This window comes from Felis catus, chromosome B1 (assembly GCF_018350175.1).
Source record: "Felis catus isolate Fca126 chromosome B1, F.catus_Fca126_mat1.0, whole genome shotgun sequence".
In the NCBI taxonomy this organism is placed as follows: domain Eukaryota; kingdom Metazoa; phylum Chordata; class Mammalia; order Carnivora; family Felidae; genus Felis; species Felis catus.
Genome location: NC_058371.1, coordinates 161,440,922 through 161,513,010, shown reverse-complemented (window position 1 = coordinate 161,513,010; position 72,089 = coordinate 161,440,922). Strand labels below are relative to the sequence as shown.

At 45.4% G+C, this 72,089-nt stretch overlaps 1 long non-coding RNA gene across 2 annotated transcripts; it reads left to right on the top strand.

Moving 5' to 3' along the window:
• The first annotated feature begins 31,733 nt into the window (after nucleotides 1–31,733).
• LOC109499164 lies at nucleotides 31,734–57,942 on the top strand. 2 transcript variants are annotated; one of them, XR_002156340.3, is made up of 3 exons: nucleotides 31,734–33,377; nucleotides 38,801–38,928; nucleotides 57,563–57,942. It is a non-coding gene; the product is annotated as an uncharacterized LOC109499164 (long non-coding RNA). The 2 variants fall into 2 exon arrangements; XR_006597093.1 differs by lacking the exon at nucleotides 31,734–33,377 and adding an exon at nucleotides 38,180–38,439.
• The last annotated feature ends 14,147 nt before the right edge of the window (nucleotides 57,943–72,089 follow it).

The window sequence follows — 72,089 nt, the reverse complement described above, 5'->3', positions numbered from 1 at the left end:
GCAAAGGAGTCGGGGAGGAGACAGAATGATAGAACTCTCTGTGGAAGAAAGACCAAATAAAAACCCCCATGGAGAATGAAATTTTAAGTTATATCTGCTGCGAGGGATGCTATTAAAATCTTTATAATGTACTTCCCTCCCCCTGAAAAAAATCATTACAGTCCACTCATAAGCCTGGACTGCCTGGGGTAAGGAGAGGAGACCAAGGAAGAATCTAGATCCTTTTTAAGTTGTCATGAGTCCAAACCATAGATGCTAGAGGCAAAGCAGACCATGAGACTATTAAGCTCTGAGCATTCACACAGTTTCTGGGAAAGTCTTAGATTTCTCAGGCTGGGGCATCGGCGATTCAAGGCAATTTCTGACAGCTCTTGAGCAGGGAGGCCCCAGCTGATATCCGGGTTGGAGCAATAGTGTCTCTAAAGTTTGTCATGTGTTCAACTCAGGGTCATGTTCAAATGCATACAGCAGCCCGGCGGGGAAAGGAGTGAAGCAGACTGGATGTGAGACAGCAGGGGGTGGTGGGGACTGTGGCAAGCCACAGAGCACACGTCCCACCAAAGGGGACCACTGCCACCCAGCTCCAGCTGAGCGTTGTCTTGCAAGAATACAAGCCCAGTGTTGTCAGAGAGTCCACATTTTAAGAGGAAGATGTTCGAGAAAACCCTCCAGTAAAAAAAAAAAAAAAAAAAGTTAACTAATTGAGAAAATGTTCTTAAACTTCAGGGGTCAGACCACAGATGCCTCATGTTGTATATGGTTTCTAATCTGGAAGACAGAGAAACACAGAGCCAAGATCCATTTTTAGAGCAGTAATGAAAACAATGGCATTAGTAAAGTGAGAAGTAAAGTGAGAAAGGTTCTGACCCGCAAGTCCTAAATTCAGGGCTCTAGGCTCTGATTTGCTACTAATTGCCCTTGTGGCCCCAGAGAAGTAATTGACAATCTCTTTATCTGTAGTCTCTTTATCTGTAGAATAAAGGCATTAAATCCGACATTCTTTTGGAGTTGGAGTTCCCATTATGGAGAGGCAGAAAGGAAGTTTAAGCAGTGGAAAACACAAGGCCTGGATATGTTTCAAAAAGTATTGAATTCATTGACATTTATTGTGTGCCTGCAAGGTGCATTGCATTGATCATGGAATTCTTGCTTACTCTGAAAAAGCAAACATGCACTCAGGACGCACCTTAATTATTTTGCCTGCCTGAGAACAATGCTTTCAAAAAAGAGGGAGAAGAGACCCACAACAGGGAGCCGTGTTACTGACACTATCAGCAGGTGAGTTACAGAGTCTGTCAGCGATGATAAGAGTGCTGGCACATTTCCTATTCAGACTGACACTGCGCTGAGACAGAAACCTAACTGATGTTCGTTCAATAATACCAAGATATGTACGGAATCTGGGGTGTGTATGTGTGGGGGGGTGTCCGGTATCTTTTGTCAGCTTAGAGTAAAACCCTGGGGAAAATACATAGCAGACTGTTGCAGATGTTCTGAGATTAAATGATGTTTCCCTGAAAATGGAGGAAGCATGGTCCGCTAGTCTGCCTGTTGGCAAACGGCCTTTTGCTTCATCAAGACCCCTCCACCCCATCCCCCTCCCTAGGCCACTTGGAATAAGCAGAGTCGTATTCAGGCCGTTGAACTTCACCTGGGACCCCAGGTGTCCAGAGGCATTTGAAGGTGGGAGTGGTCTGGTCTGAGGACCCCAAGACGATGGGATAGGGGAGAGGTGGGGGGGGGGGTGGGTGGGAGGATGAGAAGCAGCAGCAAAGATTAAGGGGCAAGAGAAGATTCAGAGCACTGAGACTGAGTAATTTTAGGAGGCAGTACTGTTTATGGAACATTTCATTCTTGATAGCTACTGCCACATTCTAGTCATTAGACTGCATTTACTCGTGGCTTGTAGAAATTACTTCCCATGGGAAACGAAAGCAATTCCTTTTTCAAAGGACGCTTTGTTTTCCAGAAGAAAGTAAAACTTACGGTGGTGCAGCCGACTATCGCCGACGTTCCCTGCTAAGTCAGTCCTGGTTCAAGTTCTCTACTTAGCGGGATCGTGTGAGTAGAGTAGTCACGATGGCGATAATAATACAATACAATAATAATAATACAATAATAATAATAATAATACAATAATACAATAATAATAAAGCTACCACGTGTTGAGTACCGTCTACCTGTCAGCCCTTAGCAGAATATTTGCCTATGTGTTTCAATCAATCCCTGAAGATACCTGGGGTGCTCTCATCGGCCCCATTTTACCCATGAGGAAACCGAGGCTCAGAGAAGCTAACTCTATTTACTTAAGGTAACGCAGCTAGGGACTCAAACCGGACGTGTGGGGCTCTGAAGCCCATCCTTTTCATTGCCGACCCCTGGATATACTACATTGGGCTGAGGAGTCCTTTGTCATTCTGAAATTAGAACTCTGCAGCGCATATTGTAAGGATAAGGATGAAGGAAACAAACAGGAGGGCCCAAAACAGACAGCGGGGTTTCTAAAACGGGAGCAATCATGTCGATTTCGGCTTTAATCTATTACACCCATTAGAAGGCACCTGCGTCCCTTCTGCTCTCCAGGTGCTGGCATCCGGAGCTTTCCGCGTCTGCAAATTAAAGTGCTGTCCGAGGAAATGAGCTGCGGCTCCTGGCCTCCTGCCTCGGCCACCAAAATCCCGCTCTTGCCTTGTTAGCATTTATATAAGGCCCCTAGCTGCAGCCCCAGTGTACTCTACCTCACTGCCCTGCGTATTCTCGTTTTGATTAGTTACAGGGAGGCCGGAATAACTGCCTTCGCTTCTCCTCTTCACACCTGATAGAACACCCCCAGCTCCCTGGGCCCTTCCTGCGGGCTGGCATTAAGCCACGATCAATCCCACCTGAGTGATGATGATTAATTAAAGCCTTCCGTTCTTCGTAACCGTTTTCCAGTTTGTGAAGAGCTTTCAAAGCCATGATCCTGTTCGCAGTGACACCGTTAGTCAGTCGATGGGAGAGCCGTAGAAAGTCTGCTGTGCCCCTGCCCATGGTTTACCGAACGGTCCTCTGGTTTCTCTGGAGAGCAGGCCACGTGGGCTGGACTCCAAAAGGCTTTGGATTTGGGTTGTGATGCCAGAAGGTGGGAGGAACCTCCTCCCCCACTCATTTGGTGTTGGGAGAGGTTATCAAAGAACAGAAGGCAAGAGTCACCGTGCCTTCTTGAGCTGGGGTGCCTCTACTCAGGTGGTTAAGGATTTAAGTAGTTGAGGATTAAGTTTATTCTTGGAGGGAGCCAGAATCCTGGCGGCAGGGGGGGGGGGGGGGGCGGGGGGTCACAGAGCAGGGACCTCCTGGCCCGCTAGGTCCTGCCTCTCCCCTCCCTGCACCGGACTCCTCTCTGCTGTCCCAACAGCTCCAAGAGACACGTTTGCCATTGGCCAGCAGTCCCTCCCTGGACTCAGCACATGGGGCTCTCCCCGCCCACAGATCCCGACCCAATCCCTAAACTGCATGTTGCTTCCTCCTTCGGTAAAAGAAGAGAAATTTTTTTTAAATTCAACACCCCCCCCCCCCCAAAGAGTGTGATGCACGGTTTATGCAAGCGTATGAATGGGGCTTTGGAGAAATCAGGAGAAGCCAAAGCAGGGTTTGGAGATGGGGACTGCAGGGACTGAATTGCTCTACAGAATGATTCCTGAAAGATTGTCCAGTGCTGCTGAGAGCTGAGAAGAGGGAGGGGGCATGAGGCATGAATGACAGCAGGAGGCGGTTGCCCAAGTTGGCAGAACGGCCGGGTGGTTCCCAGACACGAAAGAAAGTCCGATATTTAACTTTGAGTCCTTTGCCGTGAAAAGGAGCTCTGGTTTTCATTTCCCCCAAGTCGGTGAAGTCTGACTTAGTAACATATGCACGAAGTGAGTGGTTTTGTGCAAAAATTATTTGCAACCATAAGCAGAGGAGGACAACCCCAGGAGGGAGATGTAAGGGGGGGCAGAGTTTTTAAATTTTATTTTTTAATGTTTATTTCTGAGACAGAGCACAAGTGGGTTAGGGGCAGAGAGAGAGGGAGACACAGAATCCGAAGCCGGCTCCAGGCTCCGAGCTGTCAGCACAGAGCCCAACGTGGGGCTCGAACCCACGAGCTGTGAGATCATGACCTGAGCCGAGGTCGGACGCTCAACCAACTGAGCCACCCAGGCACCCCGGGGGGCAGAGTTTTAATGAAGCCAAAGTTTTCATGAAAACATAGTCCCAAAGGAGTTGCAGGACTCTCCCCAGTGTGGGGTGGGGGCAGGATGTGAGTTAGCAGAGTGATGGTGACACTTGGGGGCTATTCGTCAGCCCCGCGAGGAAAGCACAGCACATAGCAATATGCCCCCCATTTGACAGATGAGAAAAGCAAGATCCAGATAGAATGTTCTTGCCCAATACCACCCACCCAGCAAGGAGGGAAGTGCACTCAGAATGCAAAACCACGTTCTGTTCCTAACCATGATCTGACAGTTACCAACAAGTAGTTGCCAGCTAAGAGGTGACCAGGAAAAAAAAAAAAAGATAAATGAGCACCTTCTGTTTACTTCCTTAACTCATTACATCACCAGCCTTCTCACTGTGTCACTCTGGTGTAAACTTTACCATCTGTGAGGCTTGGAGCAGAAGGAAGGGAAGGGGAATTTTTTTATTTTTTTTACGTTTATTTGTTTTTTGAGAGACGTAGAGAGACAGAGCACAACAAGTTGGGGAGAGGCAGAGAGAGAAGGAGACACAGAATCCGAAGCAGGCTCCAGGCTCCGAGCTGTCAGCACAGAGCCTGACACGGGGCTCGAACTCACAAACTGTGAGATCATGTCTTGAGCCAAAGTCGGATGCTTAACCGACTGAGCCACCCAGGCGGGGGAGGGGCATTCTGATGCAAGGAACAGAAAAACTAGGTAGGGCATCACAGCAGCAAACACTGGGTGGGTAGGCGAAGGATGGGAAACTTCATGAAGTCATTGGGTAATCGGCCTCAACCAGGCTTGAGCTAAGCCCGGTGGGATCAGGAGTCCTTACGGAGGATTGTGTGCTGTGCATGTGCTTGGAGGGGGTGGGCAGAGAGATCTCCACCCTCTGCACTTGCTTCCTCCGTAGAAATCCTACTAGGACTCTCCAAGTTCAGCACAATACTCCATCTGACAACCTGCCTGGGGAATGGAACATTCTTTCTGCCTTGTGACCTCTTCCTCCGTTGACCATTTCCTCCACTGAAGACCCGTGATTGGGGCTTGTTTACATAATTTTTCACCACCAGTATTGTCTCCTAGGCTGAGTTCTTTGTGGGCACTTGCTCACTGGGTAATTGCTGGTTGATTCATTGATGTTTTCACCATGAAGCTTGTGATTCTCATATGATTCTGAGCAGGACCCAGGCAGAACCCCTGCCGTCTGTCATTTGCAGGTGGCCTTGTGCAGTTTTTCTATCTGCGTGCTCCAGTAATTAAGTATGGTGCTGTCTCCTGATGGCTTCTGTCCCTGGAACTTGTTTCTGATGGCTGCTGTCCCCAAGGCTGTCGCCTAATGACTTCATTCTCTGAGGCTGCCCCTGATGGCTTCTGTCCCTTGGGTCATTCCCAGAACTCAGCCTGATGCCGAGAAAGAGAACAGTCAAGCCTAGAATTATAGGATAGAGAAGCAAAGGCCCTCTGAGCTGGAATAGGACTCAGTGGTTGGGTGATCATACATCTCCATTGGTCTGGGATGTCCCCCACTTAAATCTGTGGCCCCAGTATAATTATTACGAACGTCTCCTTTCCAGTCTCGAACTGTCCCGGTGTGGATGATGATAAATTAGGTATGATCATCCAGCTTTAGTGATCAGTTAAGGTAGTTGAGAACTACTTTAGCTTGGAAGACCTTTTCTTCAGATACTTATTCCCTGTTCCTGATGTGTCAAATAGAAAAAAAAAAAGGGGGGGGGGAAGCTGTTCTGGCTAAAGGAAGCAGAGGACGCTGAACCCCCACCCCCCCAACATCACCGCCTTCACCATTCCTCCTGCTGTGGCAGCCCTCCCCCAAAAGAGCTCCGTGCATCACCTGTGATACCCACACTTACCGATGAGGGAATGGGGGCCTGTGGAGAAGTAAAGGATTATGTAAGGTCATACCACTGGTTAATGGAAGAGCCATTAGTTCTAGAAATCCATAGTGATATCTCTACCACGCCAGATGCCCTGCCAGTTTGCCCAAGTGCTAGAAATCCACAGTCCTTCCAGTTTGCCCAACAGTCTTAAAACTAAGTAGCTATATAGCCAGTTTTGCACTAGCCTTGCAGTCTATCTAACTATCTATCGAGGTAGCGCCTATAAAACTTATGTGAAATTTCCATCATGGGGAAAATGGTCATGAGTCAACAATCATCCAGTTCACACTTGGAAAGTCCACAGAACACAACAGGGGAATTGCTCTGGGCTGAGGTAACTTGGTGTGAATTGTGTATGCATTGTTAAAGTCAACAGTGCTTGGGGACAGATGCCCTTTCTGGAGACTGTATCCTTGAAAATATTTGGATGGAGTTCATTAATCCCAACAAGCGGCCCTCAAAAAGTCAAACAGGAAGTGAACCTCATGCTGTTGTGTAAAATAAACACTTGTCCTTCACAGGGACTCCTGAGCACAGAACTCTCCCTTTGTCTTAGCTCTTCGTTGGGAATAACAGTTGGCAAGTCTGAACTGAAACAAAGCCCTAACTTGGAAGCAGACAGCTTCTCTAAGCCCCTTGCCATTTATTTTATTTTTTTTTAATTTATTTTTAATGGTTAGTTATTTTTGAGAGAGAGAGAGAAAGAAAGCGAGCACGAGCAGGGGAGGGGCAGAGAGGGAGACACAGAATCCGAAGCAGGCTCCAGGCTCTGAACTGTCAACACAGAGCGGGGCTTGAACTCACAAACCTCGAGTCTGTGACCTGAGCCACCCAGGTGCCCCGCCCCTCGCTATTTAAATAGTTGTCCACCTTCCCCTCTACCTCCTGCTTGCACCTGCCCTCACCTGGCACCCAGGCAGTTTGAACTTGAATGCTGTGTGGGAAAAGCAGACACTACATGCAAATCAGAAAGCGATGCAACCATTTTATGTCCTGAGAAAGGCCAACAGGAGGCAAAGTCATGTGGAAGGCAGCCTACTTCTAGCAGCTTCCAGGGCATGGGGCAGGGTTTGGGGTTTTTTTGTATGTGTTTTTTCTTTTAGCCTTGTTTTCATTTGATGCAAGCACTGTGTTTCTCAGGGGAATCAGAGCCCACAACTCTGGCCCACACAAACCAATTTGTCCACAATCAGAAAGCAATTATTCCCCTCTCCTTGTGTAGAAGAGAAACAGCCCGACAAGGTGGGGCTAAGTACAGACTTGCCCTTGCCCTTCTCACCTGTTGACTCAGAGTATTTGCATAGCTGGGATTCTGAGGAAACACCCAAGTCCATCAGTGCAAAAGTTCTGGGTAATCTATGCAAAGTAGCTTCCCCTGTTTTGAGGCAGAGAGAACCAAGGGCCTACATGAGAAACAATACAGTAGAAATAACTCCAGCATTGATGGCGCCCTTACTCCAGGCTTCTCTAATTCCAGCCTGACTAGAAGAACACTTTCAGGTGGAAAGTATGACTATCCCACTTCAGAAATGAGGAAACAGGGCTTGGTAAAGATGACACGACTTCCCCAGGCACTTGGCAAGGAAGTGGTGGAATGAGAATTCGAACCCTTTGTCGTCCAGCTCTAGAACCCGCCCATTAACAAACAAACCCAGGAGACCGCTAGGCCTGGGCTGGGGCTCTCCAAACTTCTGTGTTTGCCAGTCGCCGGGGGCTCATGTCAAAATGCATGCTCTGATTCAGGAGCTCTGGGGTGCACCAGAGAGCCTGCATTCCTGAGAAGCTTCCCAGCAATGCCAGTTCTGTGAAGGATCCAGGGCAGGCGTCCCCCAACTTTTTTTGTCAAGGGCCGGAGAGCCAATATTTTAGGCTTTGTGCAGCGGACAGTTTTGGTGACAGATCAGAGGGAGGCTGACCTACCCCGGAAGGAATCCACCGGGATGGTGAAGGGCCCCAGGCATGCGACAGAGGGGGTGGAGGAATAGAGGTCTGCAGGAGTGGGGAATGGAGGGAGGTGGGATTGCCACAGCGCTGCGGAGCTCTGTGCCTCAAGGGGCTCCAGCGATGGGCGGGAGGGCAACCCCAAGACCCCATTCGACTCTAAGTTCGAGGTCCTGTGATGCTAACGTATAGAGCTGGTACTAATTTTGTCGTGAGATAATCTGCACACACATGATCTGGTCCTCTTGGGGTTTATGAGCAGCCACATCTCAGAGTGGCTGCTGAGATGGCCCCTTTATCTCTCGGCCCAGCCGGGGTACAGGCGGCTGACGTTCACTCCAGGAAGGTGAGCCCCCACTGTGCTGGGGGACCAGGGAAACAGCGCCAAGCTCCAGGCCAGGAGTGATAGGTGAGGGTGCTCTGCTCACGGGCCTTCTCCGGCCCCTGGGGAACCGTGTTGCTCCTCCGTCTTTCCCATAAGTGAAGAATGAATTGAAATCAGCTTACTTCCAGGAGCTCATTCTATACAAATAATCATGAATATGAACAAAGCTTTTCCCCTCTGGTGCAAAGGCCCGAGCAATTCCTACATCTTTGTGCCTGAGTAGTCCTTCAAGGCTTCTCCCTGGGTTTATTTTTCTTCTGTTCCCTCTCCTTTCTGCCGTTCCCCTTCCTTTGACATAGGCTAACACACTAGTGTATCTGAAGTGCACGCTTTTGTGTTTTTTTGCACGGGCTTTTGCCAAATGCCTATTGCCTTGTATGCACGTATATTTCAATCTACTTAACCATATTCCGTAAGCACGGAATGTATCCCCTTTCATGCTTTTTGACCCGCCGCCATGTTTTTCACATCCAGCCAGTGGCTATGTGTACCAATGTGGGTCTTCGAAGTGCTGCATGGACTCCACAATGCAACACATTTTGCCTTTCCATTCTCCAGTGATGGAAGCTCACCCAGGTTAACCTCCAATTTCTTGTCCTCAAATAGAACGCTGTAATGAAAACCTCACACACGTTCCTTTACGGACATGGGTAAGCAAGTCCTTGTGATATGTCTCCAGGGGCGAAACTGCCGGGCTTTAGAGTACGTGCACATTTAATTTGGCCTGATCTTGGCGGAAGACTCTCGAGGAAAACCGTGTCAGTCCGCGCTCTCAACCGCAGTAAAGCAGGGTCTCACCCCTGCATCTTTCCCAACCCTTGATACTAAGCACCTTCTAATGTCTCTAGTCTTTATTTATTTAAAAAAAATTTTTTTTTAACGTTTATTTATTTTTGAGACAGAGAGAGAGAGCATGAACGGGGGAGGGTCAGAGAGAAGGGGAGACACAGAATCCGAAACACGCTCCAGGCTCTGAGCTGTCAGCACAGAGCCTGACACGGGGCTCGAACCCACGAACCATGAGATCATGACCTGAGCCGAATCAGCGCTTAACCGACTGAGCCACCCAGGCGCCCTTAATGTCTCTAGTCTAATGCAAGTGAAGAGATACCCTTTTGCTGTTACAGTTTGTGTTTCCCTGATGACTCAGGAGTGTGAGTATTTCTTCATACGTTTATTAGCCCTTTGGGGTTTCTTTTTTTTTGTTGTTAACTGCCTGTTGCTACCCTTTGTCTATTTTCCCAATGGCGTGGCTGATTTCTATCTTGACTTGCAGGAGCTTCCAAAATACTCTAGAATCTAAATATTGGTCACTTGTGAGCTTTAGGCATTGCCAGTATCTTCTCCTTGTTGATTTGTGCCTTGTTCGGGGTGTCTTTTGTGGAACAGAAATCCTCGAAATAGATCTAATCAGATATATCAATTTTTTACCTCACGATTTATATTCTTTCCAGTTTTGCACACAACATCCATCTACAATCTCAAGGGAAAGATATTCTGCTACATTTTATCTTATTGTGTGATTTTATGTGTCATATTTAGGCCATCACATCATCATCTGGAGTTTATCCTTGAGTGTAGTCCTATGAGAGGTTCTAGTATTATTTTTTTCCATTTCCAGTGCCACCTACCTAACAAGACTGCCTTTTCTTATTGATTTGTGGTGCCACGTCATGATATGTTAAGTTCCCATACTTGCATAGGTCTGTTGCTGAGCCGGTAGCAAAGATTTAGTGTCAGTGATATTCATTGTCACATAATGACATTCTTTTTTTTTTTTTTCAACGTTTATTTATTTTTGGGACAGAGAGAGGCAGAGCATGAACGGGGGAGGGGCAGAGAGAGAGGGAGACACAGAATCGGAAACAGGCTCCAGGCTCTGAGCCATCAGCCCAGAGCCGGACGCGGGGCTCGAACTCCCGGACCGCGAGATCGTGACCTGGCTGAAGTCGGACGCTTAACTGACTGCGCCACCCAGGCGCCCCACATAATGACATTCTTAATGAAAATGAAAATAACTCTGACGTGCAATAGTTGAGAGCTGATTAAATCAGCCATAGTCCATTTACACAAGTAGACTGCCATGTGGGGATTAAAACTGATTTAATAGAAGGATGCACAATGTCATGAATAGTTGTGTTTTGTTGCTAAGTGAAAGTAGCAGATTCCAAAATAGCATATAGTGAATGTGAATGATCTCAAGTTTGTAATAAACCGTATGTGTGTGTGTGTGTGTGTGTGTGTGTGTGTGTGTGTATCTCAATTGGTAGAGTAAACACTCAGATCATATTGATGGCTCTTTATGGACAATAAGATTCTACTGATGGTCAATCAAGGAGGGGACAGTGAGAGAACGTTAGGAAAACCTGGCTAACATTATGGAAAGAGCCCAAGTGTCCATCAACTGATGGATGGAAAAAGAAGATGTGGTATATATGTATATATGCAATGAAATACTACTCAGCGATGAAAAAGAACAAAATCTTGCTATTGCAAAAATGTGGATGAAACTGGAGGGTCTAATGCTAAGTGAAAGAAGCCAGTCAGAAAAGGACAGATATCGTGTGTTTTCACTCATAGGTGGAATTTGAGAAGCTTCCCAGATGACCATAGGAGAAGGGAAGGAAAAATAAGTTTCAAACAGAGAGGGAGGCAAACCATAAGAGACTCTTAAATATGAGAACAAACTGAGGGTTGAGGGGGTGGGGGGTTGGGGGGCAGAGAAAATGGGTGATGGGCACTGAGAAGGGCACTTGTTAGGATGAGCACTGAGTGTTGTATGTAAGTGATGAATCATGGGAATCTACTCCTAAAGCCAAGACTACACTATATACACTATATATTAGCTAATGTGACAATAAGTTATTTTTTTTTAATGTTTATTTATTTTTGACAGAGAGAGAGAGACAGACAGACAGAGCATGAGCAGGGGAGGGGCAGAGAGAGAGGGAGACACAGAATCTGAAGCAGGCTCCAGGCTCTGAGCTGTCAGCATAGAGCCCGACCTGGGGCTCGAACTCACGGACCGCGAGCCCATGACCTGAGCCGAAGTCGGTCGCTCAACTGACTGAGCCACCCAGGCGCCCCAACAATAAGTTATTTTTTTAAAAAAGGAGTGGGGCCAACATGTTCAAGTGCCAAGTCCTACGATGGTCTACATCATCAGTGGTAGAGTCAGCAGGACAGGGAGACCAGAACTTCTCAAACCTGAAGGTACATACCAGCTACCTGGATTGCAGGTGGGAGTCAGTGGGTGGGAGGGGACCTGAGATACTGTGTTTCCAACAAGCTCCCGAGGGATGCTGATGCTCCAGGGCCGGGACCTCACTTTGGGTAGCAAGACCCCATAGATGATTCAGCTCTACTGCTGCTTACCTCACAGGAGAAGGTGCTGAGGAAAGGAGCCAACAGCCTTTAAAGTTTACTTAGACCAGATGATCAAATGTGTGTATTATGTTATCTCAAGATTACAAGGGGGCAGAGCATGGAAGTGTGTATGTAAGAACCGCAATGTCAGTAGTAAATAAGGACCGGCAGACATCCTCTTGCTTCCTTCCCCTTCTCCTCCCGACACTGGATTCGGCCACCCGGTCTCCTCCCAGCGGCGAGGTCTGAGGTTTCAGATAGGAAAGAGGGTAACAGCCATCTGGCCCCGGGCAACACAGCTGGCCTTGCGGACGGGGCTCACCTGGGTAAGGTGAGGGACACCGACAAGCCTCCTCGGGAATCCCTTCCCTGACAGCAAGTTCGACTCACAGCAGCTTCAAGGGCAGGGTCCCCGTTGTCACTGAGAAAGATTCGGTGACCTCTCCCCACCCCAGATGACTAGAGAGCTTCTCTCTTTTCTTTGCCCACTGGCACTTGTCAGCCCCAACTCTGCCCTGCTGCCACCCTCCAGCCTTGATGACCTGTTTTAAATAAATGCAAGCACAATTATTACCTCGCTTACCAAACTGCCCAAAAATGCTGGTACAAGCAGATTCTTTTTTTTTTTTTAATTTTTTTTTAATGTTTATTTATTAGCGAGAGACAGAGAGACACAGAGCGTGAGCAGGGGAGGCGTAGAGAGAGGGGGAGACCCAGAATCCGAAGCAGGCTCCGGGCCCTGAGCTGTCAGCACAGAGCCCGACGCGGGGCTCGAACCCACGGACCAGGAGATCATGACCCGAGCCGAAGGCGGACGCTTAACCGACTGAGCCACCCAGGCGCCCCAAGCAGATTCTTCTTAACAGGCCTGGAGGTTTTCTCTGGCATCATGGGCAAAGAGAACTCACACAGTAAGAGTGTGTTGGCTGATTGTCAGCTCACCGTGCAGACTCACTAAGGCCCCCTACAGCGTTTCCATTGTGTTCTCACATGTGGGCGTTTAAAGCCTGGCCACCAGCATATAAAACCCCTGTTATCATTACTGTGTAAGCAACATGTATTTCACATTTCATATGTTCAAGATACCAGGCTAGGCATTTTTTACATCTGTTACATCACTTCATCCCTAAAGCAATCCTGGAAGCTAGATATTGCGTGAAAACATCAAGGTTCAGAGAGGTTAACTAACTTGCCTAAAGTAACACAGGTTGTAAGTGAGAAACCTCCCATAGAAGGGAAGAGAAGAAGGTGACAAGTGGACCGTGAGGATACACTGGAGAGTTTGTTGTGAGTGGAGTTCTTGGCTTAGAGTGAAGGAAAAACCCTAAGAAGTGATGTGTGTTTGTGTTCCTAACCAGAATAGACCTTCAGTAATGTTTCCTAAGCTGTGAGAGACATTGTTGGCTCCCCAGGTTATTGCCCGCCTCCTCCTTGCTAACAGAACTCTGGTTCTGTACAAGTGGCAATGCATATAGCTAGCTGATCGTCAGCATTGATCTAAGTGAGTTGTGGCAATCTTCTCCCTTTTTGGTACCGATTGATTGACTTAATTGTGGGCATCTGACCACACATGAGATGAAAAAGAAGATCTAAGAGGACTTTTGAGAAAGCCTTCCTCCCTGATAAGAAAGAGCTCCATAGGTCCTTTCCCCAAACCAACCTTCCACCCTGCCTGCCTAGGCTGACGCAGTACGGACATGATGCTTTGCACTTAGGCAGCCATCTTCTCACCATGAGGAGAAGCATAGCCTAGCACACCGAGGATAGCAGAGCCAAAGATGGAAAGAGCCTCGGATCCTTGACAGTCTTTGGAACAACCAAACATCCCTGGAACCTCCACCTCTAGACTTCTTGAAATGTGAGATAATTAAGCATCTTCATAATTTAGCCTATTGTTGGTTGGCCATTTTGTTAGTTGCAGGCAAAAGCAAGGAGGATTGAATCAACTCCCCTTTTGGCAAGAGGCTAAGCATTCCCACACAAATCCCTCTATTTTAGATCGATGTCTTGGTCTAGAATTGTTCTTCATCTGGTCTTTCCAGTATTTTCTTCGTTGGGCTCCTTTGCATCCACAATCGGGTCAGTCCACAAGAGGCTCGGTCTGGCTATAAGTCAAGGAAGAGTTCTCTTTATTCTGCAACGGACAGTCTACTCTTCTACCTTGTTTTCATCTTTGTAAAACTCAGCTCACCCCCTCATGGAAGCCCTCTCTGATATGACAGGACTTGGCTGTCGTGGGCAGAATAGTAGCTTCCCAAAGATGTTCGTATCCTGATCACTAGGTAAAATGTTACCTTACATGGCAGGAGGGATTTTGCAGATGTGAGTAAGGTTAAAGACTCTGAAATAGAGCACGCTGGGTTATCTAGGTGGGCCCGGTCAAACCACATGGACCCTTAAAAGTGGAAAACCTTTTCATATGGTGTCATTCAGAGAGAGAGAGAGAGATGGGAGAATAGAAGAAGGCCAAAGAGATGTGACAACATTGCTGGCTTTGAAGATGGAATGTGGCCCCCTTCTGAAGCCTAGAAAAGACAAAGAAACAGATTCTCCCCCAGAGCCTTCGGAAAGGAACTAGCAACCATGTTTCTGGCATATTAAGGCCTATATTAGATTTCTAACGTAAGAAGTGTAAGATAATAAATTTTCATCGTGGAAGCCATTAAATGTGTGGCAATCCGTCACAGCTGCAATAGAAAACTAATACCTTGGCCATGAAAGCATCTATTTTCCTCCACGTTAACGCTTACCATACTATGATATGTGGTGTAGTTGGCGAAGGTCTGGGTAGTGGGTTCAGAAAGATTTGTGGGAAAACTGTGGCTCTATTTCCAAGTGATCTTGGGCAGGTCACTTAAATCTCCGAGTCTAGATAATATCATCTAGAAAACAGATTAATTAAAGTGTCCCTCTCTTACAGGTTTGTTGTGATTTTTTTTTTTCCAACGTTTTAATTTTATTTTTGGGACAGAGAGAGACAGAGCATGAACGGGGGAGGGGCAGAGAGAGAGGGAGACACAGAATCGGAAACAGGCTCCAGGCTCCGAGCCATCAGCCCAGAGCCTGACGCGGGGCTCGAACTCCCGGACCGTGAGATCGTGACCTGGCTGAAGTCGGACGCTTAACCGACTGCGCCACCCAGGCGCCCCTTGTTGTGATTTTTAAATGAGGCTATGCAGATAACACACTCAATACAAGGCTGAGCAAGAAATGGTAGCCATTAGAATATTTCTCGGAGGCAGATCAGGGCCTGGGACGTTCCTCTGTGGCGAGCAATGCTTTTATTTTTTTCCAGCTTTGTGGAGACATAAGTGACACACAAAATTGTGTTGTTTAAGGTGTGCAATGTGATGATTTGATACACGTATATATCGCAAAATGTTTACCACAATAATATTAGTTACACAGCCTTCACCTCACAGATGACCATTTTGTCGTTGTTGTTACTGTTATGGCGAGAACGTTTAAAATCTACTCTCTTAGCAAACTTTCAAGTGTACAATATTGTTAACTGTAGTCACCATGATATGCACGACATCCCCAGAACATACCGCTCTTATAACTAGAAGTTTGTACCCTTCTGTCTACAACTCCACATTTCACCCACCCCCCCTCCCTGGCAGCCATCACTCTACTCTCTGCATCTATGAGTTTGGCTTTTTTAGACTCCACCTTATGTGAGATCTTACAGCATTTGCTTTCTCTGACTTATTTCACTTAGCTTAACACCCTCAAGGTCCATCCGTGATGTCCCACAAAATAAGCTGGACTTCCTTTCTTTTTATTGGCTGAAAAATCTTCCCTTGTATGTATATACCACATTGTCTTTATCTGTTCATCCCTTGATGGGCACTAAGGTTGTTTCCATATTTGGGTTACTGTGACTATGGGAGCTTATGCAATGAACATGGGAGTACAGATATCTCTTGGAGATAGGGATTTCATTTCCTCTGGACATATGCCTAGAGATGGGGCTGCTATGTCTAATTTTTTGAGGAACCTCCACACTGTTTTCCAGAGTGGCTGCACCAGTTTGCATTCCCCCCAACAGGGCACAAGGCTTCCCTTTTCCCCACACCCCTGCCAAGACGTTTGCTGTCTCTTGTCTTTTTGATAACCGCCTTCTAAACAGATTTGAAGTGACATATCATTGTGGTTCTGATCTGCATTTGCCTTATAATTAGTGATGTTGAACATCTTTTCATGTACTTGTTGACCATTTGTACGTCTCTGGAAAAAAATTCTACTCAGGTCCTTTGTCCGGTTTTAAATTGGATTGTTTTTTTTTGGCTATTGAGTTGTGTGAGTTCCTTAACCCTTTATCAGATAAGTGGTTTACAAATATTCTCTCCCATTCCACAGATTGCATTTTCATTTTGTTGACTGTTTCTTTTGCTGTGTAGAAGCTTTTTAGCTTGATACTGATTTTTGCTTTTGTTTCTTATGCTTGTAGTGTCCTATCTAAAAAATCCTTGTTGAGACCAATATCAAGGAGCTTTTTAGCTATGTTTTCCTCTTAGGAGTTTTCTGGTTTCAGGTCTCACGTTTAAGTCTTTAATCCATTTGGAGTGAATTTTTGTGAGTAGTGTGAGATAAGGGTCCAATTTTATTCTTCTGCATGTGGAAATCCAGTTTTCCCAGCACCATTTAATTGAAAAGACTATCCTTTCCCCATTGTATATTCCTGGCATGTCTGTTAAAGATTAGTTGACCATATATGTGTAGGTTTATTTCTGGGCTCTTTATTCCATTCTATTGATCTGTGTCTGTTTTATGCCAAAAATATGGTTTGATTTCTATAGCTTTGTAATGTAGTTTGAAATCAGGAAGTGTGATGCCTCTAGCTCTGTTCTTTCTCAAGATCGCTTTGTCTGTCTGTTCAGGATCTTTTCTGGTCTCATAGGAGTTTTAGGATTGTTTTTTTCTTTTTAAAAAAATTTTTTAAATGCTTATTTATTTTTGAGAGAGAAAGAGACAGAGTGCGAGCAAGGGAGGGGCATGAGAGAGGGAAACAGAATCCGAAGCAGGCTCCAAGCTCTGAGCTGTCAGCACAGAGACTGACATGGGGCTCTAAATCATGAACCCTGAGATCATGACCTGAGCTGAAGTCAGACAATTAACTGACTGAGCCACCCAGACGCCCCTAGGATTGTTTTTTCTATTTCTTTGAAAGATGCCATTGGAATTTTGATAGGGATTGCGTTGAATCACTACATGGCTTTGGGTGGTGTGGAAATTTTATCAATATTAACTTTTCCAATCCATGAACACAGGATATCTTTCCATTTATTCATTCTTCTTTAATTTCTTTCATCAGTGTTTTATAGCTTTTGGTGTATAGATCTTTCATTTCCTTGGTTAACATTTATTCTTGTTGATGGCTTTGTAAAGAAGATTTTTTTTTTATTCTTATTTTCAGATAGTTCATTGTTAGTGTATAGAAATGCAAGTGATTTTTGTATGTTGATTTTGTGTCCTGCAACCTTGCTGAATTTGTTTATTAGTTCTAACCATTTTTGTTTTTGTCTTTGTTTTTGTTTTTGTGGAGTCCTCAGGGTTTTCTCTAAGATCATGCCATCTGCAGAGACACTTTTATGTCTTCCTTTCCAATTTGGAAGTCTTCCTTCTTTCTGTTGTTTTTCCTCCCTCCCTCCCTCCCTTCCTCCCTTCCTTCCTTCCTTCCTTCCTTCCTTCCTTCCTTCCTTCTCTTCTTCCCTTCTTTCTCAACTACTCTGGCTAGCACTCCCAGTACTGTGTTGAATAAGAGTGGTAAGAGTGGGAATCCTTGTCTTGTTCCGGACTTTAGAGGCAAAGCTTTAAGCTTTTCACCACTTGAGTATGATGTTAGTGGCAGGCTTGTCATAACTGACCTTTATTATGTTGAGGTATGTTCCTTCTATACCCACGTTGTTGAGTGTTTTTATCATGGAAGAATGTTGGATTTTGTCAAATGCTTTTGCTGCATCATTCTGTTAATGTGATGTATCCATTTACGGATTTATGTATATTGAAACATCCTTGCCTCCCAGGGATAAATCCTTGTTTATGGCTTATGATCCTTTTAATGTGCTATTGAATTCAGTTTGCTAGTCTTTTTTTGAGAATTTTGACAACTATATTCATGAGGGATATTGGCCTGGAGTTTTCTTTTTTATAGTGTCCTTAGCTAGCTTTGGCCTCCCTCCTCTTCAATTTTTGGAAATGTGTGACAAGGACTGGCATTAAGTCTTCTTTTAATGTTTGGTAGAATTCACCCATTAAGCTATCTTGTCCTGGACTTTTCTTTGTTGGAGGTTTTTGATTACCAATTCAATATCCTTACTCATTATTGGTTTTTTTTCAGATTTTTTATTTCTTCGTGATTTAGTCTTGTTAGCTTGTATGTCTCTAGTAATTTATTAATTTCTTCAAGGTTGTTTAATTTGTTGGTGTATAATTGTTCATAGTAGTCTCTTATAATCCTTTGTATTTCTTTGGTGTCAATTATAATGACTTTCATTTACAATTTTATTTATTTCACTCTTCTCTTTTTTTTTCCCCCTTGGTAAGTTGAGCTAAAGGTTTATCAATTTTGTTTATCTTTTCAAAAAACTAAAAACTTCCTTTATCTTTTCCTGTGTGTGTGTGTGTGTGTGTGTGTGTGTGTGTGTGTGTGTTTTAATTCTCTCTTTCATTTACTTTTGCCCTGATCTTTACTGTTCCCTTCCTTCGGGCAACTTTGGGCTTAGCTTGTTTTTCTTTTTCTAGTTTTTTTTTTTTTTAATGTAGATGTTTATTATCATAAACTTCCCTCTTAGAATTGCTTTTTGCAACATCCCGTAAGTTGGTATGTGTGTTTCAATTTTCATTTGTTTCAAGATCTTTTTTTTTTTTTTAATTTCCCTTGTGTTTTCTTTTTTGACCAACCCAATGGCTCCTCAAAAGTGATGTTGTTTAATTACCAGTTTTCTTCCTGCTATTGACTTCTAGTTTCATACTACTGTGGTCAGAAAAGATAGTTGATTTGACTTCAGTCTTTTAAAATTTGCTAAGACTTGTTTGTGACCTCACATATAATCTATCCTGGAGAATGTTCTGTATGCTTAAGAAGAAAATGTATTCTTGCTGCTGTCGGGTGGAATGTTCTGTATAGGTTAGGTCCATTTGGTCTAAAGTAAAGTCCAATGTGTCCCTCCGATTTTCTCTTTCGATGGTCTGTCTATCCATTGTTAAAAGTGGGGTACTGAAGTGCCCGGCACAGCTAAAGGGACTAGCCCTGAAAGTGCACACAACAGTGGGGGGCCAGCTGTAAGGGTCTGGGCTAACGTCTTGCACTCACATAGCCTTAAAGGCCAAGGCTCCTTTATTATGTTGAGGTATGTTCCTTCTATACCCACGTTGTTGAGTGTTTTTATCATGGAAGAATGTTGGATTTTATCAAATGCTGTTGCTGCATCATTCTGTTAATGTGATGTATCACATTTACTCCCAGTGTGAATCTTGGGCTCCAGCGGTGAGGAAGAGGAAGAGGTGTTGAGAGACTCAGGGGGCTGGCATCTCAGAGTGTGAAAACCTACAGTGGGCGAACCTCAGTGGTGGCATCTGAGAGGGGTCCACTGTGGCTGTGCTGGCCACTGGTTTCTTCAGTAACAAAAGCTGCAGGGGTCCTCTGCAGAGCAGGCTACCCAGAACTCTGGTCGCTCCCACTGCACGGCTGATACTCATGAACACTGATCTTCTTCCTTGTTCCCAGGACTCTCTGTACCTCTCAACCCTGAGCTTTTGGGTGGGGTGAAACTGAACTGGGCCCTTGTGCAGGGTCCCAGAAAGGTGGGAAGCTGGCCACTCACCCTGCTATGCCTTTCCCGATGAGGGGAGCTCTTTCTAGCTGGGAAATTCATTCTTGCTGCTGAGCAGAGCCGGCCTGAGGGATGGGATGATGGAGGCAAGATGCAGCTCTTTCCGCCTTCCCCTCTTGTGCAGTTCCTCTCAGATGTTTTGTTCCGCTGTGTTGCTGACACTTTGTAAGCAGACTCCTGAGCTCTCTCAAAGGTATTTTTGTTCGAAGATATCTGTCTCATCATTGCTCTTCATTGGGGGACAGAGGCCGGGGCCTGTTATGCCACCATTTTGGTCAGAAATGCCTCTAAATGGGTGCGCGTTGCCTTCCGTTGGAAGCTGAGAGGCCATGTGATGTAGTGGGACAGATCACAGACTCCAAGGCAGACTCCCTGGGCCTGGATGCAGGCAGTCAGGTGACCTTGGATGCGTGCCCTGGCACCTCAGTTTCGTTCCCCAGACGCCGACCCTAGAACAGCCAGCCATTTGAGTGCAAGTAGTTTATTTGGAGGGGATTCCCAGAACTGTGCATCAGGGAGGGAGAAAGGGAGACAGGGAAGGGAAGGAGGCCAATGAGTGTATGTGGACAGCTGGAGCGTCAGCCCCCAGAGAAATCTGGAGACACACGTAGAACATGTGCTTCTGCGTTATGACACTCAAGGGGTGAGGGGACACTCAGAGGATTACATACCAACTCCCATCAGTCATTGGCTGGGGGCTGCCGTCAGGGGACAGTAATTCCCCGGCGAGTTTGGCCTGCCACATGTGGGCAGAGAAAGCTCTCAGCATAGAGATGGTGACAGTTGGACCTTGGGCTGCATTGGTGAAGGTCCAAGGGATATGGGGAGGATCCCACAGTGTCTGCTATTTAGTTTCCTTATCTTTAAAATGGGACAAGGGCAGTGTCTACCTCATAGGCAGATCATTGGGAAGTCTACGTACATTAACACAGTGAAGTACTCGCATCGGAGCCTGGCATAGAGCAAAGTGCCATCTCAGCGCTGGTCGTCATCATTTGAAGTTGCTTTTCTGTCTTATAAAAGCATCTTTTTGCCTGCTATACCCTTCAGCAAATGTTTAGCGAAATTGTTTAAGCTCTTGAATGCGTTCCTTGGTGGCACAAGAGGAAGGGGCTGACATTCCTCCCTGATCCACGCTGCGCAGACAGAGGTAGTCCCCGTGCAGGCAGGGGTCACAGGGAGAGGAAGCCAAGGACGTAAACCCTCAGCTGGTGCTTTGAATACGTTCTGGACGGCTTTGGGCTCCTGCGGAACATGGATTTGGGAACGGGAACCCAGCTTTTCTATAATTCGCAGGACGCGAGGCCTCAACTGCCTTCTGGGCTACGTGCTAGACTGTAAGCTTCCTGAAGGCGGGAACTCTGTGTTCGTTGCTGGGCTCTCCCCGCTTCTTCACTGGCTCTGGGTAGCCTGGTGATAACTGGGTGTCTAAGAGATGACCGTGCAAAAGGAGAAGGGCTTGTTCTCATCCAAAAGCTCAGGCGACTGAGCTCATGTGTGGCCCCCCAGCCAGTAGCTCTCGTGTCTCCCCTGCCTCCCGGCCACCAGGACCCAGGAAGTGACCTGGGCCTGAACCCACGCTGGTATTGGCAGCCCCAGGGAGCTCTCCGCTCCCAGCAGTGTCATTGAAAGTACAGAGGACAGGCTGTAAGTATTTATACCAACACATGCGTTTTCAATGGGCCCTCGCTTCTTCCTGAAAGGAATCCAAAGGCTCTGTTGGAACTGAAAACATTGTCTATTTATGTCTGGCCAGTTATTGAGGGAAGGCAAAGTGCTCCTCAAATATGATCTCGGTCCTCATGACAGCCCCAAGGGAAGCTGTTGGAAGGAATTCTTGTCCTCCTTGGGCAGGTAATAGTTTGGAGGCTCAGGAGGCCAGGTGACATTTGCCAGCTGTCCTAAGGGGTTTCCCAGGGAGCCAGGATAATGGCGACAGAATGGGAGGTTCAAGGGAGAAAGTACAAGGCCTCCTGCCTGTCCCCATGGACCAACAGGTATCCTAAAGTTGTGGCCTCCGTGTTCACTGTAGCATTGTAGGGACAAGCAAAAACCCAAAAATAGCCCGGTGTCTCTCAGGACGGGACTGGAGACATGTTTCACAGAACAAACAATGGAATACTCTTCAGCTGTTTCAAAGGATCTGTGCGCTCTGACATGGAAAGACATCCAAGACATTTAAATGAAAAATGCAAGTTGCAAAAGAATACAGACAATATCATCTCTGCCTATGATAAAATAGATGTATCTCCTATTAAGGAAAATGTCCAAAAGACTGTATACCATGTTGTATGTGAAATATAATTACAAAGACCTTATGTGTCTTTGTGTGTTAGTATTTTTTTTTTTTTATTTATTTTTGAGACAGAGAGAGACAGAGCATGAATGGGGGAGGGGCAGAGAGAGAGGGAGACACAGAATCGGAAGCAGGCTCCAGGCTCTAGGCTCTGAGCCATCAGCCCAGAGCCCGACGCGGGGCTCGAACCCATGGAACGCGAGATCGTGACCTGAGCTGAAGTCGGACACTTAACCGACTGAGCCACCCAGGCGCCCCTGTGTGTTCGTATTTTCAAGGAAGGTCTAGAAGAATGTGAAACGGTGGCTATCACTAGACGTTGGGTTAAAGTTTCTTTTCTTTTCTTTTTAATGTTTATTTATTTCGAGAGAGAGTGGGGGAGGGGCAGGGAGAGAGAGGGAGACAGAGAATCCCAAGCAGGCTCCACACTGTCAGCACGGAGCCCGACACAGGGCTCACACTCATGAACCGTAAGATCATGACCTGAGCGAAAATCAAGAGTTGGATGCTACGTCGACTGAGCCACCCAGGTGCCCATTACTTTTATTTTCTTAATCATACATTAGTTAAATGTTGAAATTTTTTGCAACGTGCATCTTTTTCTCTAGTAATCAGATTGAAATTTTCTAAATACTGGAAAAAGGGAAACCCTATGAAAACCAGAAAATAGAGCTATTAAAATATGCTCACACTGTTTCCTTTCATTTAAAAAAAAAAAATACTAGGAGTGTTTTCCTTAATGAGAAGAATTTGGAAAAATTCCACTGGAGTTTCTATTGAGTTTCCACTGTGCAGTGAAATCTGGATCAGATGTTATATTTTGTAAACATATGGTCCTGGGTCTGCAAAACCAAAATACAGAATCAAATCTTTCCGCTTTTTCCTTGATGTTTTTAAACACAAGACAAACCTGACTGTTTTGCACACTGGGTAATAAACTTGAGTAGAAGAGCAAACAACGTCACCCCAACAAGTGGTGATCCAAATGTCAACAACTAGACATTTTCATGAGTTGTTGGACAATAGACATAAGTTGTTTTATGCCATTAAACTTTAAAAACTCAGATCAGGGATGCTTGGGTGGCTCAGTCAACTAAGCGTCCGACTCTTGATTTTGGCTCAGGTCATGATCTCACAGTTAGTGAGATTGAGCCCCGCATCGGGCTCTGCATTGACAGTGTGGAGCCTGCTTAGGATTCTCTCTCTCCCTCTCACTCTGCCCCTCATCTGCTCACAGTCTCTCTCTCTCTCTCTCCCCCAAAATAAATAAATAAAAGCTTAAAAAATAAAGGCTCAGATCATTGTTTCACAGCTATGTGAATGCATTCAACACTACTGAACAGTATGCTTAGAAATGACCAAGAGGGGGACCCTGGGCGGCTCGGTTGGTTAAACGTCCGACTTTGACTCAGGTCATGATCTCACAAGTTTGTGAGATCAAGCCCCGTGTCGGGCTCTGTGCTGACAGCTCAGAGCCTGGAGCCTGCTTCCGATTCTGTGTCTCCCCCCTCTCTCTGCTCTTCCCCCACTCATGCTCTGTCTCTCTCTCTTTCAAAAATAAATAAACACTAAAATTAAAAAAAAAAGAAATGACTAAGAAGGTGAAGTTTATGCTATGTGTTTCTTACTACAATAAGGATGCAACCCCCTCCCTACTTCCCCCACCCCAAAACACCCCAACACTCAGATCACTGAAGTCTGAGATACAGTGTAGTGTAAAGAAAAGAGAAGGTGGGACCAGATAGAGCTGGGCTCAAGTTTCAAGTCTTAAAATGTGACCCTCCTGGGCCTTAGGCAGGTGGTATTCTTCTCCACATCTCTGAGTAGCTATCACATGCCAGGCACAGGGATGGCACTGGGCTACAGTAACGAACAGAACGAGGGGAGTCCCCACCCTGGTGAAGTGACCTCACCTCTCTCTCTTTTTTTTTTTTTTAAGTTTATTTATTTTTGAGACAGAGAGAGACAGAGCATGAACAGGGGAGGGGCAGAGAGAGAGGGAGACACAGAATCTGAAGCAGGCTCCAGGCTCTGAGCCGTCAGCCCAGAGCCCGACGCCGGGCTCGAACTCACGGACCGCGAGATCGTGACCTGAGCCGAAGTCGGACGCTTAACCGACTGAGCCACCCAGGTACCCCGACCTCACCTCTCTTAACCACGAATGCCCACCTGAACGTAGAGAAAAAGAAGACATGGGTCACCCGTGCTTCATGAGAGGGTAGGAATGGAATTCTGAGGCCAGAACTTGTCTGTGGCTCCAGAGACTCTCAACTTCACCCAGACAGACAAATGGGTCAATATCCAGATCATCTACCTCCTCAGGACAGGATCTACCCACCATCAACTGCCCTTTGAGCATCTCAGCCCCTTGTCAGGGAACAAGAACGAGAAAGGAAAGGTTGAGTGTTCTTGTCTTCCCGTAGGAGTGGGGTTGGATGAGGTGCTAGTTTAGGGTGAAAACAATGAAGGTCACATGGAATCTTCTGGTGAATTCACAGGGGAGGGACCCTGGGTGATTACAGCCAGAACAAAGCAGGTGGGAGGGAGTTACCATGTGTCAGACCCTGTGCTGAGTGTGCTTATTACCTCCATCAATCCTCACGGCTGCCCTTTGTTTTTATTTTTGTTTTTTTTTTTAAATTTTTAAATGTTTTTATTTATTTTTGAGACAGAGAGAGACAGAGCATGAGCGGGGGGTGGGGGGGTGGGCAGAGAGAGGGGGAGACACAGAATCCGAAGCAGGCTCCAGGCTCCGAGCTGTCAGCACAGAGCCCGACGCGGGGCTCGAACTCACAGAGGGTGAGATCATGACCTGAGCCGAAATCAGACGCTTAACCGACTGAGCCACCCAGGCACCCCGATCACGGCTGCCCTTTGAAGGAGTGGGGGTGATACTGAGGTGGATGAGGTCTGCTAAGGCCCTGCTCTAAGTGCTTTGTGTGTATTGACTCACCTAATGCCCACAAGGGCCCCATGAAAGAAGTGCTTTTATGAGTCCCTTCTTATAAATGAGGAAACTGAGGGGCAGAGAGAATTCGCTAGCTAGTAAGTGGTGGAGATGAGATTCAAAAGCAGGCAGTTAAAATACATATAAAATACATAAAATATAAAATAAGCCTAGGATCTTAATCACGATACCCTACTATGCATCCCATTTTAGGGATAAGGAAACCACCGCTCCGTGAGGTTAAATGTTCTGCGTAAGGGCCCGACTTCCAAGCCCGTACCCTGAAAAACATGGCACTCCCCTGCAGTACCCCAGGCAGTGACAGTCTCCAGGGTAAGGAGATCCAAACCTCAGGCCTGTGACTGATGGGCAGAGCCACGTAACCAGCCCCACTCTGCATCTGGCTCCCTTGGATACAGACACTGGAGGGTAAAGCCTACTTGGCTTTCTGCCCATGGCAGATGGGGCTACTTCACCACCATCTGTGAGTGCCCTCACTTCTGGTCCCCGAGCCTTAGTACTTCTGTGGATATTCACTCATTCATTCATTCAACAAATATTTGTCGAACCATTTGCCTGGTCCTGTTCTAGATGCTGGGAATTAAGTTGTGAGCCAGAGCATCAAAAATGATTTCATAAGTGGATCCCAGGGCCTGGGTTCTCGCCTTCTTCCTTCTTCCGTCTTCTTTCTTCCTTATCTGCACCTCATTCCTTTCTAGAAACGACTTCCTTTTTGTTCTGTAAGTCCCTGACCCAGTCCTTCTGCAGGACTTTGCTAGCCCGTAGGTACCTTTGTGCACATTGGAGAAAGGTGCCGCACCCCCCACCGGGTACATGCACCCTCTGGAGCCCCAGCAGGGAGAGCGGAGAATGGGCTGAAGGTCACCCCATGAACCCCACAGGCCAGGTGCCTTCTGGCGGGGCACGGTCCACATCACAGCACATAGCACCCCATTTCCTAGGCCTTCCAAGGTTTGGTGCTCAAACCCAAGGTCTTCAAGTCCTTTCTACCCCTCCTCCACCTGCTTAGGCTGGTCCCCCATCCACTCCAACCCATGTAAGCTGGGCCTGAAGGCCTCCAGCTCTTTATCCCTGGCCCAGTGTTGGACCAGGCACACATACCCTGTCACCTCCCTGGATCCCTTCCTCCTCCTCCTCCTCCTCCTCCTCCTCCTCCTCCTCCTCCTCCCCCACCTCATCCTTTTCTGTCAGTTACTGGAACGCCCCTCCCAGTGAGCTGTGCCCTCCCCCAGGGCTAGGGTCCAGCCATCCTGGATGTGGGTATCAGACTCTCATCCAAGAGCTCTTCTGACAATGGGGCCATTGTAAGAGTGTGACAACCCCTCACTGTTGTTCACCAAAATGCACTACAAACCTGCTCGGCAGCGGGAGAGTAGAAACACATAACTATCAGGACGTCCTCATTCCTGACTCCAGTCTGATTATTAGATGGAGATGCCATTTCTGTACCAGGAAGTTGTTTAGTGGCAGCACTCGAAATATAGAACAGATGTGCTCTTTCTCAAACATGAGAAGTTGTGGTTTTAAAAACATAAGTTTTGGAGCGCCTGGGTGGCTCAGTTAAGCGTCCGACTTCGGCTCACAGCATGATCTCACAGCTCGTGAGTTCGAGCCCCACGTCCGGCTCTGTGCTGACGGCTAGGAGCCTGGAGCCTGCTTCAGATTCTGTGTCTCCGTCTCTCTCTGCCCCTCCCCTGCTTGTGCTCTATCTCTCGCTCTCAAAAATAAAGACACATAAAACGAGTTTTGTAAAAACACGGTTTTTAAATTTAACTCCTGATTGGACAATTCCCCCACTCAGTCCTACCTCTCCTAAGGCCACTCCTTCCAGGAGAGTTTCTCAGATTGTCTTCTCTCCACCAGCCCTGCCTCTGGTTGGGTGCCCTCCTCTGTGCACCTCTCAGAGCACTGCAACCTGTCCATCACAAAACTCTTCCTACTGACGGTAATTACTGGTTTGCTTCTGACCATCCCAAGTATACTGGAAGTTCTGTGCAATCAAGGACTAAGCCCTGTTCACCTGTATGTCCTCAGCACCTAACATGGAACCCAGAAGGAACTCAGTAAATGTTTGTGAAACAAATAAAAGGCATTTATTTGTATGGGAAAAATTGGCTCAATACCAGGAGTTTTCCTCGATAACGGAAATCCTGCCTTCTCCTGCGAGGAGTAGGGAAAATGAGAAGGTGCAGCTACTCTCAGGTGCCCCAGACAAATCCCTATAAACCAGAACTTAGTGGGGCGCCTGGGTGGCCCAGTTGGCCAAGCTCTGACTCTTGATGTCAGCTCAAGTCACGATCTCACGGTTTGTGAGTTCGAGCCCCGCGTCGGGCTCTGTGCTGACAGCTCGGAGCCTGGAGCTTGCTTCCGACTCTGTGTCTCCTTCTCTCTCTGCCCCTCCCCTGCTTGTGCTCTCTCTCTCTCTCTCCAAAATAAATAAACATTGAAAAATAAATAAATAGATAGATAAAAATTATTAAAAAAAAAAAAAAGGAATTCGTATCCTATGTAGCAATTCCCTTCATTCATTCATTCACTCATCCATTCATTGTAGGCATTGATTGAGCACTGCTATGTGGATTCTATGGTATAAAAGATAGTCGAAGTCTCTGCCCTCCCCTGGCTTATCTTCCAGATGAAGTGGGAGGGCTTGGGATGGGGCAGGGTGGGGAGGGAGGGGAGGCAGACAACCATACCTTTCCTAATTGGTAACTAGGCATTAGTTACTCATAGGGGCCCTAGTAACTTGAATGACTTTCATTTGCCCCAGCTGCTTCCCAGAATAGTACAACGGTTAACTTGTCAAGCAGTGGAGTCGGACATCTTGGAAGCAAGTTCTTAATCTATGACTTCATCTCTAGTTAGCCGCTTGACCTCTCCGAGTCTCAGTTTCCTCCTGGGGTGATGACAGCAACAGCACCTACTTCCCCCTTCCTGCATGTCTGGCTGAGAAGAGGGCCAGGAAAGGTTAGCGATAACCATTTCTCACCACGGAAGTGGTCTGGGAGAGGGTTCCGTGTTCCCTGGGCATCAATTCATAGGCACCATACTGATATGGAAGCATTGCTTTCATTTCTTTCATTTGCTCACGCTAAGTTTTGCTAGGGGGTAACCGGCTTAGTTTAGTCCTCTGGGTTGTGCTATATTTGCATATGATCTCTGAGTCTGGGCTCAATTCCCAGAGGCCCCTGCAGCAGGTAAGATGCTGTCCATAACTTCCAGTAGGAACACAGAGCAAGCAACAGTGCAGATACAGCATGAAAGACTCTGCTTGGGTTCCGGCCATTAAAGTTATAGCCCAAATGACTATCGTGGAAGTCCTCGGGCTAATTTCCCCTTATTATTGAACTTGAAACAGCTAGGATAAATAAAGCAGATCTTAATCAGCTGCATTATAAACAAAAGGCACAGATGGCAGGGAAAGATTGACTGACAACGGCAAAGTGCCCTAGGCACTCTTAAACACCCTTGGGGCGGGGGTGCTAAAGACTATGGCCCCCTGTTTTGTTTTACTTTTGCATTTATGAATTCCAGGAACTCCTTTCCTTGAAGCATATAGCTGCCATCAACAGGATATTAGTGGGTGAATGTTCTTTGAAGCCACTGAGGAAAAAACCCTCAATTAAGGTCTGAACAGGTCAGGGGCGGGGGCAATTGGCTGTCCAAAGGGTATGCAACAGATCCTCATCCTGCCAGGAAGACAGATCAGTGTTTAAATGAACCCAGAGAATATAAGCATCCTTGTTGTGGAGCCTAGAAAAAAGGAGTAATTTCAGGGGCAATAGGAAGGAGAGAGTGATGAGGGAAGCTTAATAAATCTTTTACCAGGACATTCTAGATTGTTCTCACTTCTCATCATCCTTCTCTCATACGAAGCACACATTTTACACACGTACACACTTGCCTTATGACTTAAATTTCAAGCGACTTCTACATACTCCACATTGAATCATGATTCTGTGTCACCATAACATACTGGCCACGGCCGTTTGGTCCAGAAAGGGTCATCTGAAGAGGTCATCCAACAAGGCCAATCATATTCCCGAATCCTGACCCTCATCTTTAACCAGAGTGGAACGACCTGAGATAAAGGAATGAGAGATTTTTTTCCCAGGAGTTTAGAAGCAGAACTAAGACGGCAAGCTATTTGTGTATTGTGAGGTCTGAGCACGTGAGGGCATAAGTCAGATATTGCAAAGTTGGGAAGGTGGACCTTGGTAGAAATAAGTTTGAGATGCAAAGACCTAAATGGAATGCTAGGGCCTGAAAAAAATTGGATCCTCTAGGCTATCCAGAAATGGACGGATCAATAAAATCAAATGTTCCCAAGAACTCGTTTCCTGCAACTCGTGTGTGTGTTAGAGAAACACAGTAGAGCAGTGGTTCTCAAAGTACGGTCCCGGGACCCTGGGTGGGGGGTTGCCAAGATCTTTTCAGGGGATTTAGAAAGTCGAAGCTATTTTCATAATAATATTAAAGTCTCATTTGCCCTTTTCACTCTCAAATTCTTAGGAGCATGCAGTGGCGTTTTCTTGAGGCTGCCTGACACATGACATGGGATATCACAACCGACTGAATGTAAAAGCAAATATACGAACCCAGTTGTCTTCCACCAAACCAGATATTAGAGATTTGCAAACACTGTAGAGTAACAGGACTCTTTTCCTTGCATTTTTTAGGTTTTGAAAAGAGTGATTTTCATAAAAATCGCAATTATGTTAACACACAACATGTTTATTATTGTTATTCCTAAATAGATTCATGAACTATTTAAAAATCTCTCATTTTAAATGCCTAAAATAACAAATACTCATAGACATCCTAACACAAATCAACAAAAGCCCTTTCACGTCCCCAATTATTTTTAAGAGTATGCAGGGCTCCTGAGAGAAGGGCTTGAGAACCACTGCATTAGAGGATTTGAAAAATGTGACAACAGCTTTCTTTCCAGCATTAGAAACAGTGTAGAATAAACCCAAATGTGGGTCACCTACGTGGCTCAGTTGGTTGAGCGTCCGACTCTTGGTTTCGGCTCAGGTCATGATCTCATGGTTTGTGAGTTCGAGCCCCACATGGGGCTTTGTGCTGACAGTGCAGAGCCTGCTTGGGATTTTCTCTCTGATCTTCTCTCTGCCCCTCCCCTGCTCCTGCTGTCTCTGTCTCTCTCAAAATAAATAAATAAAACTTTAAAAAAAACAAAACAAAACAAAAAAACAAGCAACCCAAATGCTTGCCTTTAATCTGAATCAGCCAGACATGGCAAAGAAGGACATTTAAAAGGGAAGCAGAAAAAGACCACAGAGAAAGGGCCCAGATATCAGAGCCATGATGCAAGCCCAGATCATATCACCTTCACTCAGGTAAAAGACATGACCTTGAACCACAAACGATGGTCTTGGAGAAAGGCTGATTTCTAATGGTTTCTCGTGGAGCTGGGGATGATGCTGTATCAGGAAGCAGGCTAATGGCCCCCTTCTGCCTGGTCCAGTCGTTTCCTGCTGGGCATCACTGCCAATCAGACCTGAACCTACTTGGTATTTCAAAAAGAAATAGTAATAATGCTCTGTCTGCTGGGGAGCCCTCCCACCTGCAGAGAGGTACAACACAGTTGATTCATAGGGCGAGGAAAAACCGTGGGCCTCCATCATAGAGAGACAGGTTGAGCTCCCGGCTGACACTTCAGGCCCTGGTCTAGTGCCAGCTGGGTGGCTCTGTCCTTTTTGCACAGAAGGATGGGCTGTGGACCAGCCAGGGCTCTCTGCTTCCAGCTCAGTAGGTTGGAGGCTCCCAATTTCTGAGGACGGGTCCCGCCCCTGGCTCTTCTGAGGCAGGTCTCTATTGGAGAAATGAAACCAGCGTCCAATTCAGATCTCAGAAAAACCCTCAAGGTACTAAAAGGGACCAACAGCCTAAATTTGATTGGGCTCTTTTTTTTTTTTTTTTTTTCCATTGGGCTTTTTGTATTTCACATACGGTAACAAATTATTCGTGTTGGCGAGTCGGAAAAACAAAATGAAGGTGTTTTTTAGGTACTGTGCACCACCTGCTTGTGCATTAGCCAATCCAGGAAACGATTGAGGGGGCTGGGAAATGGACACAGGGTGAGTCATTTTGTTAATGAAGTAATTAATTGCTATATTTATATTTCACCTTCTCAAAAGAATTTAAGGTAGCTTGTAAAAATACACAACAGAGTAATTGAAATGGAGGAAGTTAAGCTGATTACATTTCAAATATCCCAAACTCTCAGATTTAATGAAAAGAAAGGAAAAGGAAACCCGGGGGGTTTCCAATGGAGGAAGGCATTTAGCTCCAACAACAATCACCAACATTTCTGTGGAATCATAAACTTGGACCCAGAAACTTTTGTGAAACTGGAAAAGAGACTTAACCTATAATAAGGGAACATATTCACACAGGGGACTGGCTAGATTTCTGCCGGAATCTTTGTAGTGCACATAAAAATGGCATAAAGAAAGGTATAAAATGGTATTTAAAAAAAGTATAAAAATACCTTCATATCCTTGAAACCTTAATTTTATATTAGAAAAAAAGGACTTAACTCAAATAAATGAATAGGTGAAGCAATCTGAGACCAAGGGGTCAACAATGTTAGAAAATAAGAGAAAATTGGGAGTAAGGTCAGTGTACAAACCATTCGTCAATGGAAGGCTACAGTTTCACCTTGAGCTTTCTAGCATCCAGTTCCAGGAAAAGAATGTGATAAACCAAATATTTCTTGAGGTTCATTAGATAAAGGCAGACCGTCCTCAAGGCAAGGAGGCGGATAGGTTCAGCTGCTTAATGTGAAGACTTTTTTTTTTTTTGCCTGAATTAATTGAAGAGCCTTTGCGAGGTGACTTAAACAACTTAGCAAATTTAGTAAAGTCTGAAAGTCGTTATCCGGCCAACTAGTGGTCATCAGATTTGAGTCTCTGGTTTCCCCCTACCTTCTCCCTGGTAATTTTAGTAACATTAGTTGTCCACATCTAAGTGGAATCTGGTGAAAAAGAAAAGCTCTGAGAAAAGGAAAATACACTAGTCGAATGAAAGGCATTATTAGGACTGAAACTGAAAACTTCAGAACCAGGAATATTTGGCACTGACTTACTGACTATGCCATCCTGGGCATGTCACTTAACCTCTGAGTTTTTGCTTCATCATCTGTCAAATGAAAAAAACTACAATAGTAACTACGTGAGAGGGCTGCTGTGAGGGTTAAAAAAAAATAATGCATGTAAAACATTTAACAGAGTGCCTATAATAAGCACTCAACAAACATCCAAAGAATTTCTGCTACACAGACTCATTGAATCCTCGCCATAACCCCGTTGAATTAAGAGGGCATTTGCTGTTACCTTACTCTGTGGCCCGAGATAGAGCTGTAGTTTAACACAGAACCATTTGGAGAAAAGAAGAGTTACTTACATGATCTAAATAAATGATTTACTCTGGAGGCCCTGTGATTCCATTATTAGAGATTTCTTCCTTTGCATTCATCTCTGGTTTTCAATGTGACTAATAACTCGTGAGCGGTAGCATATTAAGAGTTTACGGTTTATGGGGCACCTGGGTGGCTCAGTAGGTTAAACATTTGACTCTTGGTTTCAGCTCAGGTCACGCTCTCACAGTTTGTGGGACTGAGCCCCACATCGGGCTCCACACTGACAGCGCGACGCCTGCTTGGGATTCTCTTTCCCTTCCGCTCTGCCCCTCCCGCGCTTGTGCTCTCTTCCGTTTTCTCAAAATAAACGAAAAACCTTAAAAACATAGAGCTTATGGTTTTACCGGGGAGGGCAGTGATGTGGGATGCTCACCACAATCCATAATCCATAACTAGATTATAGTCACCTTGTTTTGCTTCCACTGTATTTATTTTTTATAGTTAATTTCGACTAACGACAAGGATACTGGTTGTTTATTTACAGTGATAACATACCACCTCTTTTAAAATAAAGATACTTGAGTTTTAAGAATTGATTGGCTTAAAGAAGGGCACGACGTTTAAAAAATGCAGTTGGTGAATGGATATGGCAAAAATCATGGTGGTCATGTCCCAATGGCTGCAGGTTGGAAATTGCTACGTGAGAGGGTAAAACACATACTTGTGGAACTGTCTCATGAGGCCTTCTCTGCTGTGGCCTCTGCCTAAGTTTCCAGTGTCTTTCCTTAACATTCCCTGTCCTCTAGTCACATGGAAGTACTTGTTCTTTCCTCTTTGGGGGCTTTATATATTTATCTATCTCTATAGAAGTTCATTTCATGCATTGGAATTCTCTTCCCTTTTCACTTCCTTGAAAACTGAATTTCCTCAAATCCGCTCCGGAAAACCTTTCCAGACGCCACTTGTGACCATGCCCCTGAGCCATTCTCACCATGCTAAGCAGAGTGGAGATTTCATCTATTCATGCTTCTTATCCAGAGGACAACCCCAGAGGATGACACCTTCCAGGGACCCTGCTCTGTGTGTGCTTCTAAATAAGGTATAGTCTTCATTCGACAACTTCAAGTGCAGTCGTTTTAAATATTTATATCAGGCTTGAAATTGTGTTATTCAAGTATTTTGTATCTTTTCCAAATTGTGTACTCTTAATCCACTAGTATATAAAAATCTACAACTATTACGGTAAATTTGTAAATTTCTCTTTATAATGCAACCTGTTTGATTTCTATGTTTTCATAGCATGTTATTCAGTGCCTACAAATTCACAATTATGGCATCTTTTGGGTTGGTTATGACTGTGTCCTGTATTCATCAGTAGCTAGATGTTGAATCAAGGGCAGAATTTGATTCAAAGTAATACTCTAAAAGGGGTTCAGAGAGGCCTGTGATCATAGGAGAAAGAGAATACATCTGATGGTGGCAGGACTCTTTCCCCTTTAGAAGTTATAGGTCAGAGGCAAGGGCCACCCAGCCTTCCAAAGGCTTATGGAGATGAAGAACCTGTAAAAAAAAAAAAAAAAAAAAAAAAAGTATTGGCTTCCCAGTATATAAAGAAAAACTGTAAAACCAAAATTAATCAGTATTTATTCTTTAATAACAGTAAGATTTAATATTCCTAAATTTTATTAAAGATCAAAACTATCTTTAACTTTTCTCACCTTTGCAGAATTCCTAAGGATAAATAATGATTTGCCATAAAATAACAGCCAGTTAATTATAAATTAAAGTTTTTAAAATAATGAATAATATGATAAGCAAGTTATATTTCTTTATTTATTTAAGTTTATTTTGTTTAAAAAAAAATTTTTTTAACGTTTATTTATTTTTGAGACAGAGAGAGACAGAGCATGAACGGGGAGGGTCAGGGAGAGGGAGACACAGAATCCGAAACAGGCTCCAGGCTCTGAGCTGTCAGCACAGAGCCCGACGCGGGGCTCGAACTCACGGACTGCGAGATCATGACCTGAGCCGAAGTCGGACGCTTAACCGACCGAGCCACCCAGGCGCCCCTCTTAAAGTTTATTTTGAAAGAGAGAGAGAATGTGTGCATGGGCACGTGAGCAGGGGAGGGGCAGAGAGAAAGGGAGAGAGAGAGAGAGAGAAAATCCCAAGCAGGCTGAGCACTGTCAGCACAGAGTCCATTGTGGGACTTGATCTCACGAACCATGAGATCATGACCTGAGCCAAGATCAAGAGTTGGCCGCTTAACTGACTGAGCCACCCGGGTGCCCCAAGCAAAGTTATATTTTTAAGTTTTACAGAAAAAATAATTGTGCTTAATGTGCATTTTATGATCTTTGATGTGAAAGGAAGTGGAAAGGTATGTGGGACTAGGAGAGTCTTAAAATGGCTCAAGAGGGTCTTAGAGATGTCCTGAAGGAGAGCCATTTAAGTGGGACCCTGAAGAATGAGTCAGTTTTGCACCAAAGCAGTGGAAGAGGAAGAAGGCATTTTGCGCAGAGATAACAACAACAGTGCAGAGGCCAAAATGGACACACAGATTTGGAGGACGGAGAGGAGCTAGGTTGGGAAGGGGGGATGCGGGCTGAAACCCGCAAACCTTGAGAGTCCTTGAATGCCTTGGCTGGAGATTGAAAATTCACTTTTTGAAATGTGAGCCACAGAGGACAGCTCCAGAGTTTGAAAACGCCTCCCAGGGTCATTACTCACTAGAAACACGCTCTAAGGTTTCTCTTCCCGAAGTGAATTTGTTTTCATTTCGGTCTGGGCCATCTGGCTTCCGACAGGGCACACAGTAGTGAGAAATAAAAGAGGCCAGGAGGCCAGAATATGCTCCCTGCCCTCTTGCCTGCCCAGGCTGCCCCCTCCACCCTGTACATCCATCCATTAACACACAATTAATCCCCTGGCTTTTTCAAAGGTGGGACCTCCCAGCCTCTCCCGCCCCTTGGCAATTAAATCCCTGCCAGTTAGGAGGCCAGAGAGAACAGGTGTGTTTCACACTCGGGTTCACTTTCCTGGAAGGTGCCAGACGGGCAGCCCCAAAGACCACAGACCTCTTTGTTCATTTAACAGCATCAGTTGGTAGCCAGACAGTCTCCGCCTGTTGTAGCCTCAGGTATGACTAGGGAGGGCAGGGAAGCCTCGCTGCTCTTGCTAATTCCTCTACTTCAAGGCTTGGCGTATTGACAGGAGCCCCTGCCTGGGAAGGTGGCATCTTGAGGGCCTTGCTCTGCCCTAGGAACCCATCCATTCGTTCTTTCACTCATGCATTCAATTCATTCAGTCAGTCAGACAACAGCATTCGCTGAGCCAGGACGAGCCAGCCTCTGTGCTCTACCGTGTGAGAGATTCAGCGTCAGTAAGAAACAGTCTGGCCGCTTAGGAGATCACAGTCTGGTAAGGAGACGCAGACACAATTGAATACGACACAGGAAGTGTAGCGGTAAAGACATGTATGTGCAGCTTATGTATCTATTGGTTGGTATATAGATTGTAAACTCAGATGTATATAGTGCTTTTTTGTGCGTTGAGTCCCGTTAAAAACCCTGGACAAGTATTAACTCATTTAATCCACATAAAAACCCTAGTTGGCGACGAGGTATTACCATTACCCTGATTTTCCAAATGGGGAAATAGAGGTATTCACAGCCAGGGTAACTTGCCCAAGTTTAGCCAACCAGTAGGTCAGGGAACTGGGATTTGAAGCCAGACTGTTTATTTATTTTCTGTTTTTTCTTTTTAATGTTTTTATTTATTTTTGCGACAGAGAGAGACAGAGCATGAGCAGGGGAGGGGAAGAGAGAGAGGGAGACACAGAATCGGAAGCAGGCTCCAGGCTCTGAGCCGTCAGCACACAGTCCGACGCAGGGCTCAAACCCATGAACCGTGAGATCATGACCTGAGCCGAAGTCAGACGCTTAACCGACTGAGCCACCCAGGCGCCCCTGAAGCCAGACGGTTTAGCCCCCAAGCCCATGATCCTGACCATTCTTCTGTGCTGCGGAGACCGGGAAAAGTGACTCCAAAAGTGGAAATGGCATGCTGGTCGGTAACAACAGCAACAGTTAACAGTGCCGGGTTTCGTGCGAAGGGATTGATGGAGATCGTCTCACCTCATTCTCAGAATTCTAGAAACCATTGTTTCAACCCATTTTACAGATCGCGAGAGTGAGGCTTGGGCAGGGTCAGAAACCCGCCCATGGTTCAGAGCTACGAAGTGATAGCATTGAGCTTTGGGTCAGGCAACCTGACTCCAATCTCCGGTCCTAAGTGGCCTGGAGGCTGGCGAGAGACACATCGGGTGGCAGAGGCTTCTTGGAGCCCCTCACATGTAGAAAAGAGTCTGTCTCTGTTTTCCCAGTGCTTTGTACTCGGTGAGCTCTAGCCCCAGATCCCCCCTGTGTTCATTCCCCAAAGTGAAAGCACACACAGGTTCCGGGGATTTCTGGAGTTTGAACAGAAAGGGGCTCATGGACATTAATTCTGTGGAGCCCAGACCTCAGGTAGCCCCTCGTGTCCCTTAGCCCAACCCCAGATGGTCACCATTCACCAAAAGTAAACCAAAGGCCCAAGTCAGGGCTGTCTTGGCTGTAGGAGTAAGTGGGGGCTGAGATCCAACTTGGCTCTCACGGAGGCTCAGTGCATCAGCTTATGGGAGGAGAAGCCTCCTCGTAATCTTCTGTCCTTGAAGGGGTATGGTTTTCTAACCCACGCAAAGACACCATGCGGCCTGTAGGACCAGGATTTGACCAAAAGCTGCTCTAGGGAGTTGAGATACTAAGCCAAAGTTTTCTGACAACTTCTCTGGCCTTGGTTGACCTCCTCCTCCAAGCCAGCTAATCCCAGCTTCATTACTGGTTTGGATTTCCTTGTTCATCTGGCAGGAGAGCAATGGCCTGAACAAAGAGGAGTGGCTGAGCTCTGAGAAAGGAGACTTTGTCGGGAGTCATCCTTGGTAGACATCCGCGGGGTGAGCACAGCACCCCCGAGGAAGGGTAAATTAGGGGGACCACAATAAAGCGGGGAGGATTCTTTGGAAGAGGTGAAGGGGACAAAGATCTAGGGGGCGGCAATCAAGTCTCCCCATGATTCTCTGAGGTTGTGAGCAGAAAAAGAAAAAGATTGTAAAAGCAGTAGAGTATTGTAGAGTAATGACAGCTCTCAACCCTCTCAGAACCTGTCTTAGGATGCAGGGATACGAGAGGCTGGGGGCTTCTAAACCACATTGATTTCACCCAGTCTGGAGGCTGGGAAGTCCAAGATCAAGGCACTGGCAGATTCGGTGTCTGGTGGGAGGCTGATTCATGGCTAATAAAGAGCTATCCTCTCTCTGTATCCTCACGTGGCAGAAGGGAACAAGAGAGACCTCCCTAGAGCCCCTTTGGTAAAAGCACTAATCCCATCCATGCAAGAAGGCTTGACCTAATCACCCCCATGACCTAATCACCTCCAAAGGGCGCCATCTCCTAATACCATCACGTTGGAGATTAGGCTCTAACGTACGAATTTCTGTGGAATCGGGGCACACATGTATTCAGTCTATAGCAGACCCAAAGTCTGTGTTAACACAGATATCATAGAACTCCTCCTTTATGATCTTGAAGTGAAATGTGTGGCTCGTATAACCACCTGAACACATATTTTTTAAAAAATCAATATAATACCCTGACTTTATTTTTTTTCAACGTTTTTTGTTTTGTTTTGTTTTGTTTTATTTTTGGGACAGAGAGAGACAGAGCATGAACGAGGGAGGGGCAGAGAGAGAGGGAGACACAGAATCGGAAACAGGCTCCAGGCTCCGAGCCATCAGCCCAGAGCCCGACGCAGGGCTCGAACTCACGGACCGCGAGATCGTGACCTGGCTGAAGTCCGACGCCTAACCGACTGCTCCACCCAGGCACCCCTACCCTGACTTTAATGTAAAAGAGAGGAATAAAAGGAAAGTAATTTATAATAAAGGAACATATGCTTCAGTCCACACATGCTTAGGCACAACCACACTAAGACGTAATGAAATCAGCAGGTGCTTTTATCTTGACACAGAAGTGCTATGAATGCAGGATCACAAATGCTGACGAATTGAGCTGAGCTGTGTTTTGGCAACTTGTATACCATTGGTGACATCGCTTTTGAAAACGGTGAGCAATTTGTGTCAAAGTTCCTCATCAGTCAAAATACAGTCAGTCACCCCTCGGGGCGCCTGGGTGGCTCAGTTGGTTAAGCTTCTGACTTCGGCTCAGGTCATGATCTCATGGTTCATGGGTTGGAGCCCCACATCCGGCTCTGCTGACAGCTCGGAGCCTGGAGCCTGCTTTGGATTCTGTGTCTCGCTCTCTCTCTGCTCCTCCCCTGCTTGCACTCTCTCTCTCTCTCTTTCAAAAATAAATAAAGATTAAAAAAAACTAAAATATACAATCACCCCATGCCTCACGTGATCTTTACATTCCTAGAACAATGAACATAGATTCAAATGATACCCAAATCTCTCTGTGTTTCCAGGTGCAACCAAGTTTGTTTGGGGATTCAGAAGTAGAGAGATGTTTGCTACCTTCTCCTTGTCCGGAGTGAGATAGTGTGGAACTGTCCCATGCATCCATCGCCTCCCTCCATCATTAGGACAGCTAAAGGTGCTTCACATGTGTCCAAATCTTTCCTAGGGCTGGTACTACCCTTGCGCTAAAACAACGCTCCAGAGTTTACTTGGAGACCGAACAAAACTTCCAGGAGACCCATCTCCATGTTCTCACTTACTCATTCAACAAACATTTACAAAATGTTTGTTTTGAGTAACAAAGCTATCCACTTATTTAGCAAATATTTACTGAGTGTGTGCTAAGAGCTAGGGGATGTCTCAATATGTAGAAGGCTTGTTCCTTCTTCTCAAGGGCCTTGTAGTCTACTATGCAAGATAAGTTCAAATATAACCATAACATTAGTACATAGTAAGAAATACGATCTTTGGTCATGACTCACACTTCCCCCTTCCCCTTCTGGCACAGTTCCTAAAAATCCTTGGAATCTCTGAAGTGATAGTGTCTTTTTGTATGCTAACGATTGACAGGTGGCTGGGGGAGCCCAGACAGCCTTAGGGTACAGGCTGGTCTCTGGGAGAAGGCACAGCTGGTGAGAAGGTTGGGACTTTCAGACCCACCCTCAACCTCTGCAGAGGGGAAAAGGGCTGGAGATTGAGTTCCATCACCAAAGGCCAGTGATTTGATCAATCGGTTCTATGTAAAGGAACCTCCATAAAAACCGCGAACAGTGGGATTCAGAGAGCTTCTGGGTTGGTGGCCACGTGGAGGTGCTCTGTGGGTGGTGCACCCAGAGAAGGCACGGAGGTTCTGTGGCCCTCCCCCACACCTTGCCATAGGTATCCCTCCCATCTGGTTGTTCCCGAGTCATAGGAGACACGGGTAATCTAGTAAGTAAATTGGTCCTCTCGAGCTCTGTGAGCTATTTTAGCAAATTATCAAACCGAACGAGGAGGTCAAGGGAACCCTGGATTTACAGCCAGTCCGTCAGAAGCATAGGTGACAATCTGGACTTGAAGTTGATGTTAGGAGTCTTGTGGGAGGGACTGAGTCCTCGGCCTGTGGGATCTGCACCATCCGGGCAGTTAGTACCGGTTAATCCTAGGACATCCGTTCAGCGTCCTCCAAGAACTGGAGAAAAAACCCACACATGTGGCGTCTGAAGTGGTGTGAGGAGGGATGTGGAGGGGAAATAGTAGTTTAATTGAACATTAAAATAATAAATTACCGTAGGGACGCCTGGGTGGCTCAGTGGGTTAAGCGTCCGACTTCTGCTCAGGTCACCATCTCGTGGTTCATGAGTTGGAGCCCCGCTTTGGGCTCTGTGCTGACAGCCCGGAGCCTGGAGCCTGCTTTGGCTTCTGTCTCCCTCTCTCTTTGTCCCTCCCCTGCGTGTGCTCTGTGTCTCTATCTCTCAAAGATGAATAAACATTCAAAAAAAATTACAAATAAATAAGTTACTGTAAAAACTTAAAAAATGAAAAAGCACCCGATAAATTGACAAAGATGTGCTTGATGGATACTTGCCGTTGTACCGCATTAAAAAAAAACCAAAACATTGAGGCCCTGGCTTCCAAATGCCAGGGCTCCCCGAGTCTCCCAGCATGTCACAAGGAACGAGACTTCCGGTACTTTATCACACAGGCAACACACCCATGCATACACTCACATATCTTTCATAGGCTGGAAGGTTTCCACAGCTTCATGTCTGAGGAAGTTAAAACCAAAACTTCTTGGGGCGCTTGGGTGGCTCAGTCGGTTGAGCTTCCGACTTCGGCTCAGGTCACGATCTCACGGTCCGTGAGTTCCAGCCCCGCGTCGGACTGTGTGCTGACAGCTCGGAGCCTGGAGCCTGTTTCAGATTCTGTGTCTCCCTCTCTCTCGGACCCTCCCCGACTCAGGCTCTGTCTCTCTCTGTCTCAAAAATAAATAAACATTAAAAAATTAAAAAAATTAAAAAAAAACAAAACTTCTGGGGTCAAGAGGAGGAAAACTGTTCCGCCTTACATCTTGGGAAGCCTGGGACGGGAAGACGGTAGGGAAGGAATGTGGATTAATAGCAGAATAGAAGCTTCATTCCCCCCCCCCCCCCCCGAAGAAAGCCCTCCCAGGCGTCCTGTCCACTCCCAGCTAGAGCTGACCGCTCTTCCTTCTGGACACAGTTCTCAGAGCGGTGCCTACATACTTTCTTACACTTGTTTTTTCAAACGTCTGGCTCCTCCTACCAAATCATGAGGCATTTGGAAGCTCTGTTTGGGTGGGGTTTTTTTCTCAATGCTTATTTATTTATTTTTGAGAGAGAGAGAGAGTGTGTGTGTGTGTGCGCACACAGGGGAGGGGCAGAGAGAGGGTGAGAGAGAGAGAGAACATCCAGCAGGCTCCACGATGTCAGCACAGAGGCCGATACAGGAATTGATCTCATGAATGATGAGATCATGACCTGAGCCGAAATCAAGAGTCAGACGCTTAAACGACTGAGCCACCCGGGCATCCTTATTTACTATTATTATTATTATCTTAACTCAACCTGGTTGAGGACTTTCAAGGGTGCAGCAGGCATTCGACAAGTTTTTGTTCGATGAATGGAAGGAAGGAATGGAGAGAGGGAAGGCAGGCAGGAAGGGAGGAGAGAGACAGATCGAATACTTTTCTCCATAGCTTTTCTGCCCCATTCCCCTTAGATAGCATAACATGGCGAAAAGAGGGGTCCTACCAGCAGCAGCCTGCCTAATGAGCTCAGAGGCAAGAGGAAGGAGGAAAGGACGATAGATGGATGATAGATAGATGATCGCTAGCTAGATAGCTAGCTGGCTAGCTAGCTAGATGATAGATAGCCATTCACTAGCTCCTATTGTTTGAGTTCTCTCAACAGTCAACAAAACCTCTCATTCCACAATCAGAAGAGTTTAAAATGCAAATATCTGAACAAAAAAAACCCACAGGCTGACTTGACAGAATTTTAGGCCAAGTATAAATGATGATAGCACATTTTTTTTTTTTTTGGAAGATTTATGGAACAGTCTATCTGGTGGGAGAGGATGCTTCAGAAGAAACAAGTATCGTTCAAAAAGGGACCCGAGCCCCCTGAGCCGAACCCCACCACGAGCGTCTCCTCTGTGCGCATGGGTGCCGGCGGCCAGCACGGCTGGTCACGCCGCGCCACCCGAAGGGCCCCTGCGCCGTGCCCAGCCCTGCAAGCTTCTGCTCCCTGCAGATAATAAACTGTTCGTGAGACATTTTTAAGCAGTTGCTTAAAAAGACAGCGTCGCGTGACCCTGGGAAGGCTGCAGAAACCCCAGCATGGAGGAATCTTGAGATAAGCTTCCCATTTTACTGGGCACTGCTCAAGCGATTCCTAGAATACTGTGTTTGAGCCCTGTAATTAAACAGGGAAGAGGAGGACTGGGAGAGGTCCCGAGAAGAATTGTGAGAGGATATTAAAGGGTTGGAAACAATCCAGCGTAGGACAAAAAGGTAGAAAGAACTGGGATTATTTCAACTGAGGGACAGGAGGTCAGGGAGCAGAATAACAATAACCCTGAAATGCACGCATTCTGATGTCAGGGGACGGGGCTAATTCCTCTCTGACATAACAACCACTGGGGCCTGGCTGCTCCCTCTGCAAGGACTTGTTAGCACATGAGAGACAGAATTCGGCCAAACAAAAGAGCTGAGTGGTCAGGCCGCCATGACATGCCCGGCTGGCCCGGGTCTTGGTCCTGTCCCCATTGTAGGGCTGTAGGGACCCAGGGGAAGCATGAAGCCTGGGAGGGGGTACGATTCTTTCCAGACAGTGGAAACCCTCAGTACTATTACTGAAACCCTTAGTGTGAGGCTAGCCAGTGTCCCCCACCAGGTTTATTTACCCATTTAACAAAAATTTATTATTTTTCCCATTGTAAAAGTAATGCACACTCTTGAAGGAAACAGGCTGCTTCCTAAATAAGCAGACCTTCAGAGTTGCCAGTGGATGGAGAACTCGTGCGTGTGTGTGTGTGGCATGTGGAGGAGGTGGGGACAGTAGGGGGTAGGACGGTAATGAGGACATCAAAATGAGGCTTTACCAGGATCTTGGGATAATCAGGAAACTTGACTGTGAAACAACACAGTCCAGGTTTACAAGGCATAGTTTCTTGCTCTTCAGCCTGGAGACCCCCTTGCCTGGGTCCCACCACAACTATCCGGAGTAAGGAAGTCTGGAAGCCCCTGTAATAACATGGAACCTCCATCCTATTGGGTGGCGTTGAACGGTGAATCTCAGGATGGGAGTCAGTCACCCAGTTCTCTTCACTGAAACTCCCACCATTTCCAACTGCAGAGAACCTGGAACCAATTCTGTTTGGAAAGTGGGCACATATCAAAACCACTGAGGAATAAGTGTAGGAAGCGGGGAACCCCCTCTAGTCTACCACACAGAGCCATTCAAAATAGCATATTTCTTTATGGTGTTTTTTCTAGATTTTGACTCTGTTTTACAGTCCTTAATTTGACGACATACAACTTTTGTCACCTGTGTTAGTTAAGTGACTCAAAATGGTATGTAGAGTATGAAACCTCTTTTTATAAATATGTATGTATATGCATACTTACTTTATTTTTTTTTAACGTTTATTTATTTTTGAGACAGAGAGAGACAGAGCATGAACGGGGGAGGGGCAGAGAGAGAGGGAGACACAGAATCCGAAACAGGCTCCAGGCTCTGAGCAGTCAGCACAGAGCCCGACACGGGGCTCGAACTCACGGACCGCAAGATCGTGACCTGAGCCGAAGTCGGACGCTTAACCGACTGAGCCACCCAGGCGCCCCAATGCACACTTACTTTAAAAAGACTAGGGGAACTTGGGGCACCTGGGTGGCTCAGTCAGTTAAGTGACTCTTGGTTTCGGCTCAGATCATGATCTCACAGTTCGTAGGTTTGAGCACACATCGGGCTCCACGCTGCAGAGCCTGCTTGGGATTCTCTGTCTCCGTCTCTCTCTGGCCCTCCTCTGCACTCTCTCTCTTTCTCTCTCTCTCATTCTCAAAATAAACCAATAAAATTTTTTAAAAAATTTTTTTAGAGACTAAGGAAATTCAGCCAAAATATAACTATGATCATCTATAGATGTGGGATTATAAACTTTTACTATTGATGTTATTATGGGCATCCTCCACAATTAATGGGGTTCGCTTTTATCAAAAGAAGAAATACATTATGGCATAATTATAAGAAAAAAATTTCTACCATTATGAACTCTGTGACCACACCGTTTCTAATGGCCATTTGTCAGGGATCTGGTTGATATTTCATTTAATTATTCCTCCCCACGTTGCCGAAGTGAGGTCATCTCAAATAAAAGGAAATATTCTCCATAGGACCATTTCCTTAAGGTAGATTCCCAGAGGTGAAGCTCCCAGTTTAAATGGTATGAATGTAACTAAATTCCTGGCAAATTTTTGACAGCCTGCTCTCTCTGGTGACAAGCAGGCTCTGGTTCTGATGTGTCCGTCTTTAGCTCTCCTATTTCTATCTCTCTCTCTCTGTCTCTTTTTTTTTTTTATTTCCTGCTGGATTTCGGACTCACATGCTTTCATTGTCCCCATCCTCCTGCAGTATTGATCACTGTGGCCTTCCCTGTCCCATTTCTCTTCCTATTTCCCCTGCAGATGCCTGAAGGCACCCGGTGTTAGGATTTTTCCAGAGGCATGCTGCCTTCCAGCTCCTGCCAATGAGATGACACTATTATTAGCTTTTAGACCTCCATTTCTGTCTTCTTGAAATTTAGGACACAAGAAAGCAGTAACAAGCATGCTAAGTGTCAGGACCGTGGCATCTGCCCTGAGGGGCTGTCACAAACAATAAATGCTCACTCTGCCAACACCATGACTAGCCTTAAAAAAATTAATAAAACCTAAGGTCATTTACACACTTTTGATGATATTTCTTTGATGCTGTGAATACAGCATATTGTTTTCCATCCCTATCCAGACAGGCAGCCATAAAAGATGGTGGGTTATTTTTAAGTTTCTCCCTTGCATGTGATTTACAGACTCCTTACACCCTATTATAGATGTAAGGACTCTACCTCTTGCCTTCACTGATTGCCTGAAAACATTAGCCAAACGGTTCCGCTATGAATGTGAGCATTAGGGCCCTGACTCCAACAGATTTCTCACTCCTGAAAGTTCCTGATCTAGGCCAGGGGGTCTCTGGCCTTTTTAGAGTTGTGCTGTTGTTCATTTCACGTAATAACCCCGATGCTTTGCATTTCCCATCTTTATCTCACAAGCTATGCGTGGCTTTACTACCTCCTTCATATTCATAGAATCTCAGAACTCTAAAAGGCTTTCTCGAAATTAAGGCGAGAGGCACCTGGGTAGCTCAATCTGTCTGACTCTTGATTTCGGCTCAGGTCACCATCTCGTGGTTTATGAGATCGAGCCCCACGTTGGGCTCTTTGCTGACCGTGCAGAGCCTGCTGGGGATTCTCTCTCTCTGTCAAAATAAATAAATAAATAAATAAATAAATAAATAAATCTAAAAAAATAAAAATGAACATTGAGGTGACATGACATGAGGTGTTAATTTCACATAACATGAAATTAACCATCTTAACTTTTTTTTAATGTTTATTTTTGAGAAAGAGAGTGCAAGTGGGGGAGGGGCAGAGAAAGGGAGACAGAATCTGAAGCAGGCTCCAGGCTCGGAGCTGTCAGCACAGAGCCGGACGGGGGGCTCAAACTCACAGATCATGAGATCATGACCTGAGCTGAAGTTGGGCACTTAACTGACTGAGCCACCCAGGCGCCCTGAAATTAGCATCTTTAAAATGGACAATTCAGTGGCATTTAGTACATTCATAACCTGCTACCCCATCACCCCAAAAGGAAATCCCATACTCATTACACAGTTATTCTGCCTCCTCCCCCAAGCTCCTGGCAACTACCAGTCTGTTTTCTGTCACCGTGAATGTGCCTATTCTGGGCATTTTATACAAATGGAATCACATAATATGTGGCCTTTTGTGCCATGTTTCTTTCACTTGACATAATGTCTTCAAGGCTTATCCATGTCGTAGAATCTATCAGTACTTCCTTCCTTTTTACAGCTGAATAATATTCCGTTGTGTACGTATACCATAATTTGTTTATCCATTATATTCCACTGTATGCACTTACCCTCCTTTGTGGTTATGGGATGGATATCCCTTGAGAGACATTTGGGTTGCTCCCATGTTTTGGCTGTTGCGAATAATGGTTTTTTTTTTTTAATTTTTTTTTAACATTTTATTTATTTTTGAGACAGGGAGAGACAGAGCATGAACAGGGGAGGGTCAGAGAGAGGGAGACACAGAATCTGAAACAGGCTCCAGGCTCTGAGCTGTCAGCACAGAGCCCGACGCGGGGCTCGAACTCACGGACCGCGAGATCGTGACCTGAGCCGAAGTCGGCCGCTTAACCGACTGAGCCACCCAGGCGCCCCGCGAATAATGTTTTATGAACATACCTGTGTACGTATATGTGAGTACCTGTTTTCCATTCTTTTGGCTGTATACCTAGGAGTGGAGTTGCTATATCATCTGATAAGTCTGTACCTTTCCGAGGAACTGCCAGTTCACATTCCTACCAGCAAATGGTCAAGGGTTCCCATTTCTCCACATTCTCACTAACTCTTGCTTTTTTTTATTATTACGGCCATCCTCGTAGGCGTGAAGTGGTATCTCAGTGCCGTTTTGATTTGCGTTTTCTCGATGACGAACCATATTGAGCATTTTTTGGTGTGTTGATTGGCCAACGTGTACCTTCTTTAGAGAAGTGGCTGGCTGAGTCTTTTGCCCGTTCTGGAATTGGATTGTTTGTTTATTTGTTGTTGACTTCTAATAATTTTTTACATATTCTGGATGCTCAACTTTTATCACATATGTGATTGGTAAATACTGTCTCCCATTCTGTGTCCTCCCGCTCGCTTGGTAATGCCCTTTGATGAACAGAAGTTTAATGAAGTCCAATTTATTCTGTTGTTGCTTATGCTTTTGGCGACAGACCTTAAAAACCATTGCCAAATCCAAGGTCATGAACACTTATTATGTTTTACCTCTCACGTTTAGATGGTTGATCCATGTTGAGTAAACTTTGTTTTTAAGGGTTTGTTTTTAAATAATCTTGGGGCGCCTGGGTGGCTCAGTCGGTTAAGCCTCCGACTTCGGCTCAGGTCGTGATCTTGCGGTCCGTGAATTCAAGCCCTGCGTCGGGCTCTGTGCTGACAGCTCAGAGCCTGGAGCCTGTTTTGGATTCTGTGTCTCCCTCTCTCTGACCCTCCCCCGTTCATGCTCTGTCTCTCTCTGTCTCAAAAATAAATAAAAGTTAAAAAAAAAATTTAAATAATCTCTACACCAACATGGGGCTCGAACCCACAACCCCAAGATCAAGAGTCACGTGTTCTACTGACTGAGCCGGCCAGGGTGCCACAGTTTGAGTAAATTTTTATATGTGATCTCACACAGAGGCTCCAACTTCATTCTTTTGCATATCAAGAATCTTTTAAGGCATTTGATCCAAATACTGCATTTCACAAACAAGGCTTGGGGGGGGTGAAGGAACAAAACAAGTTTGTGATAGAAACAAGACCAGGGCTCCCAAAGCCTGACCCCAGCCTACCACATCACACTTACTCTTTGACTGCTTTTACTCTTCACGTTTGTTGCAGGATTCTTAACCTCCATAGATTCTTAACCTCAATACCGGGGGTTCGTTGTCTCGCCCCTTCGAAGAATTGAAGAGGTAGACACAAAATAAAATGAGCAGCAGGCAAAAGTTTATTCGAATGTAAGACAGAAGGTAGCAATAGTATGGACCTCTCTTTATACAGAGAGGGGGCATTTGAAGGTGAATGGCCCCCGGACTCTAGGCAAGGGACTTTGTGCTGTAGGGTTTTGGTCGCCTGTGGGTCATACGTTTTAGGGTCTGTTACTTGTTTTTAGTCAGGGCTTTTGTCAACTTCCTGAGGGAAACCTGAGGGGGAGTTGGAGGGGTCTGTTACATTTTTAAGACCTAACTTAGACCCAAGGGAGTTGGCTGTGGTCAGACACTCCCGGCATTGTCCCAAAATATGTGTTTTTCCCCATTCAGGAACCTCGGGGCCTAACCTGTCCCTCTCTGCCTGTTTTATCCTGTCTTTTCCTGACACACTTTTACTCTCCTTACTGCTCTCACTGCCCTGGACCAGAGGCCCTTGCCGTGTTCACAGAGCAAAGAGTAGTGACCATGGGATCTTGGGAGCAATCTCTCAAGTTAGATTTCCTGAGCATGAAAATGTGAAACGCTTCTAAAGGTAATTTTTAAAAATTGTTTAAAGTTTACTTATTGAGAGAGAGAGAGAGAGAGAGAGAGAGAGAGCAAGAGAGAGATGGCACAACTGTGATAAGGGCAGAGAGAGAGGGAGAGAGAATTCCAAGCAGGCTCCACACTGTCGGCACGGAGACCGGCAGAGATCGAAGCTACAAACTGTGAGATCATGACCTGAGCCCAAATCAAGAGTCGGATGCTTAACTGACTGAGCCACCCAGGTGCCTCTAAAGGTAATTTTATAGAGGGAATGTTCAGATAAGCATATCCACTTTGTGGTATCTGAGTCTAAATATTAATTTTTTGGAGGTGTCCTATGTGAACCAACTTTTAATGTTGTATAGTCCTGAATCAAACGGCAGAGAGCTTACCGTTTCTGTGATTCGTCTTGAGCAGAGGCGAATTAAATTGTCCCTGAGAAAGTTCTCATGGAGACTGGGACACGTGCGGCTAAAGAAAAGATATTGGAGAAAATGCAGATTCTTTTGACAAGGAAAGACCCACGGGACCTTTCCAGCAGCCATGTCTTGGGCCCCAGTTACAATCCTCTTGGCCCATATTTTATTCCGGCCGTTGTTGAGCTAAACTGCTTCCCACAGGGGTAAGCTGGCAACGCTTTGCCTCAACTGTGCTAGGTACACCTGCTTTCTGTCCTGAGACATTGCCGGTACCGGTACGGGAGGTCTGCAAGCATCTACTCGGCATTCTAGATGCACAAATCTGCAAGTGCAAGAAAATCAATACCCCAAGGGGCAATCACTGCCCAAAGGAGTGGTTGGGGAGGGATGCAGAGCCGAGAGATAGATGCGCCCCTTTCTATCCCTACAAACCTGAGGTATATTGTACGTGGCTCTTTAGAGGGTCTCGGCGGGACTCAGGTCCAGCCCCCCACGGTAATGTCCAGCTCAGTAACACATCTTTGTGCTGTCTTTCCTCTCACTCTGATACCATTTCCAGCCCCCCACTCCTATTCCCGAGATCATTTCCCAAAACAAACTCTCTGCAGGAGAGCCTTTGTCTCAGGCTTTGCTTTCTGAGGGGAATCCAGGGTAAGACACGCCTCAGGCTAGGCCTTGTCTGTATCCCCATTTTACAGATGAGAAGCAAGTTCAGAGAGTTTAGAAAACTTCTCTCGGGCACATAGCTGGTAAATGACAAAGCAAAGAATGATGTCCACCCGATTTCAGAGCCCGAGCGACTAACATCACACTCTAATCTCTCCAGTTACGATGGAGCTAAGTGTCTGCACACCCGTCTCAAGTTCAAAGCCTTCTCTTGTGCCCAGCTCCCCCAGCCTCCTCTACCTTCTGCAGGGTGTAATTCCCAAACTTCAGAAGGATCAAACTCAAATGCCGCCTGTGGCTGCCTGTAACATTGATAATGGCTGACATATATCAAGCGCTTCCTGTGGGCCAAGCCACTGCTCTAAGTATCTTAGTTGCTCCAGCTCACAGAATTCTCGCTAGAACCCCCTGAAGTAGGCACTGCTGTTTTCCCAGCTTACCAGCGAGGAAATTTAGACACATGGTAGGTACCTTTGCAAAGACACAGGCTTTAAAGAAATGGAGCCAGTCTTAAGAGGTAGGCAGTATGACTCTAGAGCTAGTACTCTTGGCTCTGGCCTCCAGGAAAATGCAAATGAGCGAAGCAGGCAGACTGAACTACAACAGGGCACGGCGGGTACTGTGGCGAACTGGGGAGCTCGTACAACGAAGAAGAACAAGAAGAACGAACTGGGGAGCACATACAACGAAGAAGGACAAGAAGAACAGGAATGAGAAGAACGGGAAGGAGGAGGGGTGAGGGGACAATAAGTGACTGGGCTGCAGGAGAAGGTTGCCGAGGGGCTAATTCAGTCTTCTGCTTTTGCAAGGAATCCCCACAGTTAGCTTTTATATAAAGTCTGCTAATTTAAGACTGTTGACTAATTCATATTTAAATTACTCTGTGCAAATTAAACCAAACAGGTATATTCATCAGATTGAGCCCTCTGGCTACTGGGATGGGAACTCTGCTTAGCTATTTGGGTTTTTTGTTTTGTTTTCGTTTTGCGGTTTTGTTTTGTTGTTGTTTGTTTTGAAAGAGGCACAGCAGGTTCCGCACTGTGGTCGCAGAGCCCGATGAGGGGCTCAAACCCACGAATTCCTGAGACCGTAACCTGGGCTGAAACCAAGAGTCAAATGCTTAACCTACCGAACCACCCGGGTGCCCCTCTGCTTAGCTATTTGGAATGTAGTACTCTCAGTTTCATCTTTTCACAAAATATAATATCATTGTCACAAAGGACTGGCATTGGAGCCTCTAACTTTTGGAAAAGATGAGACTAGTCGAGAAGAGTGATCTAGTGGGATCACTTTAATTGTCATAAGCCACCTGGGGCAATCACTTCTAATATAAGCAGCCAACCGGATATCGTATTTTGATGGAATATTTGGTCACAGAGATTGATACTGGCGTATGAACCCGTAACCTCTTAGTAATAATGGAATAAGGATGAAGTATTCTACACTGGTTCTAAATCTAGTCTTTACATTGTGCAACTGGACCGAACATTGTGTATTTTATAATATGATATTTCATTCTGATTGAAAACAGTGATACATAATGTTCATTTTAGAAAAGGTGAAAAATACTGGGCCACCTGGATGGCTCAGTCAGTCGACTGTGCGACTCTTCATCTTGGGGTTGTGAGTTCAAACCCCACGTTTGGTGTAAAGCTTACTTTAAAAAAGTAAATTGAAAAAAGGGGCAGTACCTGGGCGGCTTAGTCCATTGAGCGTCCAGCTCTTGGTTTCCACTCAGGTCATGATCTCACAGTACATGGGTTCGAGCCTGCGTTGGGCTCTATGCTGACAGAGCCAGAAAGGAGCCTGCTTGAAATTCTCTCTCTCTCTCTCTCTCTCTCTCTCTCTCTCTCTCTCTTTCTCTACCACTCCCCCCAGTTTCTCTCAAAATACATAAATAAGCTCAAAAACAAAGAAAAAAATGTGAAAAATCCAAAAATACCAAAAAAGTTAAGAACATAATAATCATTCATAAACTTCCTGCTCAGAGATAATATCAACATTTGAATATGTTTTCTCCCAGTCTTTTTTTTCTAGACATGGAATAGTATTTATAGATAGGTCTCAAAGGAATTTGAGGTCTTTAAAGAATTTGATTATAGTGTGATATAGATTCAAATGGCAGAGGTTCAATTCTGCCTGGCTCAAAGCCATTTAAAGCGATTTTCATGTTTTCACATTAGTACTGCATAAGCATTTTCAGATGTTTGATTGAAGTGGCATTTCCTGCCCCCCGGCCCCCATCTCTCCCCTTGCTTTCAGTTTTCTGACTTTGCTTTTTTAAGCATTACTTTAATTTCTTCATACGTATTTTTAAATTAAGGGGCACCTGGGTGGCTCAGTCGGTTGGGCATCCGACTTCAGCTCAGGTCATGATCTCATGGTTTGTGGGTTCGAGCCCCGCGTCGGGCTCTGTGCTGACAGCTCGGAGCCTGGAGCCTGCTTCAGATTCTGTGTCTCCCTTTCTCTCTGCCCCTCCCCCATTCGCGCTTGGTCTATCAAAAATAAATGAACATTAAAAAAAATTTTAATTAAAATAAATTTTGTGAGCTTCTCTTGAGAACTTCTTGACAACTGTAAGTTATACTTGTGGTTATGCAAGATAAAAGCAATCCAGAAAGGATCCAAGGCTGAGAATCCCTCCTGTGGGACATAATAAAAGTTTTTCAGTGAAGACTTCTTTTCCAGAGCATGAAAGCACTTCCAGAGAGTTAACCATTTTGGGGAGCTCTGCTAATCCTCTCAGGCCACCTGAATATTGTAAGTATTAACGAGGCAATAACTAACTTACCAAATAAGACCTCAGCAGCCTCAAGGTCCACACAGCCCTGTAGTAAATGCTGATTTTGTTACACTCCAATCCAGTTCCCTCTTTGTCCTCTCTAACAGGACTCTAATTTCTGATCAGCTGTCTGCCCCGATCCTATTTATTCTGAGCCAATGTCTGTTGACTGGGTCCAGGGTGTGAGTCCTATAGTGCCCGATCAGAAGCAAGAGAAAGCTTCTTCGACTTTCATCCTTGGTGCACCCAAACAAGGGGACAAGTGCTCCAGATTGTCACCAGCAACGAAATGGCAACCAGGAGCGAAATTGCCTTAGGCTAAAGCTAAATCTGTAGACAGCAGAGTGAAAGCATGAACGTATGGAGTCCGGTGTCTTGAGATTCCACTGAGCCTCAGAATATACTGCGTCTGAGGCCTGTGCAACTATGGACTCATTCCTGCAGGATGAGTCCCTTTCTTATTGTTTTAGTCAGTTTCGCATCAATACTTCCTGTTACTTGCAGCCAACAGCAGCCTAATTGGTACACACGCTACAGAGTTCAGCTTCTTTCCGAACTTCAAGATGCTGAAACTGGGGGCTCCTGGCTGGCTCAGTCAGTTAAGCTCCCAACTCTTAATTTCAGCTCAGGGCACGATCTCATGGTTTGTGGGATCAAGCCCCGCATCGGGACACTGATAGTACAAAGCCTGCTTGGGAATCTCTCCTCTCACTCTGCCCTCCCCTGCTCGCGCTCATTCTCTCTCTCTCTCTCTCTCTCTCTCAAAATAAATAAATAAACATTTAAAAAATGCCAAAACTGGCTTTATAGTCTCCAGAATGTAAATGGACTGAAACTGTCCTATAGCTTTGCTATTGGCATAAAAAAAAAAAAAAAAGCAATTTATGATAAACAGCATAGTAGCCATTTTTTCGTTTTGAGAAATTCACCACCAATAAATAGGGGGAGTTTTACCTATGTAAATCATAGCTCGATAAACCCGGCTTTGAAAAATGAAATAAATTTTAAATATTACCACCACCAACAAAAAATGTCTGTGAAGCAGTTAGGATTGTGTTTAACTACTCAATAGCATCAGGTCCTTCCTCTTTCACTTCTGCCCTCCTTAATATGCTTGATTCAGCCTCTGGGGCCTTTACTCCCAAAGGCAAGGGAAATTAAGCCAATGAGAAGAAGGATGGCTTTCCTGTAGGCAAGAGGGGTGTCAACCACAATCAGTCTTGAGTTGGTTGGGCATTCATTCCAGTTTCTTACATTTTCCGTGTGTACATCTCCAGTAACATTGCATATACTATGACTGTTACTGCCATCATGCAAAAAACTCAGAACACATTAGAGAAATTAAGGAAACCAAGGGTATTTGGGTGGTTCAGTCGGTTGAGTGTCCGACTTTGGCTCAGGTCATGACCTTGCAGTTCGTGAGTTCGAGCCCCACATTGGGCTCGCTGCTGTCAGCCTGTCAGGGTAGAGCCCACTTCAGATCCCCTGTCTCCCTCTCTCTGCCCCTCCCCTGTTTGTACGTTCCCCCAAAATAAGTAAATATTGAAAAAAACAAACAAACAGAAATTAAGGGACGCCTGGGTGGCTCAGTCAGTTAAGCGTTCGACTTCAGCTCAGGTCATGATCTCGCGGTTCGTGAGTTTGAGCCCCGCATGAGGCACTGTGCTGACGCTCAGAGCCTGGAGCCTGTTCCGGATTCTGTGTCTCCCTCTCTCTCTGACCCTCCCCTGTTTATGCTCTGTCTCTCTCTGTCTCAAAAATACATAAACGTTAAAAAAATGAAAAAATAAAAAAAAACAAGATCCTGGTGGCTCAGTCGGTTAAGCGGCTAACTTCGGCTCAGGTCATGATCTCACGGTTTGTGAGTTTGAGCCCCGCATCGGGCTCTGCACTGACAACTCAGAGCCTGGAGCCTGCTTCAGATTCTGTGTCTCCCTCTCTCCTTGCCTCTCCCCTGCTTATGCTCTGTGTCTGTCTCTCATAAATGAATAAACAGTAAACAATTTAAAAAAAAATTCAGGAAGTAAAGCACTTAAAAGGGGAATGGTTTAAAATCATGGAATCTCAGAAAACCTCATCAGCTTTTTTGTTCCATACTGAAGAATTGACACACACCAAGCTTAGAGTCACCTAATATCCTGGGATCTTCTAAAATGAAAATTGCTATTAATTCACGATTCCCTTCAAGTCTTTGCTTAACCATTTCAAAGTTTCAACCCACCCTTTGATAAGATTCATTAGTTAATGAGTTAATTAGCATTTGTAACCCCCCAAATTCCCAGAGCACAAACAAAATATTTATTTAGACTAGTTATATAAATTAAGAATAAACCTGCAAGCAACATGGGCAAAAATCAAAAATATGATGCTGAGTGCAAGAAGTCTAACACAGAGGGGTGCTTGGGTGGCTCCGTCGGTTAAGCGTCCAGCTCTTGGTTTTGGACCAGGTCACGATCTCACGGTTCGTGGGTTCAAGCCCCACACTGGGCTCTGTGCTGACGGCACAGACCCTGTTTGGAATTCTGTCTCCCTCTCTCTCTGCCCCTCCCCTGCTCACTCTCTCTCTCTCTCTCTCTCTCACACACACACACACACACACACACAAATAAATAAATAAATATTAATTTTTTTTAAAAAAAAAGGAAGTCTAACACAGTGTACCCTGTGTGGATTCCAATCTTTGACATCTAAGAATGGACAAACGTCCGTCATTTATGATGATAGTCATCAGAAGAGGTGTGGGGTAGAAGAGACTGAGTGCAAAGGAGCAAAGCACTGTCTGGGGAGATGGAAATATTCTGTTTTTCATTTTGGGTGGTGTAGACAGTCATCAAAAGTCATTGAACTGAACACTTGATATTTTTCCATCTTAACTGAGTTCCTTATAGTTCAGTGAAGACCATTAAAAATAAAGATTAAATTTGCACACTGAGAAACTACCTAAACGGTCATCAAGAGGTGATTGGTACAAAGAAACGGCACAAATGATGGTAGGACCCACGCAGCTGTAAAGAAGAACGAGGCAGGCCTATCTCTACTGAAACAAGACGATCTCAAAGACAATTCTTTCTTTTAAAGTTTATTTATTTATTTTGAGAGAGAGAGAGAGAGAAAAGGGGAGGGGAAGAGAAACAAGGAGAGAGAGAATTCCAAGCAGGCTCTGTGCTGTTAGGGCGGAGCCCAGCATAGGGCTCGAACTCACAAACCATGAGGTCGTGACCTGCGCTGAAATCAAGAGTCGATCTTGTTTTTAAATTTTTTTTTTCAACGTTTATTTATTTTTGGGACAGAGAGAGAGAGCATGAACAGGGGAGGGGTAGAGAGAGAGGAAGACACAGAATCGGAAGCAGGCTCCAGGCTCTGAGCCATCAGCCCAGAGCCTGATGCGGGGCTCGAACTCACGGACCGCGAGATCGTGTCCTGGCTGAAGTCGGACGCTTAACCGACTGCGCCACCCAGGCGCCCCAAGAGTCGATCTTTTAACCAACTGAGCCACTCAGACGCCCCTCCAAGGTAAGTCTTTAAGTTAAAAAAGTAAGGTCTAGGCAAGTATGTAGAATCCGCTGTCACTCGTGGATGTTTGTATCTGTACAGAACTACTCTGGATGGACACGCAAGGCGCTGGGTGAGTGTGGTTATCTCTGGGGATAGAGGCGACAGAAGTGATGGAATGAAAGAGGGTGGAGGAAGACTAAATTTTCGCTGTATTTCAACATGACTTTATTATTTTGCGGTACAGTCCAGTTCTAATTATAAGAGCTTAAATTATTAATACGGACGATTGTTAGATGTTACTGTAACCGCGGCAACCAGCTACAAAGCACATATACTGGAATTGTCTCTCAGGTGGAGTTCGTGTCAGCCCTGCCATTGAAAGTTTGATTACTACTATGTCCAGAGCTGGAGGAAGTTTTTCTTCCCCGTTCGATATGTGGTATAATTACAATTTCATGTAAAAGTTCCACGAAGGGTCTCTTGATAAACCCTCCTGGTTTATTTTCTGGGGTGAACAGTTGACCTTCACTGTTGCTATTGGATCAAGATATGTCTTCACAAGGACTTATTTCACTGTATATTTCTGAACCATTACAATACGTTACCATGTGCGTATGATCTACTTAAATAAATTGAATTAAAAAGAGTAAAGATACAGAGGAAGGGCTAAGAAGAGGCAAAAATGATTTGCAGTAATTAAGGTAATCCAGACACTAACATGGAGTGAATTTATCCGCCTTGCCTGTCAATCAATCTTCCCTAAGACAGGCATATCACGGATCTGGCTTCGCCTCTCAGTTGGCACTTACTGTATCGTCCTTGAGATCTTGACTAACCTTCTCTGTACATATGGTTTATCATCATGGCTAGATTGTAAGTGACCTAGTCTTTTTTTTTATTTTTTTAATGCTTATTTTTGAAGGAGAGAGAGAGACAGAGAATGAGTGGGGGAGGGGCAGAGAGAGAGGGAGACAGAGAATCAGAAACAGGTTCCAGGCTCTGAGCTGTCAGCACAGAGCCCGACGCGGGGCTCGAACTCACGGACCGCGAGATCATGACCTGAGCCGAAGTTGGATGCTTAACCGACTGAGCCACCCAGGCACCACCCCATAAGTGACCTAGTCTTATACTTTGGTGGGGGGGGGGGGGGGGAGAACCTACACATTCTCCACAAACTAGAAAAAAATAATTTATCTAGCTAGTTGGAAGCTAGATAAATGTTCCATCACTAAAGTCAGTAGGTAATAGTGTGAAGGTTCTGTGTACCTTAATACCTAAGATCATTGTTAATTATCACATGAGACGATGGTTAACCCCAAAGAGGTTCTGACCACTTGAGACTATTTTTGTAGCTTTTGCTTTCATATTTCAATAGTAGACTGATACAATATCCAAGATTTGTAAGTAAAATATGCATAAATCAAATCCTCCTTTAAGTGTTCCAAGGGCTCGTTATTTAAAATGTTGTACCTCGCTGCCTTTTGTTATGGATATAATACTCCCACCAGTACAATTGCAATAGCTTTGTGATATGAATAATGGTAGTATGATTAATCTGTTTCCTAAATTCAAAAGTCCAGATCATACAGTTCCTAAAGCAAGCCTCGGCTGTGCTTGGATTAACACCAAAATGCCTTTTTTTTTTTTTTCTGGGTCATACACTTAAACCCTAACTTACTCTCCCTTTTTATTTTTATTATTGGATGAGTGTGAATGCAATTACTAAAGGAGAAAGGAGACGGGATTATAAAAGACAAAGGCATAATCCTAGAATATTGGAAAAACGGAGACCCAGGAGCTGTGCCTAACAATGAGGGGAGGAGCAAGGCAGTCCCTGGGAGAACAGAAGTCACTTACCCGGGAAGGGTGGGGGAGGCAAGGGCTCCGGGTGCTCCCCGCCTCTGGGGAAGGGAGGCCAAGGAAAGAACAAAACTAAACAAGCTCTTGAATCTAAAGCAGGTTGAAATCCGAGAAAACGGTGAGGAGACGTTTAAGAGCTGGGCTAGGTCAGGGCTGAGCTGATTGTTCATCCCTGATTTTGGTTTTGATTTTTTTTTTTCCTTAGGGCAGGATTCTTTGCTTGTTTCTTGTTTGTTCACTGCACATGTACATTGGAGAATTGGTCTGAAGCACCGGGACAAGCCATTACGTCGACCCCTGTCACTGCTTATGAGAAAGTAGCTTCCTCAGGATGTCTCCCGTCTCCACCTTGCAAAGCTAGCTCTCCGGCACTAACGCAGGACCAGGAGGTGGGAGAGGGACAGCAGCCACTACTATTTGCCTGGTTCATTGTCTCCATCCGCCTGTCCGGAATGTGAGCTCCGGGTAGGGCAGCATAGTCATCTCTTTTGGACACTACATATATCGCCAGCACCTAGGACAGCGCCTGGTACATTGTGGACACTCGATAAGTCTTTGTTGAATAAATGAACAAATTGGTTGTGAGCCTACCGTCTTGCTTTCTGATCAGAATGGCAGGATTCAGGGGTGCCTGGGTGGCTCGGTCGGTTAACCGTCCGACTTCGGCTCAGGTCATGATCTCACGGTCCGTGAGTTCGAGCCCCGCGTCGGGCTCTGGGCTGACAGCTCAGAGCCTGGAGCCTGCTTTGGATTTTGTATCTCCCTCTCTCTCTCTCTGCCCCTCCCCTGCTCACGTTCTGTCTCTCTTTCTCCTTCTCTCTCTCTCAAAAATAAATAAACATTAAAATTTTTTGAAAGAATGGCAGGATTCAGAGGACAGAGACAGGAGAGTGTCAAGCACTGTGCTGTGCTCTTTTCGTGAGGTAACTAATTGGTGGGAATCGACCTACACCAATTTGGTCATTCAACAGTTGCTGGTTATTCTGGTAAGCATTAGTCACTCTTGGCCATTGAGATGGATGAAAGTCGTCAATCTCCTCTTTTCCAATCTCCCCCAACCCCCCACATAGCAAGATGGTGTATTACAGGGCAAGCCTACCTGGACCAGACTGGCGCCTTATAAAAGTGTTGGCATTACCAGCAGACAGGCACAAAACGGTCACACAGCCTGCTCGTGTCAGCGCGGGGAAGCCACTTCTTGTCCTCAGGCCTTCTGACTTCACTTTGCCTGAGTAGCAACCCGGGAGACTTTCTGTGACATTCAGACGGGTGGCTGATCCACCCAGCAGGCACCCAGCAGGGGGCCTGCTGAAAGCTTTTAGTTAAGCTCCTATCCTAAACGACAGACAATCGTGTCACCGGTGGGGGAAAAATCGTGTTACATCCTAAACACCAGTTCATGAACCTTCTGGTGTAGATTTTGTTAAGATACTTGAAATGCTTTAAACAACCACCCCAGAGGTGAGAATTCCCGATTAGGTTCTTTAAATACCGCATAACTGCCTCTTCCTTCCCTTGGGGGCTCCCTTCACCCATTGCAGGGAAAAGTTAATTTACGCAGACACATAGGTTCATTCCAAGGTACCGCTGGCTGACCCCAAACCATCCAATTGTCTCTGCCTTTCTGGAGTAAAAGAAGAAAAAGCAGAGCCTCATAAAAAACGACATGCTCGGCCTTGTTCAAGGAGCTGTACGCTCCCGGACCCTTTACAGCGATGCCACTATGATTATGATGATTGTAAAAGCCGGACCCTTTACAGCGATGCCACTATGATTATGATGATTGTAAAAGCCAAGGGAGCTAAGGCCCAGGGAAGTGAAATAACAAAACATCCAAGGTCATGCTGCTGCTAAGTGGTCAGGGCCGAGATGCAAACCCACTGTTGAGTTTCAGAGCCCACACTGTGAACCACGGTATTCTGCCACGTTTCCTTCTGAAAATAAGAATTATTGCAACAGGGGGACCTGCATGACTCAGTCGATGAAGCCTCTGACTCTTGGTTTCGGCTCAGGCGAGATTTCGTGGTTCATGGGATTGAGCCCCATTTCCGGCTTTGAGCTGATGGCTTAGAGTCTGCCTGGGATTCTCTCCCTCTTCCTCCCTCTCTGCCCCTCCCCTGCTCGCCTTCTCTCTCTCTCTCTCACACACACACTCTCACAAAATAAACATTAAAAAATGTTTAATAGGGGCGCCTGGGTGGCTCAGTCGGTTAAGCGTCCGACTTCAGTTCAGGTCACGATCTCACGGTCCGGGAGTTCGAGCCCTGCATCGGGCTCTGGGCTGATGGCTCAGAGCCTGGAGCCTGCTTCCGATTCTGTGTCTCCCTCTCTCTCTGCCCCTCCCCCGTTCATGCTCTGTCTCTCTCTGTCTCAAAAATAAATGTTAAAAATTAAAAAAAAAATGTTTAATAAAAAAAGAATTATTGGAACATTACAAGTCCTCAGAGTCCCCAAGATTTCTTTACCCCTTTTTTGCTTTGAAGGCAAACGCGTTAACCGACCACTGCCATGGAAGTTGCCGGAGCACAGGGGCAGTTTGAACAAATTCGTGCAGGGGCGCCGGCTCAGGAATTATACCAATATCCTATAGTTCCCAGTATCTTTTCCAGCCCCAGTGGAAATTTGATTTTTGAGGAGCCGAAGAAGACATAATATTCTGACCACTCCTTTACCACATTTGAAGGTAGAAAATTATTGATTAAAAGCTCAGGTCTGCTAAATGTAGTGGTAAAATGTGAATGTTTGGCGTGTTTGGAAAGTAACAGCTCTGAGGCAGGATGCTACTCTTCCACGCCGAAAGGAGCTAGCAGGAGACATCACTGAGATGCTTCCAGTGACTCATTATTGCGAAGGAGATAAGAATGTGGGCTTTGGACTCAGCAAGACGGGGTTGGAAGCCCAGCACGGCTGCCACACGTACATCCGTGTGGGCTACGTCACCTCTCTCAGCCTCCGTGCTTCACTTACGAAACGAGAATGTGTGCCTAGCCCGCCACAGACCGTGATGTGCCGTAGCAATTACTAGAATGTTAATTATCCCCAGGCCGTTTGCGTTTATTTCAGGCTCTTGAGGACACGCTGTCTCCAAATCACAAAAGGAAAAAGGATTTCCCTGACTTTGCACATTGCCCTCCCCAGAAAGCCGCTCAGCACCTTGCTTCCAGTGTGCATATTTTGAGAACTCTGGTTAGTGGTGTATAATCAGCCTGCCTGGGTTGGAAGCGGGTTTATGCCCCAGGCAAGTTCTATGTAGCCTGCTCTCTGTGATCAGGCAGGACAAGCCAAACTCAGGTTGTTCTCTTTGGCCGACCTTTCCCTCTCATGGGAAGATGTCATTTTCAACAGCTAAAGGGCTGCTTTGTGAATGTAAGAGGTAGATTTCCGGTGCGGGAGGCAGAACTAGAACCGGAAGGTGGAAATTTTCCAGGGGTAGATGTAGATTCAGTGGAATAGGGAGCAATGATTCTCCACATCGCTGGGAGTATTCAAGGAAGCTTGGCGATTATAGGCCGAGACGGGTGGAGAGGATACTCTTGCTGTAGATGGAACATGGGACTAGAAAAATCCAAATGATGGTGAGAAGAGTAATAAAAACTGTAGTTTCCATTTGTTGAAGTCGTGTGCCCAAAGTACACTAAGTGCTTCCCATATTTTGGTTCCCTTCATCCTCACAGGAAGCTTTCCATTACTAAGCCAAAGTTCAGAGAGGTTGAACTGCTTACTGAATCTCATACAACTGGAATCATTAACCCTGAGATTTGAATCCAGACCCACGCTATTATTTTATAATTTCAGTTGTGGAGTATCTGCTTGTTATAAAGTCATCCATGAGAACAGTGAGGCTGTTTATTGGAGATAAAAAAAAAAAATCGACATCTGAAGCTATGAATGACAGAATCATGTGATATCAGCCTCAGCATCCAAATTATATTTTTATGTTGTTTTTGGTGCACAGTATTGTAAACGGTGCAGTGTCTTTCTGTCCTCTTTGATATCTCTGGATACCCTTCAGTTGGACTAATCCAGGAGTCGAAGAGAAGATCAGGACGTTTTGTGTGAAGTCTGAATCATTAACACTATCTAACAACCACACGCCTGCCTTATCGTAACACAGAAGTCAGACGAGAAGTTCCCAAAGCCTGAAGAAACTGCTAAAACAATCTATGATATGATCGGATCATCACATGGCAGTTACTCAACATACTCTTCTTCTGAGGGGTGGCGGAACACGGTCGTTAAGAACGTCAACTTTGACACGAAGTAGCTCAGCTCCACCGATAACTAATTCATTCACCCTGAGTAAGGGGTTTACACGCTTTGAAGCCTCAGCTTTATAAGCGAGGACTGTCGTGAACTGGCCAAGCCAATCTGCTTGTTTACAACTCTGACGTTCTTTTGGGAAGATAGACATAACCTCTACTAGGTCTCTCCTGTGGGATTCTGGACACGGGAATTATGTTGCAGTCACCAAGTTCTGCTAAATGTGCAAGCGCTTGTTAAATAGTCATTCAATCTTATTTTAGGTAAGCTCAGGAAATGCCAATTCTCTGCCCTTTTAAATACTTTGAAAGCACCCTACGTGAAAGCTTCCGTTCAGGCAAGTGCAGCCATATTCTTGCAGCAGGACTCGGCGAACCTTCTAGTCGGTCAATCCTCCATTAAATGGCTATATCCAGAAGAAAGTTGAATTCTAAGTATAGGTTACCATTCAAAGGTTATGGGCTATGTGGCTAGCTGGGTTTCTATTTCCTATACATTCAAGGGTAGTAGTGCCTATTCAGTGTTTCTAGTCGAATCGCTCGTTCTTGAACACTATTCAATTCTCCAATGAAGTATCACTTCTAACATCCATTATGCTCATTAGAAAGCCTTCTGGAGTCGATCAGAAATAATGAGAGTGGGGCTTGAGTTTTGAATTGGAGTCTTTAGAATGCTAACTAACCCCCCCGGATTGTATATTTTCATTTAAGAACTAAAAATGTTAACTAACACCTCCAGATACATATTAAAGTTAACACATGCTACACTGAAATATTTTAAAGCAAATTACAGGTAATGTACCAGGGGTACAAGTACCCCTTACAGGAATGTTTGTGAGAATTAATAATAGCTAATATATATATATCAAAGGCTTACCATGTCTCCTCTACTATACTCAATAAGCGTATCTTCTCAGTTATTCATCATAAAAACACGATGAAGAAGATATTATTAAATGGCTTTTAGTTAAATAATCAAATACATAGTCAAATATTTCTTTGACCATTAGTCAATTGACTATTAGGCAATTAGGGTTATTCCGAGTGCACAATAAGCACATAATAAAAGGTAGGTCTGACTATAGCACTAATCTAGAGCATGCATTATTCCATGGTCTCCAATGTGTTAAATATGGCAGATTGCACATTTGGGTGTATGTGTAATTTTTTAAAGGCTTAGGTGTTTAAATGTTTACCAATATTTATAAACGAAGTTTGAATCAAACATTTGTGAAGTCTCTGAAGCATTTGCCTCCATGAACTCCCAGCTTGATGACCATTGACCTCAATGCCTAGCTGCCAGCCAGGGCCTCCCAGCATTAAGTTTCTGTGATTCTGTTAGCACCAAGAGCAAAAACCTAAGATCTGCGGAAGTCCAATCTGCCAACCAACAAACAAACAAAACCCAGTTACTCTTTATATTTTAAGTTTCACTCAAGGTAGAGAGCACGACGAATAGGACGAATCACTATGGCTGTCACTCACATTTTTCCTTTCATTGAATAAACATGATTATTTGCAGTTTGCTAGTTTGTGTGTGTGTGTGTGTGTGTGTGTGTGCGCGCGCGTGTGCTTTGTGGGTTCCTGGTTTTAAACATCAGAGTAATTTCATAAAGTTTCCTGATCTATACTTTTCAAGGAGTCATATGCTCCTCACTCACAAGACTAGCCAAAGTATCACGATGGGAAGGACATGCCTTGCCACAGGGCTTCTAATTGCAAATCAGAAGCTTCCAGTTTGAGGCCAATACTCTGAATAGCCTCCTGATGGGCTGTCTTTTCTTCTCTCCATTCTTTTCCTGGTGGTTGTAATTCTTCCCTTCCTGCATCAGAGTGGGCTACCAGAAGTAACAAGAGTTAGTGAAGCTGAGAGGAAGAATTTCCTTCAGGGGAACGTAGGCATCAGTGTCGGAGGAAAAAAAGAAAAAAGAGGGTAGCTTCAAAAAAAAAAAAAAAGCCACAGAATGTACACTTTGCTGAAAGCGGAAGCATGTGACAAAGTTTTTAAAAGGTCTGGCTTTCTAGCTGGGTCTCCGGAGGGAATTAAAAGCTAAAAGGCACGGACATCATGACAAACTGTGACTAGATTCAGGAGACACAGGGACAGCAAAATGCTGTAGGCAAGCAGCGCCTCCAAAAATAAGAGCTAATTCAAAACCACAGATATAATTACCTAGATTAAAACAACAAGGGCCCTTCTTAAATTTTCAGAGGAAGGTCATAAAAATCACTTCATTTAAAATAAAGTGTACCTTTTGATGTGAAAATATACAAACCCTGAGGCAAAAAAAGGTAATATAATTAATTTTTAGATCAAATTTTGAATGAAGGGGAATATTTTGCATCCGTTTGTCAAACTTGCAAACATTTACAGGCGATTAATGACCCCTAAACCCAATAAAGTCATTACCAGGCTAATAAAGACAATCACAACCAAGAGCCACAGTTAGTCAACCTAAAGATGGAAAAGACTGAATTAGCTAAAGGCAGTCAGATGATGGATTAAAATAAATAAATAAAGCCCCACCGCCCTCATTAATGGAGAAATTTAAACTGCTACCAACTTCTGCCATTTTCTGTCACCTCAGGCCATCTCTGATCCCCCTCTTATCTGTTAATTGCTTTACTTCGATTACAAGGCACTGAGGCAGGACAGATCTCATGTCTCCATTCCGTGTTGCGCGTTTCCTTGGCATTAAATGGAATATAGTCTGTGGTTCATTAGTTCATTCATCCAGCAAATGATTACTGAATGCACATTGAGAGCAGAGCATTGATTTGGGTTTGCTAGTTACACGAAGATGAAAAGACAGGAGGACCCTTGCCCTTGGAGGACTTAACAGTCCAGTGAGGGACACATACATAAAAGTAATTGCCATATAATATGCGTAGTTACATAAAAATAATTGCAATACAGAGGACCTTTGGAAAAGGTGCGACGGGGGCCACAGGGAAGGAGGCTGAAGACACCTTGGAAGGAGGCTCAGCTTCGGCTGAGAGTTTATGGCTGAGAAGAGGTTTGCTGAGAGGATTATAGGGTGCCGTGAACTGACCCAAACCCAGTGGGTCATAAACGACTCTGAAATTCAGTTTGCGAAATGATTGCTGCTGAAGAAGTTTGAGGCGGGTAGGAGTTAGCGAGTCTTCCAGTTTTACCACTACCATGAAGGCAAGTCTCAAAACAAAATCTGCCAAACATACAGCACTTGTCAAAGAAATAGCCTCACCTCTGTGTAGAATCTGAAAAACAAAGCCAACAAAGCCCCCAAACTTATGCAAAGAACAGACTGATGGCTGCCAGAGGCAGGAGAGTTGGGGGTTTATAACATGGGTGAGGAAGAGGCAAAAAGTTATCAAATTCCCATCGTAAAATAAATAAGTTTGGGGATGTCACATATACAGCATAGTGGCTATCCCTAATAAAACTGCATTGAGCATTCGAAAGTTGCTAAGAGAGTAGATCTTAAAAGTCCTCACATAAGAGAAAAAAAGATTTTGTAACTATGTATGGTGACAGACGTGAACTAGACTTACTGTGGTCATCATTTTACAACATGCGCAAAAATCGAATTGTTATGCTGTGCACTTGAAACCAATATGATGTTACGTGTTAATTATACCTCAATTTAAAAATGAAGAAATGTTAATTAACGAGAAAGCACAAAGCATTTCCTGTCTGGCGGGTAAATAAAATGGCAGCTCTCCATCTTTTTTTTTAATTAAAAAAAAATTTTTTTTTAACGTTTATTTATTTTTGAGACAGAGAGAGACAGAACATGAACGGGGGAGGGGCAGAGAGAGTGAGACAATCCAAAGAGAATCCAGAGAGAATCCAAAACAGGCTCCAGGCTCTGAGCTGTCGGCACAAAGCCCGACGCGGGGCTCGAACTCACGGACCTGAGCCGAAGTCAGACGCTTAACCGACCAAGCCACCCAGGTGCTCCAGCAGCTCTCCATCTTTTATGTGCTTTGTGTGTTAGAACCCACACTTCCATGAGAGTTACCATTCAGGTAGAGAGAACCACTTTCCAGAGGGAGGATTCTGTCAGCCTTGGAATTGGCATCAGGTAACCATGAATCCTCCTAAACCAGTGGCTGGACACAGGATCATTCAGGAATTCAGCTTCAAGTGTCATCTTCCAAACGCAAGCTCTAGACCCCCTAACACATACACTCTGTACCTGCCTGAGTGAAAAATGCCTCTGGAACGTTTTGGCCAATCCACATTTCTTTAATACCTTTAAATTTCACTCCCCAAAAGTCCATTTTCTATTTTCATCCTGCTATGTAAGAAGCCATCAATTTCACCAATGAAAACAAAAACGTTGGGGGTTCACTATGCAAATGTGTGCAACCTGAAGGATTGATTAGGATCCAGCTACCAGAGGCACTTCTGGTAAACTCTCTAGGCTAGACTGACCAGGATGGGGGCCATTAGCCACATGGGCTATGGAGCACGTCAGCCGGGGCCGAACGGAGATGTCGCATAATGTAAAACACACACCAGAATTGGAAGACTCAGTACAAAACAAACCAAAAGATCTTATTAGTAACTTTATGTTCGTTACGTGTTGAAGTGAGATTTTGTATATATTGGCTTCAGTAAAATATATTACCAAAGTTAATTTCACCTGTTTCTTAACTTTTTAAAAGTGGCTGTTAGCGAAGTTAATACTAAATATGTGGCTTCCATTATATTTCTACTGGACAGAGCTGCTCTAGGGTACAGAATATAGAATTCCAGATTAGAACGCTTGCTGGTCTGGGGCGCCTGGGTGGTGCAGTCACGTAAGCGTCTGACTCTTGATCTCGGCTCAGGTCATGATCTCACAGTTTGTAAGTTCGAGCCCGGCATCAGGCTCCGCGCTGATGGCACGGAGCCCGCGTGGGATTCTGTCTCTCCTTCTCTCTGCCCCTCCCTCACTTGGGTGCGCGCACGCTCTCTCTCTCTCTCAAAATAAATAAATAAACTGAAAAAAAGATAAAAGAAAAAAAGAATGCTTGCTGGTCTTCCCCAGATGGTGCATTTCTGATGCAAATGCCAGTAACCTGAAATACAGCTGCATATGGCCTAAGTGGAACGTCCATGATATCAAACTGTATGCGTCAAAGAGTTTTAAAGTAGATTGATTGATGGATTGCTTGCCTAACAAGACATATAAAATCTATACTGACATGGGGATTTATATTGCCTCTGGGGTAGACAGTAAAGAAATAAGTTAAAAAAAGGGGGGGGATCCTAAGTGCTCTGCAGAATGTTAAAACAGCATGATGTGTTTGTTATGGAGTGACTGAGCAGCTAAGCCAAGTTGGATAGTCGGAGAAGGCCTGTTGGAGGAGATGACATTTAAAATCGTGTCTGAATGACACGAAGGAGCCAGGCAGGCCAAGGTGGGGCAAAGTGTTCGGGGCTGGAGAAACAACTGACACAGCAGCCCCCCATGTGGGAATGGGCTTGGCCTGGCCAGAGAGTGAATGATACATAAAGATATTATAGAGACCATGGTGTTCCATAAGATGAGCTAAGATTCTCTCCCTCCCTAGGAAATCTGATGGAATACCATGGTCTTACTAGTTGGAGAAGGAAAAGGCACCCAGCATTAAGTCCCGGAGATCTCCTACATTTAGGGATTGAGTGGAGAAGGAGATGTCGACAAATGGGAAGAAGATCCGGGGATATTCGAAGGAAAAACTGGGAAGAGTGTGGTGTCACTGAGGCCAAGAGCTGAGACTGTTTTAAGAGGAGCAGTGTGGTGAAGGTTTACTACCAAAGGGTTAGGCGGGTTGCCAGCTGTGATGAATGGATTCCACCTCATGGAGGCCATTGAGCATTTCACAAAAGGAGTCTCTGTTGGGCGTTGGGAATGGACTCCATCAGGAATAGGTTGAGGAGAGAACGTGAGGCAATAAATGATAACAAAAGCTGTCACCAGCCCTTTCTGACTGTTTTTCTGGGATGGGAGAGGGTCGTGTTGGGTCTGAGGGACAGCTGAGTTGGAGGAATGTAGGCAATATTAAGTGTGTTACCGCTGGCAGGGAGAAGGAGTGAAAATAGATGGACAGGGGCGCCTGGGTGGCTCAGTCGGTTGAGCGGCCGACTTCGGCTCAGGTCATGATCTCTCAGTCTGTGAGTTCGAGCCCCGTGTCAGGCTCTGTGCTGACAGCCTGGAGCCTGTTTCGGATTCTGTGTCTCCCTCTCTCTGACCCTCCCCCGTTCATGCTCTGTCTCTCTCTGTCTCAAAAATAAAGAAACGTTAAAAAAAAGTTTAAAAAAAAAAAAAAAGAAAATAGATGGACAAGGTCACATGACGAAGGGCACCTCGTGCTGTCAGAGAGGGGAGGAAAGCTACTGAAGGATACTGGGCAGGCGAGTACAGCAACCTGATACGAGCAGAACGGCCCATAGGAGGGAAACAGTGGGATTCTTGATTATAAGAGCCAGAGGTCTTCCACATGTGTTCTCCTCACCATTGTGGAAGTCAACAGGCCTTATGGAAAGTTCTCAAGGCATGTCGTTAAGGAGAGCCAGCCTTGCAGAAGTCCTGAGTAAAGACAGGCCAATTCACCAAGAACCAATTTACCCAAAGTCAATCCACCCAAATCCAATTTGCCAAATGACCGAGTCACTTAATTCACCAATTTTTTCAGGTAACCAAAAAGTCTCAGCGGAATCCACTGAAAACTAATTTGCTGAAAGCCAGGTTGCTAAAACAAAACCGCTGAAGTGGTCAGCTCACCAAATTATCAGTTTATCAACTGTTTTTTTTTTTTAATTTTTTTTCAACGTTTATTTATTTTTGGGACAGAGAGAGACAGAGCACGAACGGGGGAGGGGCAGAGAGAGAGGGAGACACAGAATCGGAAACAGGCTCCAGGCTCCGAGCCATCAGCCCAGAGCCTGACGCGGGGCTTGAACTCCCGGACCACGAGATCGTGACCTGGCTGAAGTCGGACGCTTAACCGACTGCACCACCCAGGTGCCCCATCAACTGTTTTATATGAAAACGTTTCTAGTGTAAATGGTAAAAATGGGCAGTTCACAGAAAGGAAAGCCCCCATGGCTGAAAACCATATAAAGAGATGTTCAAATCCACTAATAATCAAAGCAATGCAAATTTTTTAAGCGCTGAGATCCTACTTTACATACAGCAGGATAGCAAATACCATCTGGGAGGATGCCAAATATTGGCAAAGGACACAAGTTGGAATCTCCAGGCAACGAACTCTCCGCTTAAGGCTAACATGCAAGACATTTATTAGAATGTGCTGGTGGGACCAATAGGTGGCAGGGGGGATGGTGCTGCTGTCCCAAAGAAAGCCTCGGCCAGCCCTGCAGGGAACCCTGAACCTAGGGTGACCCTTCACAGTTGACCCAGGATGGAGGTAAGAGGACCAGTCATTTACATCCCCTTAATTGGATGATCGATCACTGGTAGTTTTTCCAGCTGAGAACACTCCTAAAGAGGGCTGACAGATGAGCTGGATTCCAGCCCTGTCCCCAACAGCTGAAGGACCAAGTTCCTCATTTCCCAGGGGGGATATGAGAGGCATGCAAATGTAGGGTTGGATGTTATCTTTATTTTTCAACTTTTGATATTTTGTTCATCAGACATTTTGCATTAATTTGGATTTTTGAAAATATTGCAGGGGCGCCTGGGTGGCTCAGTCAGTAAAACATCCGACTCTTGATTTGGACTCCGGTCAGGATCTCCAGGTTCACGATTGAGCTCCGCATCGGTTGGAGCACGGAGCCTGCTTGGGACTCTCTCCCCTTCTCTCTGCCCCCCCGCCTCAAAACAAATAAATACACATTTTAAAAATTGCATTGAAATATTATCTTAATTACTAAGCTTGTTGGCACTCCCTTAAATTTTGCCCCACTCCCCTGACCCCAATCCCAGCCCTGCTTCTGGTGGTTGTGTGAATGAGTCAGCCACTCAGGAAAGCGAGCTGGCGGTACTTAGTGACCTTGCAGGTGCATATGCCCTATGATGCAGTAATCTCCCTCCTGGGTGTATACCCAGAAAAAAATGGTCTCCTCCCTCTGTAAGGGCACACGTATGAGGGCGTGCATCAGAAAATTGTTTAGGCTAGAGGAGAGCTGGGGACAACCTAGAGGTCCATTGTTAAGGTATGCTTAGTAAAAGGAGCCAGATGTATCCTATGGAATACTAAACAGCAGTTGGAGGCAATGACCCAAACGTACAAGCATCAACAGGGATACAGCTTTAAAACACAAAGTAAGACACAGAAGGAGATTGACAGCACCATTGGATGTATGTAAATTTAAAATATCCAAAACTGTACTGCGGGTACATGCATTTTAAGGACATAGAACAAATACATCACACTGAGTCCCACGGAGACAGGGAATGGGAGTGGAGGTTGGAGATGAAGGAGGAATTTTAACATAAACCAAAATGTAAGAGCCACCTTGTAGGAGTCAATGATGACAATGTTTTATGAGAATGAGTAACTCAATTTGCTCTACTGTAAGAACCAAAATAAAATAAAACATAATTAACGTTTACAATTTAATAAATTATGTTCTATGAAGTGGTTTCGGATGCCTCTAAGGATTACCTGCTGGCTGGTGAAGTCGTAGTTTGGATGGAGCTTCAAGGTGTGCCACAGACGGGGCGCCTGGGTGGCTCAGTCGATTGAGCGTCCGACTTTGACTCAGGTCATGATCTCGCGGTCTGTGAGTTCGAGCCCCGCGTCGGGCTCTGTGCTGACAGCTCAGAGCCTGGAGCCTGCGTTGGATTCTGTGTCTCCCTCTCTCTCTGCCCCTTCCCCCGCTCATGCTCTGTCTCTCTCTGTGTGTCAAAAATAAACATTAAACAAAAATTTTTTTAAAAAGGTGGGCCACAGATGCTTCACCCCAGCTTTTTTGCAACAGGTTTGTCCATTCAACTCAGCTGAATTCCAATTTGGTGTGTGACTCACATTTCAGACACTAATCCCTTCTTGAGTACTTGAAATGTAGGAAAAAATATTTATTCGAACTAGCTGACTTACAAATCTGTGAATTAAGAAAAATATACACAAGGCAGCGAACTAGAATAAAAAGTCTCAGGATAGAGAAATGTGCTCTACCATTCATAAAATCCTTGTCATCCAAAATGCGTCCCTTCTCACTTGCAATATCTATGAAATGCTCATTCCCCAAAGGCGCTGACCCCAAACACAGCAAAATCTGGAATAGGGCGAACTTTGGTCACAGAGATACAGCGAGGCTACACTAAAACTAGCTGAGACTAAACCAAAGTGCAACTTCAAACTCATATTTCAACTCATATTTCATGAAAGTCTTTTAAATCTGCTAAAAATAATTCCGTCCAAAAAAATTAATGTAAACATTATGAACAATTAAGGAACAGGTACGTTGGTCAACAAGGCAAATTCATGTGAAGATCTGGCTCATCATTTGGAGACTTGACCTTCAGTGAATTGACCTGGCGTGTAAGGGACTAACCATTTCCTCTTTCCCCTTCAAGCCTGCCTTTGACATTCATCAGAAATATGGGCACCTGGATCAAAACGCTGGCGGGGGTGGGGGTGAGGGGTGGGGGGGTGGGGGTGGGCGGGCTTAGGGGAGGAGCAGTGAGATTGGCCCCAGATCTGTTCATATTCAAGGACAGCCGCAGCTACCAAGCGGCAGAATTTCAACACATCCCCATCTCCCTGAACCTGATTGCAGGAAACCAAGTGGAAAAAATTAACCTTGGGCTGAATCCAGTCCGCTTGCAGCTGCAGCCCGCGTGGCCTTTTTAAAAGCACACGTTTGATCGTGCCACTCCCCGGCTTAAACCGTTTCAAGGATTTGGGATCAAGTTCCAACGGCATCTCAGGGCTTACAAGGCCCCTGGAGATCAGCCTGCCTCTGTGACCCCAGCGGATGCGCCTCCCCCTGCCCACTCCTCTGTTCCCTATGCTCCAGCTGTACTTAGCTCTTCACGTTTCCTAGGTGCTCCATGGTCCTTCCTTAGGCTTTCCTTTCTCCGTGCTGTTCCCTCTGCTGGGAACTCTCTTCCTATACCTCCCACCCTACATGCCTGCCTTTCCATCCCCAAACACCTGCTAGGTCAACTTTATGGCTCCCATGGCACACAACGTCCTTTAGGAAGACCTAAATTAAGAAGAATTAACCAGTACTTCAGTTCTGAGAGACGATGACCCCCGGGTATCTCTCATCACGTACATCTTACAAGCAGAGGCATGCAGCGCCCTTTGTTCCGGACTAACTTTTTAATGAGCACGTTCAGCCTAGAAGGATAGAGATAGTGTCTCCCTCCAAAGCAAAGGGCAGTTATGCTTGCTGTCCGTTATAAAACATTTGTGTTCCCTAGGCTCAAGGCTCCAGCCTCCTATGAGCGCTAGCAGTGACCTTGGCCTGTCTGTCTTGTCCCCAGAGGACCTGGAGGCAAGGGGAACCGACACAAATATGTTGTTCATACCACTTGCTGCTCAATG